At 38.1% G+C, this 72089-nt stretch overlaps 3 protein-coding genes and 1 long non-coding RNA gene across 7 annotated transcripts in view; 2 read left to right on the top strand and 2 right to left on the bottom strand.

The window, feature by feature from the left end:
• Positions 1-21394, bottom strand: part of LOC143304471 (uncharacterized) — a 25773-nt gene extending 4379 nt beyond the window's left edge. The window contains exons 1-7 of one of the 2 annotated variants that reach the window (XM_076626963.1): positions 20162-21394; positions 12735-12873; positions 12461-12514; positions 12316-12361; positions 12152-12240; positions 11825-11914; positions 1-11723 (exon numbers count right to left, since the gene is read on the bottom strand). The exon at positions 1-11723 is cut by the window's left edge and continues 4379 nt beyond it. In XM_076626963.1, the coding sequence (XP_076483078.1) occupies positions 11874-11914; positions 12152-12240; positions 12316-12361; positions 12461-12514; positions 12735-12873; positions 20162-20197 (405 nt within the window). In that variant the 5' untranslated portion in view covers positions 20198-21394 and the 3' untranslated portion in view covers positions 1-11723; positions 11825-11873. Of the gene's footprint in view, positions 11724-11824; positions 12047-12151; positions 12241-12315; positions 12362-12460; positions 12515-12734; positions 12874-20161 lie in introns of both variants that reach the window. The other variant, XR_013061133.1, reaches the window with a different exon arrangement.
• LOC143304470 (uncharacterized) lies at positions 12725-17784 on the top strand. 3 transcript variants are annotated; one of them, XM_076626961.1, is made up of 2 exons: positions 12725-12843; positions 14330-17784. In XM_076626961.1, the coding sequence occupies exons 1-2, from the start codon at positions 12821-12823 to the stop codon at positions 16251-16253; spliced, it is 1947 nt and encodes a 648-aa protein (XP_076483076.1). In that variant the 5' UTR covers positions 12725-12820; the 3' UTR covers positions 16254-17784. The 3 variants fall into 3 exon arrangements, 2 of the variants coding, with proteins under 2 accessions (XP_076483076.1, XP_076483075.1); XR_013061132.1 differs by lacking the exon at positions 14330-17784 and adding an exon at positions 13711-13947 and having other exon boundaries at positions 12825-12843; XM_076626960.1 differs by lacking the exon at positions 12725-12843 and adding an exon at positions 13719-13835.
• A 5635-nt stretch (positions 21395-27029) lies between the features above and the next one.
• On the top strand, positions 27030-27922 carry LOC143304472 (uncharacterized). The gene is made up of 3 exons (XR_013061134.1): positions 27030-27362; positions 27484-27653; positions 27784-27922. It is a non-coding gene; the product is annotated as an uncharacterized LOC143304472 (long non-coding RNA).
• Positions 27923-52638: 24716 nt separating this feature from the next.
• Positions 52639-55281, bottom strand: LOC143304469 (uncharacterized). Its single transcript, XM_076626959.1, has 2 exons — positions 55165-55281; positions 52639-54665 (listed from the first exon to the last, which is right to left on the bottom strand). The coding sequence occupies exons 1-2, from the start codon at positions 55248-55250 to the stop codon at positions 52742-52744; spliced, it is 2010 nt and encodes a 669-aa protein (XP_076483074.1). The 5' UTR covers positions 55251-55281; the 3' UTR covers positions 52639-52741.
• Positions 55282-72089: the final 16808 nt, after the last annotated feature.

The raw sequence follows: 72089 nt of genomic DNA, 5'->3' as shown, positions 1-72089 counted from the left end.
CATTTCAACTTATTTCCCTTCAGATTACATACAAACTCAAACTATAAAAAAAAAAATTTTTTCAGTAAAATTTAAACTTAAGATTTGATCGATTTAAACAAACAAATTAATACGTAACATTTAGAGTAGTAAATTTTTGGTGGCAGCGGTGGGATCCGCTTCACGGAGGATTAAAGTTGGTTTAAACGATTTGACACGCTCCATAGTAGATTAAAGTTGTCACACTTGTTAATAAAATATATATTTAAAAAACAATGGCGACTGTAGTGGAATCGTTTGACGAAGAAATGGTTTTGACATTGTCGGAAAAGCTTAAAGCATGGGATGCGAACTTTCGCGATATGAGTGCAAAACTCGCCGAATTACAAAGCGGATTATTCGAACTTAAAACGAAACAGGAACCTCAAACACCCAAATCGCCGCCGACAGCGCAACAGGAAACGATCCAGACAGGTGGACATACCCAGCCAATTAAGCTAAAAGACGCGATCGAATCGGTGCCAGTGTTTGACGGATATCGACCATCGGTATTCCATTTTTTAAGCCACCCATAACGAGAGACGGAGCGAACGCAATGCCGACTATAAGATCGAACGAACAGCCACTAAATACTGTGGGGGAGTCATCCCACAACCAAACAAGGCCACAGACAGAGAATCCAGAATCTCAAGACAAAAGGGAAAGAGCGAAGCACAAGCAACCGGCGAAGGAAAATCATCAAGAGTTGAATTCAGATTCGGAAGGCGACCTCTCCGAATTATTTCAGTAAAATTTAACGATTCTCCAACGACCCCAACTGCACGAATAGTTTCCCCAAATCTAAAAACCAAGACGAGTTTATTGTTAGACTCTGGATCGGAAATCAATATTATCAAGAAACCTGCTTTACCCGATTCAGCCATCATCGACGAGAAAGAATCAATTGAAGTGCGAGGAATTACGGCAACGAGCCTGGTCTCTCTAGGGCAGACGGTAATACAGGTCGCGGGCCATCCGGTTATTTTTCACGTAGTCGATGATTCATTACTAATCGATCAAGACGGAATCTTAGGATCCGAATTTTTTGCAGGTTGTAAAGCTCGTTTAGATTATGAAGAAAAACATATCAAATGGGGAAATATTTATATTCCCTTCGACACTAAGGAGAAAATAATTATATCGAAGCGAAGTTCAATAACGTGTTCAATTAATATCGCTAATCCAGAGATAAAAGAGGGATTTATTCCAAGAATCGAGCCGAGCAAGGGAATCTATTTCGGAAATGCAGTTGTGAGGAATCATAAAGGAAAAGGCTATATAAGAGTAATAAATACTACTTCAAGAGATTACGAATTTACAACACCGACGATGGTAATTAAGGAATTTGAAAATCCCTCCCCGCTTCCTAGGACAGCGTGTAATACAATTTTAAAATCGAAGGAAAGTAGATACGAAAAAATAAATGAGTTATTACGACTCGAACACTTGAACGAAGAAGAAAAGGAAAATGTAAAAAAATTGATTCGTAACAATCAAGATAGATTTCATATTCCAGGAGATACATTGGAGGCAACTGAAGTTCTGCAACATAGAATAATTACCACAGATAATATACCAATTAATACCAAACAGTATCGATATCCGCCAATACATCGAGAAGAGATAAATCGACAGATTCAAGAATTGCTAGATACGGACGTAGTGGAACCATCAATATCTCCATATAACTCCCCGTTATGGATTGTGCCCAAAAAACCCGATTCGCAAGGAAATAAACGCTGGAGATTAGTTATCGATTATAGAAAATTGAACGATAAAACGATTGGCGATGCCTTCCCATTACCCAACATCACAGAAATATTGGATCAATTAGGAAGTGCAAAATATTTTTCCACGTTTGACTTAGCATCAGGCTTTCACCAGATCCGTATGTCGCAAGAGGACGCCCACAAAACGGCATTTTCGACACCATACGGACATTTTCAATTCAAAAGAATGCCCTTTGGATTAAAAAATGCCCCAGCAACATTTCAACGTTTAATGAACTCGGTATTATCGGGTCTGCAAGGAATAGAACTATTCGTCTATCTGGATGACATAGTGATTTATTCCAGATCTCTCCAGGAACACGAAATTAAATTTAATAAATTAATGGAAAGACCGAGGACAGCCAAATTACGATTACAACCCGATAAGTGTGAATTTTTACGGCATGAGGTGAATTATTTGGGACATATAATTAGTGAGGATGGCGTGAAACCCGATCCAAAAAAGGTCGAAGCCGTATCAAAATTTCCACGACCAAAGAAGGCGAAAAATATCAAACAATTTCTGGGACTAGCAGGATATTACAGAAGATTTATACCCGATTTCTCCAAGGTCGCGAAACCATTGACACAACTATTAAAGAAAGATACTCCCTTCAAATGGACGGAAAATCAAGAAGATGCATTCAATAATTTAAAAACAGCGTTAATGACGAAACCCATTCTACAATATCCAGACTTTTCTAAACCTTTTAACCTTACCACAGACGCATCAGGATATGCAATAAGCGGTGTACTGAGTCAAGGGCCAATCGGAAAGGATTTGCCGATTGCGTATGCCTCAAGACTATTAAATTCCGCCGAACAAAACTACTCTACTGTCACGGTGGTCGTGAGAACGCAACGAAAGGATGGTTATGCCTCACATACCTTGGTCAGCAAAATGATGGCTAAGCAGTAATAGAAACCCTATGTGACCGGCATCCAGCGATAGCCCCTCCACAGGAGCCGGGTCCTTGATATAAAAAAGTACCTCTCGAGTCGTTGTAAGAACATTCTTTTCTGTGCTGTTTGACCATTCTGTATTGTTACTCTGTCAGTGTTCAATAAATTTTCTAATAACAATCAAAATTTAAGTACGAATTTCTCACCTTGCGTGCGGAACGTGAAATTACCCCGAATCGACGTGACAAAATTGGCGATCCTGCCAGGATCCACTCATCGCATCAAGAGGAAACTTCAACGGGAACTCTACGGATTCTACAGCGAAGGACCACGGTCACCTCCTTGATCAAAAGAAGGATCTGCAAAGAATCTCGGTAAGCTGGCTTTCGTACATTATCGAAACCGTAAGCCTGAAATACGTTCTGAAGATAGTGACTCTTCTTCCGCCGAAAGTGTCATATTTCTCAGCATGAACCCAACTGACAAGAGTACCGCTAAACAAAACGAACTAATCGCTACCCTGATTGAACAATTTGAAAGCCTAACTCACGAGTTTAGAAGCTTTAAAACGGCATCTAGCCGCGCCGCGATTAAACCAATAAACAACTACAACGAAGATCGAGGACTCGAGGCAGATAAGGCCATACGAACTGTCGAGACACTACGTGGTCAAGATGACGTAGGCGTTGAAGATTTCATCTTATCGGTCCGCAAAGCAAGAGCTAGGTGCAAGGCAAGTGACAGAGAGCTATTATTAGATCTCATACTGATCGAAAAGATTACCGACAACGCGAAACGAAACATACGATATCTAAAAATCAACTCGTTCGAAGACTTATATTCATGCTTAAGACAACACGTATTAACACCAACAACTATTAGCAACTGTAGGGACAAATTAAAGAATTTAAAACAAGGGGCAACAGAAAGTGTACAATCTTTTAACTCCAGATTCCGACAACAGCTAAACGAATTAAATTATGCAGTCCAAAACGAAAACCGCACACCAACAGAACGACGCGTAGCTATAGATATTGAAGAACGCGAAGCACTTAAAACATATTTGCTCAACTTACGATACGAGATAGGACAGATGGTGGTATCTAGCGATCCAAAGAACCTGAACCTTGCCCAACAACTAGCAGCTGATAGAGAACAATGGTTACGAGAAGCAAATCGTGTTGCCAACCGCCCAAAGAATCAATCTCACAACATTACATTAGTATCCAAGCGAACTACTACCGATTCACAGCCACAAACTTCTGCTCAGCTACCTAGCGGACCATTAGACGACCGCATGAAACCGAAGTGTCCAAAGTGTTTACGAATTGGACACACAGCCGAAAAATGCTACTCTCGAAATTTTCCATTCGCCAGCCAAGGAAAGATTCCACCTCGAGTAAACCAAACAACGGAGAACCCAGAGGAAGCTTACCTCGAGTTAACTGCACCACCACCGGAAGTTCACTATCAATCGTACTGCAACGAAGAGACGGAGGAAGAGCCAGATTCCTCATCGATACCGGAGCAGGAATCAACCTTATAAAAGAAAAAGCCTCACTAAACGTCCAAACTTCTAACCCAAAAACCTTCCTAATGGGAAGTGACAAACATACCACTAACAAAATTTGCAATTTAACCATGCTCAAGAAAAATCATCAATTCTACGTAGTCCCTAACAACTTTCCCCTAATCGAAGATGGAATAATCGGATTCCCATTCCTTACAAAGTATCAATACAGCGTCACTAACAATAAACTAACCTTAGACGAAATTATATTACCATTCCAGGAAACCGATAGCAAGATAAGACCAGGCGAAACTCTAATCTCAGCCCAATACATCGAAGGAAAGCCCACAACAGTATGTTTCATCAACACTGGTAAGCAAATCTGTCACATTACAAACGAAATAGAGAAACCCGATAAACTAAGCCAAATTAATAAATTCGCACAAATAATACGTACCAAACATATTGATCCAGAACTTCGAGAACCCCTTGAGAAAATCCTCATCAATTACTTAGACGTTTTTAATATGGAAACAGACTCATTACCATGTACCAACTTGACAGAACATACAATCACACTCAAGACAGACAAACCTATAAACATCAAATCTTATAGACCGCCCGAATGTCATAAAAAGGAAATCGAGACTCAAATCAACGACATGTTAAACAAACAAATCATAGAACCATCGGACAGTCCATATAACGCACCAATTTGGGTACTTCCAAAAAAATTAGATGCATCAGGCAAACAAAAATGGAGAATCGTTATAGATTTTAGAAAATTAAACGAGCAAACAGACCAAGACGCGTATCCTTTACCAAATTCGGACGAAATACTCGAGCACTTAGGCAAAGCTAAATTTTTCTCGGCCCTAGACCTCTCGTCAGGATTTCACCAGATACCTATGGAGCAAAATTCCAAAAAATATACTGCATTCTCAACCCCACAAGGTCACTTCCACTATAATCGCATGCCCTTCGGCCTTAAAAACGCACCGGCGACGTTTCAACGTATGATGGATACCGCGCTACGGGGGTTAATAGGAAATAACTGTTTCGTATACCTGGATGACATTATAATATTCGGGAGCACCATCCAAGAACATAACCGAAATCTAGCCATTATACTAGACAGACTACAAAATTTAGGATTAAAAATACAACCGGACAAATGCGAATTTTTGAAACCGGAATTAGAATACTTAGGACACGTAGTAACAAAGGAAGGAGTAAAACCTAATCCCAAAAAGATTCAAGCCGTGAAAGACTTTAAAACACCAAAGACCGCGACCCACATAAAGTCATTCTTAGGACTCGTTGGATACTATAGAAAATTTATACGTAATTTTTCTAAAATCGCAAAACCATTGACAGATCTCACAAAAAAGGACACTCCATTCTACTGGACCGATAGACAACAACTTGCATTTGACACACTAAAACAAAAACTCTGCGAAGCCCCTGTACTACAATATCCAGACTTTGACAAAACATTCACATTAACAACAAACGCAAGTAACGAAGGGTTAGGAGCAATACTCTCCCAAGACGGACATCCATGCTGTTATATATCCCGAACTTTGAACCCTCCTGAAAAGAATTATTCCACAACCGAGAAAGAGTTATTAGCAATAGTATGGTCAATCAAAAGACTAAGACAATACCTACTTGGTAGAAAATTTAAAATTCAAAGCGATCATCAAGCCTTGAAATGGTTAAAGAATGTTAAAGACCCCTCATCGAGACTCATGCGATGGCGTTTGAGACTCGAGGAGTACGATTATGAAATCGAATACAAAAAAGGAAAAGAAAATACAGCTGCAGATGCTCTATCCCGATTGTATCCTATCACTAATGAAGAAATCCAACCCAATGTAGAAAACCCGGACTATTATGACGAGTATATAGACTGGAAAATCAATATCACCCCAGCTCCGATAACCCAAAAACCTAACAGACCACACTTTAAACAAATTACAAAGACCGAACTGGGAGACTTTAACGAACAGCATTGGTTGCGTCAATTAACCAAACACTTTATTAAACACCGAACCGGACGCTTACAAATAGGAATAAACGACAATAGCTTCAGCACGTTAGAAAAGGTAAATATTCAACTCATGCTAAGGTTTCTAACAACTAGATTCCCTCAAATTAAATTAATATTTGGACAAGATCCGCCAGTAGACTACGATAACGAACAAAAACAAACGATACTACGCGAAAATCATAACGAATTAGTAGGACACTTAGGTATACACCGCACCGTGAAACGAATACAAGAGCACCATCACTGGACAAACCTAGAACAAGACGTTACAGAATTCATACAAAACTGCGAAACCTGCCAACGAGAAAAGCTAAATCGTATCAGGGCCAAGGAACAACCTATGATAACTGACACACCGCTTAATCCTAATGACAAAATCCCAATGGACATATTCGGACCTCTCACCAAAACCAAACGGGGCAATCAGTTTATCCTGTCTATCCAAGATCAATTAACCAAATATCTCATCCTCATACCCTTAAAAGACCAAACAGCCAACTCAATCATTAACGAACTTTTGGATCACTATGTGTGCATATTTTCCGCACCAAAAAGTATTCTGACGGACATGGGACGAAATTTCGTATGTAAATTGATGGACACATTTGAAAGGGCTTTCAAAATCCGACACATAAAAACCACTTCTTTCCATCCACAATCTAACGGATCCCTTGAACGAACGCATGCCGTAGTAAAGGACCTTATTCGAACTTGTACGACCGACCGACAGAACGACAGGGATGAAAACTTAAAATTAATATGCATGGGATATAATACTTCAGTACACGAGACGACCGGACATACCCCATTCGAACTAACATTTGGACGACAAGCTAACATGCCATCCTCAATATCAACCACTCCTAGCCTAACCAGAGAACAATTGTTTAACCTCTGGAAAAATCGACACAACGCCTATATAGCTAAAGCAAGACGAGTTACCGAATCTAACAAAAAGCGATACCAGAGGGATCAAATGCGAAAAATTATTAAAACACAGACGATATTCCGAGTAAAAGATAAAGTATGGGTACATAACGATCACAAAACTAACAAGCTAGACCACGAATGGCTAGGACCTGCAGAAATCCTCTCATCCAATCCACCCACCTATCTTATCGAATATTCCAACGGTCACACGCAAAGAATCCACGGTAACAGGCTAAAACCCTACCTTTCAGGAAGAAGACCATAATATGGATCATCATAACACTCGAGTACATTAGAAGCGATCTAGAAGTAAAACCATTGAATTACGCCAACATATTCCTGGAACACATTGACAATTGCTATCTGTACAACGAACAAATAGATATCACCCTTATAGTAGGCCTTAACGATCCAATTGACCAAGTTAATAGATTACAACGCGTAATAGATTTAATAGACCGTCAATGTAAACCACCTTGCGCTTACATACCAGAAATAAGCAGCCTAAAATTTAAGTACAGAAATCTTCAAAACCTGACTCGGCAACTCAAATTATTATTGCGTTATAAAAGCAAACGCGGATTGCTCAATGTCATAGGCTCAGTATCCAAAACTTTATTCGGAACTCTCGACGAAAACGATTTAGAACTCATTAACAAGAACATCGATACATTATTTGATTCCAACAATAAAATAAAAACAATTCTTAGTAACCAAACCGCACTCATCAAACGCGTGCTAGACAATACCAAAACAAATCAACTTGAAAACTTAGCCAACGATATACACAAGATTGAAAACCACAATGAAAAAAACGAAATATTAGTCTCCCTATTAATTCAAACCGAATCTACCATATCAGAACTCCATATAAACATCGACGAAATTTTTAACACTGTTATGTTAGGGAAACAAGGAATCATAAACCCACAAGTTATAGAACCTGAACAATTCTTAAAAACACTTGACCAAATAACGAGACAAAACTTTATGACTAACCATATCGAACCTTCAGTTCAAAACTTTCAACTAATTCTAGATCTAAGCAAACTAAAGGTATGGATAAGAGATAACAAACTTATATATACAATAACTGTGCCGCTTTTGGAAAACAATGAATGGAAAATAACTAAAATTTACCCGATACCTTCCAAACAAAACTCTGTATTCATTGCGCCTGTAATAGAAACTGATTTGATACTAACCGACTCAGAACAATACACCTTTGTCGATAGTCACTACTTAAACAAATATTGTAAACGAACGGCAATCATCCACATTTGTAAAAGAACTCAACCGAGTCACAATAGAATCAATTCACCTGAATGCAGATCAGAATTAATTACTAATCGACAGACGGTCAAAACTTGCCCGACTGCTGTCTTCAAGCTGGAAGAATTGACGTTCGTACCTTTGCAGACGGAAAACCATTATATTATTATTCCTGCGAAAAATGTACAAATCGACGTGTTATGTAAGACACATAAAATCCTAGAAATTAGACAACCAAGCTTAATTAGCAGTAAAACCGGGTGCATAATCACATACGATCATAATATTATGAAAATAAGAGGATCACATAAAAATATCTCTTACGAAACCAAATTTAAGAATAGCATATACAGCTTCGAAGAAACAGATGTTCCAATATTAGAGAAAATATTAGAAACAGCTCCAAAAGTAACTCACAATTTTAACCAATATAAAGCCAACCTCGACACATTACAAACACAAATCAGTAGCCTGCAATTTGAGCGACGCATAAATTCATTGAAGGAATATGGCATATTCACACTACAAATATTAGGAATCATAGCCCTAGGACTAGGAACAATATATGTAATGTACAAATGTAAACTTTTCGAATGTCTACGCCGATCATTTCCTAAAAATGTACGTATAAAAATACTCTGCCCTACCGCTCGCGTAAGCAGGATCGATCAAACATCAACAGTACCAAGGACGGTCACCTTCCAAAATATCACCGAAGACGAAGATGAGGGGATCATTCAACTTGGAAGCCCCACCAGAGCCTTTAGCGGAACAAAGCGAAGCTAAGGAGGGGGGAATGTCACGGTGGTCGTGAGAACGCAACGAAAGGATGGTTATGCCTCACATACCTTGGTCAGCAAAATGATGGCTAAGCAGTAATAGAAACCCTATGTGACCGGCATCCAACGATAGCCCCTCCACAGGAGCCGGGTCCTTGATATATAAAAGTACCTCTCGAGTCGTTGTAAGAACATTCTTTTCTGTGCTGTTTGACCATTCTGTATTGTTACTCTGTCAGTGTTCAATAAATTTTCTAATAACAATCAAAATTTAAGTACGAATTTCTCACCTTGCGTGCGGAACGTGAAATTACCCCGAATCGACGTGACACTACCATAGAAAAGGAGTGTCTGGCAATTGTTTCCAGCGCAATGCACTTCCGACCGTATCTTTACGGAAGAAAGTTTACTATCGTAACCGATCATAAACCTTTAGTGTGGATGCATTCTATCAAAGATCCTACTTCTAGAATTTGGAAATGGAAATTAAAATTATCGGACTTTGAATTTGATATTGTATACAAAGAAGGCAGAGCGAACGCAAACGCAGACGCATTATCTAGGAACCCTCCAGAAGTTTGTTTACCAATCAGAAAGAGAGAGGAAGTCTCACCGATTCGCTATCCTGTCCCAAAAAGATTCGAAATAGACACGTCAACGGAAGACTCTCCCGTATTCGAAGCCAAACCACGCGTCTTGCCTCAACCCAGTGATTCCAAAAACCAAGGAAAGGGTTTTACCCGAAAACATTTTACAATAGAAGAAACCTCCATAAAATATTTAGACCAAGCACTAACAGAAATCAATGTAAGTACAGACAGAGAAATAACCAATCGAGAAAGGAAGACACGGACACGACAAGCGAAAAAGAAACCTCCACTGTAGTTCCAGAACTAATTCAACAACAAGAAAAGGACACGAGACCTACGATAATTGCGGAACTAAAAATTTCGGAAACCCGAGACTCAATTGCAAGAGTAAGTGACCATAAAGTAGTATTTATAGATATACACGGCAAACCGATAGATAAAGGAGCCTTAGAAATGAAGGAAACGGGAAAATTGCCTCGTTATGAAGATTTAATGTTAGAAAAAGCAAGATTGAATTACGATTCCGGAAAATACATTGTATCCCTACCGATAAAGGAAAATAGAAATATTCCAATAACACCAGACAATTTATTAAACTCGCTAAGATCTCTATTAGACGTAGTAAATGAAAAACAGTTAACTTCGTTTAGCATTAGCAAAGGAAACTTGGAGGAAATACCCTGGCGATATACAATCAGAAAATTAAAGGAAATATTTATGGAAAAAACCTTATCCATCACCATTTGCAGTGGAGAAGTAATTACTCCACCTGTGGAAGCGCGGAACAACATAATACGAGAAAAACATGAATCAAGCGTAGCAGGACACAAAGGAATTACCAAAACTTATCAAAGAATACGACAACACTACTATTGGGAAAATATGAAAAAGGAAATTCAAGATTACGTAAGAACATGTAAGGAATGTCAATTAAAGAAACTCACAAGAATAAAAGCAAAACAACCAATGGTACTTACAGACACACCAGGTAAAGCATTCGATAAAATTAGTATGAATATTGTAGGACCATTACCAAAAAAAGGGAAATGAATATATATTAACCATCCAAGATTTATTAACAAAATACTCAATTGGGATTCCACTAGGAGGAATCTCTTCAGCCGAGATAGCGGACGCTTTTGTAAAGCGATTTATTTGTCGTTTCGGATCACCGAGAGCTATTCTCACTGATCAAGGAACGAACTTTACATCCTCACAAATGAAGAAAGTAGCAAAGAGATTCCGCATCAAACAATACACCACGACGGCATATCATCCACAAAGTAACGGTTCAATCGAAAGATCTCACCACGTACTGATTGAATATCTCAAATTATACATTGAAAATTCCAGAAATTGGGACGAATGGGTAGAATTAGCTATGTTTTCTTATAATACCTCTGTACACGAAGGAACGAAATTCTCCCCGCACGAATTAGTTTTTGGACATTTAGCCAGAGAACCTACTGGTGAAGTAATAATCGAAGAGAACATGGAACCAACATACGCAGAATATCTCGAAGACCTGTTCGATAAAATTAACACCGTACAACGAATGGCAAGAGAAAATTTAATAAAATCCAAACTAAGATCAAAAGAATATTACGACCGACGAATCAACCCGCAGGATTTTAAAGTAGGAGATTCGATATATTTACTAAAAGAACCCAGTAAAGGAAAATTCTCCGATCAATATACTGGACCATATAAAGTGCTAGAAATCCTGCAGAACCAAAACGTCAAGATTGAAGTAAAAGGGATTCCGCGAACAGTGCACTTAAACAAGCTAAAACTAGCGCATAATCGAAATAAACAATGAATAAAGTGATTTCAGTGGGCAACGTAGTGCAGTAGTGTATGTTGTAGTGCTGTTTGTCGAATAATACAGATATCGAACACCTAAAAGGAAAAAGGGAAAATTATTATATGTGTTTCAATTATTGCTTAAATATAAAACGTGTTAACTCAATGAACAATTAACTAGTGAAAGTGAAAGTTACCTTGTGAACAAGTGATCAACATACAAGAAAGTGTACGTGCAAGTATAGGTTATGGATCGTTGTTCGTGGAACATAATGTATGACAGCTACCTAAAATAAATGAATAAATTAGTCTCAATTGTCTCAGTGCAAAATACGAGGTTACTAAGTGTTATAACTATATTGTGGATAAATCAAAAGGAAGTGTGACACTGTTTGTCGAATAATACAGATAGCGAAAACCTAAAAAAGAAAAAAAAAAGGAAAATTATCATGTGTACTCCAATTATTGTTTGAATATACAACGTGTTGATTCAATAAAATTAAAAGAGTGAAAGTGAAAGTTACCTTGTGAACAAGTAATCATCATACGAGAAGGTTCACGTGCAAAATAGGTTATGGATCTCTGTTTGCGAAACACCATGTACAACAGCCAGCTGAAAAATAAATGAACCAATTAACTTCAATTGCCTTAATGCAAAATACAACAGTACTAAATGTTATAACAATACTGTGGAAGCATTGCACTGTTCATCGAACAACACAGATGGCGGAAATCTGAAAAGAAAAGAAGTTTATTACAAGTGCTCCAATTACTGTTTGAATGTGAAACGAGCTAGTTCAACGAATAACTAAAACGGTGAAAGTGCAACTTACCTCGTGAACAATTAATCACCATACAAGGAAGCGTACATGCATGAATTTCGCAGACTAACAAGAAGAAATAAAATAGTTGATAAAGTATAGAAAGCGGTTAGAAAATAATCAAGATAGATTAATTGAGAGTTAGTAATAAATGTAACCGGAGTAAGGGGATATTTGGTTATGTATTAATCTACGTAGTATTGTGATGTTAATTTGTAATGCACAATAGTGGTCGCACATACAATGCATTATATGTATATATTAAATTAAATAAATTAAACACCACCTTTATGACCACAGATATAAGACGATTGAAGGCAGCCGTAGTAGAAGGCAGCCGTAGTAAGTATCCAAGGCATATCAAAGAATCGGATGATGTTGCGGGAACGATCCAGGTAAGTGATGCAGCAACGAAAGAGTAGAATCTGAAGAATTACAGACAGTGTTAATCTAACAAGTAGATTTTAATCACTAATAAAGAAACCAATTCATATCATACACAAAATAATAGCAAATAGCAAGTACATGCAATAATAAATTAATAGGGAAAATAAGAAAGGTTAATAAACACAGGAATAGGTTAGAAATTAATCAAGATAGACTAACTAAATATTAACAACATGACTGAACTCGGTGCAAAAGAATAAAGTTACGCTACACAAAATATCTGGTAACACAATACACAAAAAACATTAACTAAATTAAACAAGACTTATATAAATGCAAGTCACGTATAATCAAAACAATGACTATCGAAATTCGATAACAATACAATCCATGCTATCACATTAAGGTAGCACACGGTATTGACACACACAATATCATGAAACACAAAACAATATTACAAAAACATTACTAAGTAAAATTATAGTGATTAACAATTAATTAACTATTTCAACGACACGCTACTGTTGACATTAAACCAACGCCATACCAAAGATACACGCGAGCGGCCATGTTGAAAAATTCGTCGCGCTCACATCCAAATAATAGCCAATAGAATGTAATACAGCATCATAATAGTAATGTTAGGTACTAATAAAAAAAAAAAACAACAACAAAAAAAAAGGGGAGAGAGTTAAGGAAAATACATATAATAAATAACAACTAACATAATCATAACATATTATATATATTATATTATATACAGAGATACAGTATTCATACAAGGAACAGGTCCGAATGAAACATATATATATATAAAAAAAAAAGAAAAAAAAATATATAATATATATATTAACTATTTTTGTATGTGTGTATAGAACTGATGGCGAATTCATCAACCATTCTCTGAACGACGGATGGAAGAACATGTAGATGTTGTCCAGACGTTTCACGAGGAATCCAGAGAGCATTTTGAATCTCTGCAGAAAATCCTTCCATGCATGTTCGTTTACAAAAATCTGACAGACATCGAAAGAATTTTTTTTTTTAGTCCAAGGAATAGCAATCCGTACCGTAGAACTGTAAAGCACCTGTACGCCACTCACGAAACCAAATACTTTTGCTATCCACCTGTAAACAAATGACATTTATAACTATGCATATAACTTTCACCTAATGTTTAACAATATATACATACACGCATGTTGTAAAGTAGGCGATATCTATTGATAATCTAAGTGACTCGTAAAATAAGTCGTCATATTTACCATTGCACGCACATATATATATATATATATATATATATATATATATATATATATATATTCAAAGACAAGCTATAATTGTAATAAAAAAAAATAATAATAATAATAAAAAAAAAAACAACACAAAAAAAACATATAAACTTTTTTTTTATATATTAATAATAATAATAAAAAGTTATTCTTATTTCTAATAAACCCGAGAGTAAGAAACGATTTAATAAATTGTTGATAGGAAGATGAACTGCCTAGTCATCGTACTCACCCTCATCAAAATAACACACGGCCTGGTAGGATATGACTGCAATGGCAACCACCTCAATGTTACCACTATCTCTCTAAACTCCATCGGGGACTGCAGCATACAGCCTACATTGACTGAAACCCAAGATATTTATATACAATTACTTCAACTCTCAGAATTTGAATTTACCAACGTAAGGCAATGCAAGGTGCAAATAACTCGAATTGTATATTACTGTGGCATGCACTCTCACACGTCGGCAGTGCATAACGGATTCGCCGAATACCTCCATGAAACAACCGCCCAACAATGCGCAAGGATGCACCAAGACGGCACGTTTTCACTCGGACCACAAAACCTTATAGTTGGCCTAAAGGATAATGCAACAGAAACAAGGTCGCTTGTCCTAGCCGGCAAGCTAACAGACGACAGCAGCTGCCAGGGAACACAGTATGTAGACCCATACGGGAGCTGGGAAAAGGTCGTCGTACAAGCAACAATGAGGATAAGTTTAAAATCAGCAGTCGTGCCAGTACGGATCGAGGCGAACAAAATTCTACTGAAATCAGGAACGGTATGTACCTTTAGCGAAGGAAACTGTCTAGACGCTGAAGACGGATACACTTATTGGCAACCACAACCACCCTCACCATGCAAATTTGATCAGTACGATGTGCTATATGAAGGAATTGCTACAAAGATCCAAGAAATAAAAACCAACAGAGAATCAGCACAACCAGTTTACGCACTAACAACGCAGGAAGTAACATTTGCACTGACTAAAACCGGAGAACAGCCACTGTGTGGATATACCCTACTATCCACCGAACATCCCAAATTGTTCCTGTTAGAAACAACAAGAGGAAATACGTTCATCTCCAAAAGAAAAACAGCAGTCGAAAACTTGGACATATTCGCATACGTCAACTCAAAATTCATTTACGTAGAGAAACATATTAAACGACAAATGACAACATTGTACCATGATATATTGACACAAAGATGTACCACGCAGAAGAAACTAATAGAGAATGCTTTAAGCTTAGCAATCTTACTGCCCGATGAATTTGCATATACCATAACCAAAACCCCAGGACACATGGCCCTGATCGCAGGAGAAGCAGTCCACATAGTCAAATGCATTCCGGTACAAGTAAAGGTACGACATACAACAGAATGTTACTCGGAGCTACCCGTTTGGCAAGGGAATCGCACCGCATTTTTAACGCCAAAAACACACATTCTAACGCAACACGGAAACCACAGAGAATGTAGCGCGGTATTACCTACACTATACAATATCGACGGACTCTGGCACAAATTCGTACCAAAACCCATGGAAACAATTGCACCACAGGAACTCCGCCCGGATGTACGTCAAACGTGGCAATATTCAGCACCATCGTCGTTGGCCACGAGCGGAATATACACCCAAAAGGACCTTGATGCACTTCGGGACCACGTCATGTTCCCGGCAGAAAAATCTGCAGTTTTGAACACATTGGCCAGAGGAGCAACAGGAAAAACAATCGTCCCTGGAACAGTAAACATTCTGGGAATGATGGTCGAAAACACATTAACGACAATAGCAAAAAATACCATATCAAGCTTATGGATTGGTTTTATGGAATTTGGAACCGTCAGTGCAGCAATATTTGGAATACTTGTAATATTTAAACTAATCAAGACGATAATAGATATAGCCATACATGGATACCAGTTACGTGAAACTTACGGATGTGGAATCGCCCTATTAGGAGCAATATGCGGCTCAGTTACCCACCTGCTACTATACCTCAAAAGAAAACGAAATATCGATGATCAAACAGCACAACCTCAAGGGAGGCCGGCATTCGTGCGATTGCCTTGGAGAGTGACACCTCGAGCATTTTCGTCAATCGTATTTTGCGCCTAAGATTATTTTTACGCTTAGTAAAGAGTTATCTCGTTGGCCGTGGATTCGTTTGAACCCAACAAACACATTGTTAATAGTGTACATTAAATTCATTATTCGTAAATCATATTATTCATTAATCTTACTATTCGTTAAGCTTATTATTCATTAGACTTATTATCTGTTAAACTTAATTATTCGTATAATTTATTATTTATTAACTTCATTGTTCATCAAATTTATTATTCATTAGACTTAATTATTTGTTAAGCTTTGTGATAGTCTTGTATATACGCGTACATATTGTCACGTCCCGCGCTCCGCACGCGCCGTAACGAGAACAAGAAAACTATCCCATGCAAAACGCGCGAATAAAGATTTGAATGCACAAACGAACACACGGCGCTACGAAACTAAAGGAAGGATTAACAAGGCGAGGGCAACTAATAAATCCAATCAGTATAAAAAGAAATAATAAATGAAACCAGCCAACGGATTGAACGAGTTACGAACCAAACAAATAAACCGGGAAATAAGAATAACTACAAAAGGGGAAATAATTGAAACACCAGATATACATGTATATATAAATATATTTTAATCAATCAACTTGGAGAGTTACATATAAATATAAACATATATGCTAGACATGTAATGAACTAGTAAATACTAGAGTTAATGCTTATAATACTATGCAACAAATACAATATTATCGATTTGTTACGACCGTTCGCGGAGAGACGCGGTCGCGAGGAAAACGCGTCAGCGAGAGGCGTAAATTCTCGCTACGATTCGGTGAATCGACGCCGCGAAGTAGTCGTTCCCCTGTTTCGATTAAGATAACAGAGGTGGTTAAATGAATATGACACAGTAGTAAGTTATATTTCACCGTTTATTCCAACAACTTATAACGAAGACAGTTACGCTGATGCGTATGTACGAGATGAGCGAGTGACTGATCTGCGGGTGTGTATACCCGGTGGAAGGATGTTGACCGTTCGAAGGATGTAAAATCAGTACTGTACTGGGAGACGATGATGTGTCGGAGGAAAGCTAAGGATGGGTGTGTCTAGCGCACGGGACCATCGGATTTGTTTGTGCCGATGTTATTTAGGAGAGTGAGGGAATAGGCTTCGTTTCTAATTGGTTAAACGAAGGGTCTTAACCGCCCTCGAGAGAAAGTGGTTAGTGGGAGGACAGTTGCAGCGTACGTGCGAAAAACCAACTTTCCTTAGTTAAGCCGTGGTAGACAATAGTCTTTGGAAATTCTTCCGAACCAGATGTTTGTTTTGTTTGAAGGACCTTTCCTAGGAAATCTATGAGATTTATGGAAGGTCCTTGAAACTATGGAGGATACGCTGCGAGTATCCGAAGACATCTGGTTGCCACATTGCCCGCGGTGTGTGGCCTCGGCTAGGTAGAGTGTTACGCGACGTAACACAATTTATGAAATATAAGTATATACGAAGTTAAGACTTAATAATCAAACGAATACATAAAACATACAATATTGTATTATTAAAGAAATAAAAGTTACATTGTCAGAAACATATATATATGTGTGCGCATTCTATTAAACAGATACATACTTGAAACTAGCCTACATTCCGGTAAAGAATTATAAAATAAGAACTACATTACGAAACATGCATGTCTGTATATATACATATATAAATTATATTAATGTATGCTCTTTCTACATTATTGATTCAAATCAACAATCTAAGATACATACTTAAAACTAGCCTACGTTCCGGTAAAGAGTTATAAAATAAGAACTACGCTACGAAACATGCATGTCTCTATACAAACATATAAAAATCTATATTCTAAACTACTACTAATCTATGTGCATTGTACAATCTAAGATACATATTTAAAACTAGCCTACATGCCGGTAAAACATTATAAAATAAGAATTTGATTATGAAACATGCATGTCTCTATATAAACATATAAATAATCTATTTTTCTAAACTACTACTAATCTATGTGCATTCTACAATCTAAGATACATACTTAAAACTAGCCTATATACCGGTAAAACATTATAAAATAAGAATTTGATTATGAAACATGCATGTCTCTATATAAACATATAAATAATCTATTTTTCTAAACTAAAACTACTATTAATAATCTACAAAAGAAATAGAACACACAACGCAACACTTGGGACTAAGCGACAACCTGTCGATAGCTCAAACGCTCAAAATAATTAACACCGCAACGATTCGAGGAATTGCATACAGAAATTCTATCATCAAACACAATTATGTAAACACACATTAAACGCACAATAATCTAGAAACAAAACCTTCAATACTATGTTGTCACAATACAAGATATATATGTATATATGAAATCAAATGATTGACACATAACCTCAAATACACAACACTATATCACTAAAGAATCTGAATGAAAATCACTTTGCCAGAAATATATACATATATACGTGTGCGTGTGCGTGTTCTATCTTATTAAAAGAAATTAATATAAAACAAATAATTAACATTTCATTTCGTATGAACACTATACGGGCAAGAGAAATAGGCATATAAATATGTATATACATATATATATATATGTACGTGTGAGTGCATATGTTTTGTATTATCGAATGCTCTATAAAATAAACTACTCGAAACAATAAATAACGCGATCAAAGAATTACAAAACATTAGCTATACTGAAGTAACACACAACATAAACATATATATATACGTATATTCACACGAGATATACTACTGTCACTTTAAAATAATGTTAATAAATAAATGTTCTGATTGCGGTAGAATAAGGAAAAACGAGCGACAGACGAAAATTTACTTCGATATCAAACAAAACTAAAGACCCGCCACTAAAACTTTACTGATGACATTTATGAGCAGCCATGTTGGATTTATACGCGTCATGGCGACAGGAATATTAGGGATTAATGGAAGTCAGGCGCGAGAAACAAATCATGAAAACACATTGTTAACACTTTTCTTTAATAAATTTTGTGCGCAACTACAAATGTATAAAAAATATATATATATATGTCGGAGATGAAAGGAAAGCCGAAGCCTTTCCTTGGAAATTTTGGGAACATCCTCTAGTACCTTAGCCAAGATTTTATTATAGTTGTAATTGCTTAAGATTTGTAATAAGCGAGATTGGGTTCGAGGTGACAATCGGTCGCTGAACGTAGCCACGGTCACGGGATGGATGTTTTATCTAACGGAGGTCTGGAGTGGTTGTATGTGTTTTCCGAGAAATGTGGTTGTGGCGGCATGCGGCCTCGAGAGCGGGCCTAGCCACGTGTGATGTTGCCTCGGCAATGGGACATACATTGTATTAGTAATCAAAACTCCAGGCAGAAACTGCCTAGCAACGGCGTTTGGAACCTTCTCGATGCTTCCAAACGGGTATAGAAAACAAAATGCAATCGTACAGGGAGAAAAATCTCCACGAGGCTGGCATTCTTGCGATTGCCTTGGAGAGTGATACATCGAGCATTTTCGACGATCGCATTTGCGTCTAAGTTAGTTTCGCTTAGTAAGGAGTTATCCCGGTGACCGTGGATTCGTTTGAACTCAAACATTGCTAATAGTATTATTTAATTTAATTATTCGTAGATCGTATTATTCATTAGGCTTAGTGTTTGTTAGACTTATTACTAGTTGTACCTATTATTTGTTAAGCTTAGTGATAGACCTGTATATACGTGTAAATAAAATCTCGGCTTTGTGAAACGATGGCTAGTCCACATGAAGAGTCGTCGCGCGCCCAAAATTCGAATCGTGATCCGACATCAGAAGTGGGATTAGAACCGTTTAAAGTGCTACAAGAGCAAATGGTCCTTATGCGCGAGTTAATTCAGACGCTAGCGCACAAACCGGGGGAGCAAAGACCGAGTACGGAATCTAAGGATGCAACGTTACCACGTTTTGACCCCGAAGGCGCGGGCGCCGATCCATCCGCGTGGTGCTCTCATGCTGATCTGATTTTGAAAGACCACCCGATGCAAGATAGTGCGTTACTTTCCGCTCTAAATCGCGCCCTAAGGGGTTCTGCTGCGCATTGGCTTTCACAAATGGTGCGCGGTGGAAAGCTTACCTGGCCAACGTTTAAGGAACAATTTCTTTCGCGTTTTGGTGGCAGAGAGACAGCCGCTTCGGCGTTAATAAGGATATCCAGAGAACGACCGTCGGAGACTGAATGCCCGGGAGCGTACGGTAGTCCCCTCCGCTCCATGCTGCAGATGAAGTTGCAAGATCTAACGATGCCCGAAGTGATCAATGCCCTCGCCCTTTATATACTGAGTTCACAAGATCGACGCTTTCGGCGACTAACGCTCGCGAATAATATCAGGACTGAGGATGAATTTCATGATGAAATGAGGATTCTCCCTTACAACGATCAGCCGACATTTTCGCCAAGAAATTCACTAACGGAACCTGAAGCTAAACGAAGCAGGCTATCAGTTCCTCGGATTAAGTGCTACCGCTGTGGTGCTCACGGACATAGGAGAACGGAGTGTCGCCTGCAAACACAAACGGGGAAGGAGCAGGATATACGAAACCCGAAGGAAAAACGACCAGCCGCATCGTCGAAGGTGACCTGCTTCAAATGCCACGAGGAGGGACATATCGCGCCTAATTGCCCATCATCGCGGAAAAGAAACTACGATTCCATTGACGAACGCCGGATCGACTCCTGTGTAGTGGAAGCTCCGGCTGGTAGATTAAGCCATCTGGGTGAGTCGTATCCATTTTACTTTGATTCTGGGGCCGAGTGTTCGTTAATCAAAGAGTCCCTAGCCTCGAAATTTTCGGGTAAAAGAATAACCGATGTGGTAGTGATGCGGGGGATCGGGAATACTTGTATTAAGAGTACACTTCAGATTTTGTCCACTGTTTGTATTAACGGTCTTACATTGGAGATAGTTTTTCATGTCCTTGCTGACGATTACCTAAAATACGACGTCATGATTGGTCGCGAGATTTTGAGCCAGGGATTCGACGTAAATATCACGCAAAATAGCCTCGTTATTTGTAAAACAAAGGTCGTTAACGCTTGTGGTAAAGTCGCGGAAGATGCGGTCAACATTAACGAGGTTGACACTGATGCGATCGGTAACTATAAAGATCGATTAATCTCTGTTCTCGAAAAATTTAAAGAATCATTCATTACGGGTTTCCCGCGTACTCGCGTCAGTACGGGCCAGTTGGAAATACGGCTAATTGATCCCAACGTCACCGTGCAGAGAAGCCCTTACAGGCTTAGCGAGGAAGAGCGAAGAATAGTACGCGAGAGAATAGACGAATTAATTAAAGCACAAATTGTAAAACCTAGTAATTCGCCGTTCGCGAGCCCTATGATACTCGTGAAGAACGGCTCAGACAGATTGTGTGTAGACTTTCGAGCGCTGAATAAAAATACGGTCGCGGATCGGTATCCCTTACCCCTTATTGCTGACCAAATCGCGAGATTGCAGAGTGCGAGATACTTCATTAGCCTGGACATGGCTAGCGGATTTCACCAGATTCTCATTCATCCTAACTCGACGGAATATACTGCGTTCGTTACCCCCGACGGTCAATACGAATACGTGACGATGCCGTTTGGGTTGAAAAATGCACCAGCCGTTTTCCAGAGAGCCATTTTCAAGGCCTTAGGCGACCTCGCTTATTCGTATGTCGTTGTTTATTTGGACGACGTTCTAATAATCGCCGACTCAATAGATCAAGCTCTAGAAAGGTTGCACACTGTACTAAACACTCTCGTAAACGCCGGATTTTCTTTCAATTTCGCTAAATGTTCTTTTCTGAAGACGTCGGTACTTTATTTGGGATATGTAATTCGTAACGGAGAAGTTCGTCCAAACCCGGGAAAAATACAAGCTTTGAATTCTTTACCTGCACCGTCGACCGTCACACAGCTTAGGCAGTTTATAGGTTTGGCCTCTTACTTCCGAAAATTTATTCCTAAATTTTCACAAGTGATGAAACCCTTGTACGCACTCACTTCTAGTAACAAGCACATAACTTGGACGGACAGGCACGAAAAGATAAGACAACAGATAATTTCCGTTCTGACCGACGCGCCGGTGTTAATGATATTTGATCCCAATCGTCCCATAGAGCTACATACCGACGCTAGTTCGGAGGGGTATGGAGCTATTTTAATGCATAGAGTCGAAAAGGAAAACAGAGTCATCGAATATTATAGTAAAAGGACCAGTCCCGCGGAATCTAGGTATCATTCGTACGAACTGGAGACACTAGCAGTAGTAAGCGCCGTCAAGCATTTCCGACACTACTTACATGGACGGAAATTCTTAGTAGTTACCGACTGTAATTCTTTGAAAGCCTCCAGCAACAAAGTAAACTTAAACGACCGGGTTTATAGGTGGTGGGCTTATTTGCAAACATTAGATTTTGACATCATGTATCGAGAGGGTAAACGAATGGCCCACGTGGATTTCTTTTCGCGAAACTCCGTAGACTTGAATCGCCGTATGATAGACAAGGTCGCAGAGAAAGAGATTAATCTGGCCGAGATCTCCGAAGATTGGCTATTAGCGGAACAACGTCGCGATCCGCAAATCTCCGAAATCGTTAATAAATTACAGAACGAAGAGCTCGCGGAAGATATCGCGAATACCTACGAACTGCGATCCGGTACACTTTACCGTAAAATACAACGAAAGGGCAGAACCCTTTGCTTACCCATTGTTCCGAGAGGTTTTAGATGGTCCGTCATCAACCATGTGCATCAGTCAATTATGCACTTAGGATGGGATAAAACGCTCGAGAAGATCTATGAGTATTATTGGTTCGAGGGAATGGCGAAGTATGTTCGCAAATTTGTCGAGAACTGCCATGCTTGTAGAGTTTCGAAGGCTAGTTCAGGTAAAATACAGGCTGAACTGCATCCTATACCTAAGACCGGCATACCGTGGCATACGGTGCACATGGACATAACGGGCAAGCTGAGTGGCAAGAATGACTCGAAAGAGTATGTAGTCGTCTTGATCGATGCCTTTACGAAATTCGTGCACTTACATCACACACGCAAATTGGATTCGCTTAGCGTTATCAAGGCACTTAAGTCCGCCGTGTTTTTGTTCGGTAGTCCCTGTCGAATAATAGCAGATCAGGGTAGATGTTTCACGGGCCGGGAATTTCAAGAATTCTGTGCAAGCAAACAAATCAAAGTTCATTTGATCGCGACCGGTGCAAGTAGGGCCAATGGGCAAGTAGAACGTGTTATGAGCACGTTAAAAAATATGTTCACAACGGTGGAAACGACCGGGCGCTCATGGCAAGACGCGATCGGGGAGATGCAATTGGCTTTGAATTGCACCATCAACCGCGTAACCAAATCGAGTCCTTTAGAGTTATTGATTGGTAGAGCAGCAAGACCGTATGACTTATTACTACCTGATAACATCGAGGAAAAAGAAATAGATATCTCCAGTGTAAGACAACAGGCAATAAAAGAGATGGAAACTAGTGCTAGGTATGACAAAGAGAGATTCGATAAAACCAAAGCTAAAGTAGTTAGGTTTAATCCCGGTGATTTGGTACTACGCCAAAATGAAGAAAGGAACCAGACAAAATTGGATCCAAAATTCAGGGGCCCGTTTGTGATATCGGAGGTCCTGGAAGGAGACCGATATACCTTGAAAACACTGGATGGGAAAAGGTCATACAAGTACAGTCATGACAGGTTAAGGAAAATGCCGGATAGTTGCATTCCTGCGGAGTTGGATGTCTGTTGTGATGACGAGAACAGTGACCATGGCGATGTGAGTACCCCGATCCCAGAGGATCGTAGAATTATATGAGCCCAGGTGCGGCTATGGGATGGAGTTTAGTGCGGTCAGGCACTGGAAGTGACGATGTCACGAAGCTGGGAGCAATTAATTCATTAATAAACCATCTAAAGAAATTTCTCTAATCGAAATAGTCCTTAGACTATTTCTGGTGGCAGCAACTACCGTGTAAATCGAATGTTTCGATAAAAAAGAATTTTTTAAACTTTAGAAATAGAACTTAACCGGAAATCTTAAATCAATATCTTAAATACAATCATATCATTTAAATTTTCCCTTCCTATTAAATTCAAATTAAATTAAATCAAATTAAATTAAATCACTATAAACATCTAAAAAAAATGTTCCCACAAATAAATCAAATCTTCAGACCAAAAGGACAAAACCCCATCCCACCTCTCAAATTGCCCCCAGAAAAAGCCTCCCTCATCCAAGAAGCAGGTATAGCGATACACAACGCCATCAAAGACACCGAGGGTAACTCCATCATAACTAAAACAACAGAAAAGCTAGACATTATCGGCACCCACTTTTCCAAAATATACACACAAAATGAACCTATGGGCCGAGAACAACTAAACAGAATTATCATCGCCGAAACAAACAAACTCAAAAATGAAATGGAACAAGTCAAAACGCTAAACAAAACAGTCCGCACATTCTCAAACGAAAACACCGCAGACAACCCCAAACAACCAGATCCAGAAATAAACTACTTCACAAATTACATTCAATTAAACACAATCTTCTCCAAACTAAACAACAAAAAATCCTCCGGCTTCGACGGCATCCCAAACATTTTACTCAAGCGCCTGCCGAACAAAATAAGATGGTACTACACAGTATTCTTCAACAATGCACTAAACAACACATATTTCCCCAGAAAATGGAAAAAAGCCAAATTGATAGCTATTACAAAAAAAGATAAAGATGGCTCATCGCCCGCAAACCTACGACCCATAAGTCTCCTCCCCAACATAAGCAAAGTATTTAAAATAATCATAAACAACACCCTAACCTCCTTCTGCACAAAAAATGACATAATCCCAGAAAATCAATTTGGCTTCCGGCACAAACACTCCACAATTCACGCAATAAACAAACTTACGTCGGACATCTGCTGGGCTCTAAACGCAAAGCAACGAGTAGCCGCCTGCTTAATAGACCTCGAAGAAGCTTTCGACACAGTCTGGATCCCAGGTCTCATATACAAATTGATCAAGAAAAACTTTCCTAAATACCTAATTAAAATAGTCTGGAACATGATTACAAGCAGAACATTCGTAATGACCGAAGGTTCACACACATCAAGCAAAGAATTCTCCATAAAAAACGGTCTACAACAAGGTACAGTAAATTCCCCGTTACTTTTCAGTATTTACAACAGTGACTTACTAAATCTCTTACTACCACGCATGGAAACTAAAAATCAATACAAGCAAATGCGAAACCATACTGTTTAGACCCATGTCAAGTGAAATCGGCCCAATTGAAAGAGAATACTGCAAAAAATTCCAACTAGGAGAAAAAGCAAACAAAGGGGCACTCATACCATATCAGAACTCAATTCTGCCCCCGTATAACACAGGTGCAAACATTGTAAATATTGTAAATTTTGTAAATAAACCTATTTAACATCCCCCTCCCCCTCCCTCTCCCTCTTCTCATCCCGCCCCTCCCCAAAGTTACACAGCACCCAAAAAGTAGACTACCGAAGCGTGCTGTTTTGCGACCAAGTTTTCAGGACAGAAAAAAACAACCAACAACAAAATCACATAAAAGCTCCACTCCCCAACGGCTTAAATCCAACGAATAGATTAAAACACAAAAAATGTAAAACGGCGACACATAACATAGTATGGCTATGTCGTATCGTCGCGTATCGGTACTTCTGTCTAACACATCTTATCAAAATTCATGGTTTATTGTGAATACCCAAATGTATTAAAATGTATCTTGGTTTAAATAAACGTTATTAAAAAAAATATATAATAAATTTTACCACTATATCTAAAGTTCAATTCTTCAACTTATTTGTGAAATGTTCGAACTGCGACGCGAGGAGATTACCGGTAATATGTCAATTTCGTGATTTGTTGTGTCTCGTGTGTGGCAACAGCAACGACGGCGACGTCTATCGAGAGTAAAAGTAATATCGAAGTATACCTTACCATGACATTTTAAAATGTGTAATCTTTGATAAATGTATATTAATAAAATTTCATATGAAGAAAGTTTTTGGGAATCCGTATTATATCCATCGAGCAGAAAACGAAGACTTGACGGAAGTCGACGACAATGGAGATAAAAGTCTCTATCGTAATATTACTTTTATTGATTTTAACGTCAGATGGAACGGGTTTCGGCAGAAAACGATCCTCCAAATGTCAGAGGTAACGAGCAGGCTTCAAGTAAAAACGAGCAGAAGTCAACACCCGATTATTATTATTACTGTGACTCAACAGAGTTTGGAGTAGTACAAAGGATTCCGTATTTGCGTTCTTGTTCACCGTGCGACATGATAGAAATTGATTTCTCTTCCGCTTGTATCAGATACGGGATGTGCCTTGCCATTGCTAAAAAAGTTGATTCTTTTTCTCCGGTCTCGGTTATTCTATTTCTCTTTATTTGCATATTTTTTAAACACAAATATAGATGTTTTACGATTATTTATATTGTTGATGACATTATTTGACGAATTCTTCGAGAACTTCGCAAGGAAATCCAGACATAAATGATATTTAAAATGTTTATAGCAGTTCTGAAGTAAAGAAAAGCGATATGAATTTGAAATGATGGATCATTTCAATGACTTTATTATTTCCATTTTAGACATAACACAGGGAAACTTTATAATTTTTAAATCTCTTTGATTTAAAAATTGATTGATGGTTCGTTTACATTTAAGAGCACCTATGTGACTAAAGTCACCTAGTTCTTACATAGGCATGAGAAAAACAATAGACAACGTTAGATCAGAAGGACGGTTTCGTGTTTCAAGGGGCTAGACCGAGAGGTCAGAGTATGCGAGTCGAAAAGTGAGTGTGTTGCGAGAGTCAGAGTTGATCGAGACATCGAGGAGTAGAGTTGAGAGAATTGATCGAATTGTCAGTGTTGTAGAGTTGTTAGAGTTGCTAGTGAGAGAGAGAAAGAGAGAGTGTGTTAGATTCGTTGTGACGAGAGTTACCAAATAACTGTAAAGTTGTTTGAGATAGATACGAGTATCGCATTTAATTTCAGTTAAACAAACATCGTTTTCTGTCCAATTAACGCCTGTATATTCAATTCAATATTAATAAATTGTAAGTAATCGGGGAAAAATTTATATCTTTAATTTCTACGATACTACAGTATCTTTCTACATTTATTTTTCATTTTGCGTATCTGTATGTTGCCTTAATTGCTGTCTACATATTATTTTAGTTGCATTTTTCTTTTGGATCGGAAATGACTAACCTGTGTTTCATCAATAATTTATCTTCCTTCTCTTGGTGCATTTCTAAATGAATTTTTTACTCCAAGAGTCAACATCACTTTTTTTCAACCTCTTTTTTAGTTGACAAGAGTACAAAGCTATATATAGGCCAAAACATGTATGTATTTTTCGATAAAAGATAAATCTTTATTCAAAATCTACGAGACTGCACGCAGATATTTCAAATTACAGCGAATATTATCACGAATACTTCGCGTTAAACATCTTACATCTTTTAACATTTTCAGAGACGCGTAAACATCCGCAAGCTATTTATCACTTTATCCATTGCATATTGTAGCGGCACATGAGTCATAGGACGATGCGAATCGAGAGTAACTCATGTTGTTGATTTGCCTCGGGGCATTGATACCGTCTCGATGTACGAAACTTGATAATAAACAAACTCCGGACAAAACAATATCGCCGCTATGCGCAACCGTCAACCGAAGTCGAATTTAAACTCGTTAGAAGGAGATCGTTAAAAGAGTACTGCCGATAGTTTTAAATACATTTGACTACACCAAATATTAACTTGTCTCATCACTATATACACCAACACGTTTAATCAACCTCCACATAACCGAGAAGTGATTTCAAATTTGACCCACGTTTCCATCTACTTCGCTTTCTTCTTTATTTTTGAAGAAATGCACTTTCACTATTTATCAGCTAAGCGAACTCGAAACAAATGAAAATTCCCAACCACCACGTAGATCAAAGCCTATCAGTCTTTTTCGAACCTGTAGGTTACAACGAGATTCTCATCTCGACCCGAAGCTCATAGTTAGAGTTCGAACTGGGCTATAAAGTAGCACGACCACAAGCAGCACGAACAGTCCGTAAAAATAGAGAACAGGATCAAGCGGTGCATCGGTATCGCTTATACGTACAATATTTCGTAGCACGTACGTCACGAGCGCGAGCTCGAACTCGCGGACCCGTTCGTTACGTAACAGCTGCAGTCTGATAATAAATGTAAAATACAGGCGGGCTGAGTTACGAGGCGTTGTGCAGGGCCCGCAAAACGCCAGCCGAACTTTGAGCTTGTTCAACGAAGCGCTTCACGCGAGAAACATCGAGACGACTGGAAATAACGTATAGGCGAACCACAGCATGTAACCGTAACATGATCGATATAGTATATCGATGTCGATAAGGGAAACACGGCTTAGTTACTTATTTAAACGCCAATTTCCAAGCGCGCAAAGATCACATTTCAGAATGGCAGAATTTGAAGACCACGAGAAGAACGTAATTTGATCTTCACCTAACCAAACGTACGACACGGGACATTCCAACTTACGCGTCAAGTAACGTTCAAAATGCGACAAAATGAACTTGTTATGTTCCCTTGTGATCTTCGAATTCTATTCTCCTTGAGTGGATATTAAGAAACAATCGATGCTCGAGGAACTAACGAGCCGCGTTCGTTTCGTCGAATTTATTAAATTACCAATTACGACAAGTTGAAATTATTGTTTAACGCATTTATACAACGTCAAAGATAAATTGTGCAAAATACAAAACGTGTGAGCCGAAGAGGAAACCTGGAACTGTCGGTGCAGGCGATGACCATAAAATAGGTGTCGAGACGGTGCAGAGATAATCGGCTGGAAAGCCAACCAGCTGGGACCGAGCTATATGCTGGCAGCTCCGCCTCCTCGTGGCCGCCGCTGGTAACGACGCGACGCGATGCATGCATCGTGTGGCGTCGGCTAAGCGAGCTGCCGCCCGAAAGGGTAGGTTCAACTTGTCCAATGAGCCACAAGGTGAGAGCAGGGTTTTTTCAAGTCGTGTAGCGCCCATGTATGCGCGTCGTTCTCCGGGCGGGGGGCGCTAGAGGGTAGACGAGAATGAAAACGAACACCTAGATGCGAAGCCAGTATGAATTTTTACTCGAGGTATGGCGCGGTCGATCAAAAGGTCGGGCTCTGAAACGCACACATTACTTGTAAGTCCAAGTGAGTTAATTGTGAAGAAATTTTTTGTGAAGAAATTTTTTGTGAAGAAATTGATTTAAAGAAACAAAGCATTACGATAATTGCAGTAACCCCTAATAAATAATCCCTGATTCTCTCGTTTCCGTATGAGCGAGTTAGAAAAGGCGATTTATGAGGAAAACGCTGACCATGCTTTTGTTACTCCTGCATTGTTCCTGCTGACCGTTAAGGCAGGCAGTCAGATTCGTAATAAGACTAAAACGTATCTGCGATCCTTTTAATTAACGACACCGCCTTCTTCTTCTCTCGCGCGATTCCCTTAACCTCTTAACCTATGATTTACGTTCGAGAATTTTGGGCCGAAAACGTAGACATGCTATTATATATTATATTTGGCTCGATCATCGTATTACGGGCTATGCTTGTAACATTTACGTTTGGTCCGATTATATACTACGGGCTATGCCCGCAATATTTACGTTTGTCCCGATCCCGTTGTAGGTTAAGGGATTAATTAACTCACGTGCCCACTTTTCGAGAGGCCGAGTTAATTGCACGCAATAAAACTCGAAAATATGCGAACTAGCGAATTTATTTACGTCGCGTGTCGTTGTCACGATCATCAGCCTTTTAGGAAACAAACCTCTGACAGAGTTATTACGCTGTTTCACAGCTCTTACAATATGAGAAATTAATTAATAATAATAATTAATTAATTAATTAATTAATTAATTAATTAACCTCCCTATTCTTCATTACCTTTTTCATGTTTACGTGTTTAAAATTTCTACATCATCGTAAGAAATATTTCGAATATTCGGGGCTCAAATGAAATTTCCACGGATTATCCCGCGAAGATATGTATGTCGGGTTTACATTGGAATTAGGGTTAGGGGCGTGAAACGAATCTTCGTTTGGATTACACGTGTCGTTATGCAATAGAGAAGACATCGACTAGTGCAAATACGATTATCATAGAACTGGAAAAGTCTTTTTTTTTTTTGTTATTTAAAATTTCACATTCACAATTTGTCCAGTAGGACATTTGGTAAAATATTATAGCGGCGTGCTAATATAACATGTGGGTGGCTACCCCCAGCGGGGTACCATCTTCGTGTTTGTTAAGATATATCCTTTGTGAGATCTGCTGGGTGTTTCCTTTTTAGTCTTCTTTCTATGGTTGTGTTGAACGTTTCCGCTGCCAGCCGATTCAGGTGCGTTGCTATTCTTTCTCTGTACCTTCTTGCGAATCTGCTAATTTCTTCCTTGACCGTTGGTATTCCAAGGTCTTTCCGTATGTCCTCGTTTCTAACGTACCATGGGGCGTTTACAATTGATCTAAGAATTTTAGCTTGGATTGTCTCTATTTTGCTTATATGGCTCATTGCTGCTGTTCCCCAAAGTGGTAGTCCAAATTGGTTTAATGATCGTTTTGTATATTTTTAGTTTGTTTTCTATGCTTAGTTTGGATTTTCAACTTGTTAACCAATACATTTGTCTCCTTGGTAATTGTATTTTGTCTATTATAGATTTAATATGCTGTTTCCATGTGAATCGTGTATCTAAGTGGAGTCCTAGGTATTTGACTTGCCTTGTTTGTATTATGTGCGTGCCGTTCAGTGTAATGTTTGGTGGTATCTGTTTTCGCAGTATGAATGTAATGTGGTTGCATTTATCGGGGTTTGCTTTAATTTGTTTAACTTGAAGCCACTTTTCTATGTTTGTAATATGTTCTTGTAGTAATGTGACTGCTGTTGCAGGGTTAATGTGCCTGACTAGTACAGCTGTGTCGTCCGTAAATGTCAGTATTTTGCTATTAGTAGTTGTTGGCATGTTGGCCGTGTATAGTGTGTATAGAATTGGTCCTAAGACGCTTCTTTGCGGAACCCCTGCCATGATGTCTTTAACTTCAGAGTATGTGTCTTTAATTTTAACTAGGAAGGTTCTGCTGCGTAAGTAAGATTTAATTAATGGTATATCTGCTCCGGGAATTGTTTTCTGATTGATTGAAGTAGACTTTCGTGGTTTATTTTGTCAAATGCTTTCTCGATGTCCATAAAGAAGGTTGTGCAGTATTGTTTGTTTTCTACTGCTAGAATTATTTCATTTGCAAGTCTGTGCATTTGCTCTATCGTAGAGTGTTTGTTTCTGAATCCAAATTGGTGATCTGGTATTAATAAGCGTGTCTATTATCTGGGCCTCGACAAATATTGGTGGTGGTTTTGTAGTGTTCGTTGATTTAGTTGTGTTTTTGGTTGCTGGGTCGTCGTCTATTTCTTCCGTAAGTGAACTGAAGGAGTTTCTTAGTGGTAATTCTTGCAGCCATCGCTGCTTTTCCGTATCTAGATTACCTGTTATTTTTCTTTTTTTGTTATAGCTGGCCACCTTCCATCTTTCGTCCTGTTGAGTTGTTTCTTTGTTGGTTTCCATGTCAACTTCAATTGTGGCTGAGCAGTCATGTCCTTGATTTGTTTGTTGACTTGTTTTTGATGTGTCTGTTGTTTTGTATATGTAGTACTGATTTTCTTTGTTTATAATTTTTATTGGTGTAATTTTTTTCATGGTAGGTTTGCTAGTCTTCTTAATAGAAGACACGGGTTTCCACCATTTGGCTATAGGCGTAGCCGTTCTTAACTTTCTCTTCCCCACTTGCCGCACTTTTCTGAAGCACTACTTTGCACGTCCAGTTAGCTCGGCTACTCGGGCAGTATTGTAATTACCATTAGGTGTTTAATGTTTTCCAGCCCAACTTATGATTCAAATGCAGTACAAGATATTTAACCGAAGTCGTTTGTTGGATTTTCTGATTTAACAATTTAACCTTAGAAGATTATTTCTTCTTAAAAATGAAGGCAATGTGCAAACAGTTGTTTGAGTTTAATTGGATTTTGTTATCTCTCTGTTAAGGAAATTCGAGGATTTGGGAATACAAATTATTGACTATATTTCCCATACAACAGTTATACACCTATATTCCTCTCTAAGAACGTCTTGCACGCACGCTGGTTGCCAACCGACTAGCCTGGATTCTTCTAACATCTGGCAACAGTCTTTTGTCTCCACTGAGTCCTTGACGCCCTCTAACCCTTACACACACACTCTCATGTACAGTGTAAATGTATCACTTCCCTAACACGCCTCCTTACATTTATACTGTACACTTAATTTTATTTACATACTTGTCGAATTAACAAAATATTTGACATTTATCGCTTTCTTTACATTTCTCTTATTTTACATTCATCCATGACCTAAACCTTTCAAATTTCTCTCTACACAGTGCCTTCGTAAAAATATCCGCAGTGTTTTCTTCTGTACTTACTTTTATTATGTTTATCTTATTTTCCTTTATGTACCCGTGAACGTAGTGGTAATGAACTTCGATGTGTTTAGAATTTTTTGTAAAAGTTCCGTATTTTGCTATACTCATTACTCCAGAGTTATCCTCATAGATTTTTACAGGGTTATCGTCTACATTTACATCGAAGATTTTCATTAGTTCTCTGATAGTCATTACTTCGCTCACCGCTTCCGATAGAGCTACATACTCTGCATACGTCGAGGCTTTTGTCACACACCTTTGTTTTTTAGACTTCCATCCAATTACATTTCCATACAATCTAATTACATACCCAGAAGTCGATTTCCTATCTATATGATCTCCTGCCCAATCAGCGTCCACATAACAATCTATCGTTTCGCATTTTTCATTTCTTTTATAATGTAGCCCTAAATCTCTAGTCCGGTACAAATATTTCAATATTCGCAAGGCATATTTAAAATGTGTCTCGTTACAACAATCTTGAAATCTACTCAGATAATTCACACTATAACTTATATCGGGTCTGGTATTTACACTAATATACAGCAATGCGCCAATTAAATTCTTGTATCCAATGTCCTCTCTATTTATCTCAGCTTTTTCAATTTTTAAGTTGGTCTCCATAGGTGTACAGTACAATTTGCTGTTATGTAATTTATATTTGTTTGCTAATGATTCTATGTATTTCTTTTGGCTTAATCTCATTTCATTTTTTAAATAATCATACTCTATATTTATTCCAAGATATTCTTTTACTTCACCTAAATCTTTCATTTCAAATTTATCAGTTAATAATTTTTTTTTACACTTTGTATCTTCCCTTTGTTTTTACTACAAATCAACAAATCGTCTACGTATATTAACAAATAAACAACATTTTCTCCCTCTCCATAAGTATATAGGCACAGCTCTATATTGTTCTTTTTAAAACCTAATCTCGTCACATACTTATCAAAACACTCATACCAGTCCCTCGGACTTTCCTTTAACCCATAAAGCGCTTTCGATAATTTACAAACTCTATTCGTTCCGTCCGCATATCCCTTTGGTTGATTTACATATACCTCCGAGGTTACTTCACCATTTAAAAAGGCAGTTTCTACATCCATTTGCTCAATTATTAATCCATTTTGACAACAATATGATAGCAATATCTTAAAGGTCTGATTACTCGCCACTGGAGAATATATGTCATCGGCTACGTTTCTTTGTTGAAATCCCCTTACCACTAATCTAGCCTTATACCTGTCCTCTGATTTTTTCGTGTAAACCCATTTTACATCTAATACTTCTTTGCCTTTTACCCTTTCTACCAATTTCCAAGTTTTATTCTTATAGAGACATTCTATTTCCTTATCCATAGCCTGTTTCCAAACTTCATTATTTTCGCAACAAATCGCCTCCTCAAATGTACGAGGGATATCTACTTTACAATAATTTGCATGAATCTCGCAAATATTTTCCTTTTCTGGATACCTTACTGGAGTTTTCTTAATACGTGTAGATCTCCTAGGAGTGTTTGAGCTTTCAATACTACTATTATTTTCATCTTTCCTACCTTCTAACTCTTCCTTATCCATACCAACCAATGAATAGTTATCTTCGCTATCATTTCTATCTGCCTCTGATGAATTTTCCTCAAAACCGATACATTTAGTGTCTGTCTCTATGACCTCTACATGTCTAGCTATTGTTATTTTCCCACCTAATAAGACTCTGTATCCTACTTCACTATATCCTAATAGAATTCCCATATCTGCCTTCTTGTCCCATTTGGAAACTCTTTTTCGTTCTGGCCTTCTTACAAAAACTTTACTTCCATATAGATGTAGATTTTTAACACTTGGTTTTCTTCCGAAGAATATTTCAAAAGGTGTCTTTCTTTCTATAGTATTCGCTAATATTCGATTTTTCAAGTATGCCGCTGTACAAACTATTTCCGGCCAGTACCTTTTATGTACTTTCGCTTCCGCTAACAAGCAACGCGCCATGTCCATCACTGTTCTATTATACCTTTCCGCTGTCCCGTTTAATTCATGTACGTATGTTGGGCAATTATTTATTCTTATACCTTTATCCCTAGCAAATTTATAAATTCGATTATTTAAATATTCTTTACCATTATCGCATCTTAATATTTTTAACCTCTTGCCCGTTAAATTTTCGGCTTCATTTACGAACTGTACGAAAGAATCAAAGACCTCATCTTTTGATTTTATACAATAGATCCTAGCTATTTTACTATAATCATCGATAAATGAAATGAAATATTTTTCTCCATTGAATCCGGTGGTCTTAAAGGGACCACATACGTCCGTATGAATAATTTCCATTATTTCCCTAGCCTTAGTTCGATTATTTTTGAAAGGTAAGTTATGCATTTTGCTTTCTATACACACCCTACATTTCAAAAATTCCTTTTCAAATTCATTCGGTATGCCAGTCACTAGCTGCTCTTTACCCAAAATCTCTAAATATTTAAAATTTACGTGTCCTAGCATCCTATGCCATCTTTCCTTTTTACTCATACCACTACGTTCGGCGCTGTTTACTAAGTGCTTCTTCCCTTTCAATATACTTTTTATTCTATATGTCCCATTTTCTTTGAACGCTACAGCTGTAAGTTTATTATCCTCATCTATTATTTTCGCAATATTTCCTTTGGAAATAACCGTATTCTTATTGTCTGTTAGTTTACCTAAACTAATCAAATTTGCGGACATTTCTTTCGCGTAAAATACTTTCCTCATATTTATTTCATTTTGTTTTCCGAATGCTTCAAAATAACTTATAACATTCCCAACTTTTGTCGCTTTTATCGGTCTATTATCGCCTAAATATATATTTACCGGTTCTTTTAGGTCGATAGATTTATCGAAATAATTTATATTATTAATTATGTGATCGGTACAACCGCTATCTAATAGCCACAATATTTCGTTCTTCCTTATTTCATTCGTCTCACTGCTGTTTGCTGCGTGCGCCGTTGCTATCCATATGCCTGCTCTTGAGTTTCCATGCTCGCCCGTGCCGGTTGTTGATTGACGATGAAAGTTTCCACGTCCTCTGCTCGTATTGCCTTTGTTCCCTCTTCCTCTGTTTCGACCACGTGTTGGCCCATGCCAATAGCCGTTACTGCTTCCCGCTTGGACGCCATTTTGACACTCTCTCGCAAAGTGTCCTAATCTACCACATCTGAAGCATCCTTCCTTTTTTGCAGAAAAGGCGTTGGTTTGCCTTTCTCCTCGATTGGATTTATTTTTCTTCTCTGCTATCTCTATTTTATTTTTCACATACGCTACCGTTTGATTCTCTTCTTTCAATGCGTCTATTATGTCCGCTATGTAGCTGTATTCTTCGGGTAACGTATTCAGCATGTAATTCAGCATTTCCCTCTCACTTACTTGTGCGCCCGCACTTTTTAATTCATTGATTAATTTTTCGAAATCGTTAAAGAATGATGCTGAATCACTGTAGTTCTCCAGTCTTATGTTTTCCAATCTCCTTCTGCATACGATCTGCAGTGCCGTCGACTCTTTCAAGTACATTTCATCGAACCTTTTTATTATATCATACGCCGTTTTTCCTTCCCTAACATACTCCAATTGTCTGTTCGATATTGCACTATAAATTATATTAATCGCCTTCAAATCCTTTTTGTCCCAGTCTTCATCGTCTCTTTCGTTCTTCATTCTAGTTGTAACAACCTCGCATTCCTTATATTTGAGAAACATCGTGATTCTTTGCTTCCACATTCCATAATCCTCACCATCGAATATAGGTATCATGATTTCCGATCTCTCCATTTTAATTGATTCTTCTTTTTTTTCTTTTCTTACTCAAGCGTTCCTACGTGCTCGAAATATTTTTTTTTTTTTCTGAAAGCTTTTTTTTCTTTACTGAAAACTCACTCGCAAGATCGTAACCACGCACTAAATATCTTGCAAAACTAGTAACCACGCTCTGCTACCATGTTAAGGAAATTCGAGGATTTGGGAATACAAATTATTGGCTATATTTCCATACAACAGTTATACATCTATATTCCTCTCTAAGAACGTCTTGCACGCACGCTGGTTGCCAACCGACTCTACACTTCGGTGTCTCGATTAACTCTGACTCTCGCAACACACACACTTTTCGACTCGCACACTCTGACCTTTCGGTCGTCCCACCTTGAAACCGTCCTTCTGATCTAACGTTGTCTATTGTTTTTCTTCTAACATCTGACAACAGTCTTTTGTCTCCACTGAGTCCTTGACGCCCTCTAACCCTTACACACACACTCTCATGTACAGTGTAAATGTATCACTTCCCTAACAAAAATGAAATGTAACAATGTATTAAATCTAGTCGGAAAATAAATGGCAGAGTCAGAAATATCGGCAAGTCGAATGACGAATTACTTCGTTTGCTGTTATGAGTGGATAGGAGGCTACTTAGGGCGAATACTGGCATTGTCGTGTTGTCGTCCCTTGATACGGCCATCATGCTTTCCTCGGAATTTGTTGCGCCATGCTGATCCCATTTTTTCCTAATCATTAGTCGGTTGAAAGAATATTCTTTATCCCATCTACTCCACCAATACTTTTTATACGGACAAAACTCGCCTCAATTGCTATCAGTTTAGTGGATAATTCTTCGTATGCGAGTGACGTGTTCCCTACCATCAAAATCCCGAACAACGCTTATTTAAGTACTTACGAGATAAGTTAGTGGGAAAGTTATTTGGAAGGATATTTCACAGGATATAATTTTTGAGATATGTGTAATTTTGTGTGTTACACACAAATTAGCCGCGTAATAGTGACACATATATGTGAGTATGAGTGTGTGTGGGAGAATGTGCGTGCGCAGCGTCTCGTAGAACAAAAGAACGGAGAAAATGATGGTGAGACAAAAAGAGTACTGAGACACGTTCAGTGTGTATCTACGAATATCTTGTAAATCACATATTAAATAAATATGAAACTATTTTAATATCATTTCTACGTGTAATGCGAGTGTTGCTATACGTTTATTTCGGCGACTAAGATCCACAATTCTCAACAATAATAAGACTATTAAACTGTTATAAAAGTAATATAGAAACATGGTTTATTTAAAAATTATTTTCAATGTAATGTTTTGTCCATGATGAAGTATTTACTTCTAGAAAAAATCTATATCTTTTTCTTTTGTATACTCGTGACCTGGACACCGCTGTTACGGTGAAAATAGAACTTAGTGAAGCAAAAAAGTTAACGAAAAGGAGAGGTCCATATTATTGTGTCCTTGAATATAAATGTTGTTTTTGGGTCACAAGGTCTAGAAACAAAAGAGCTATAAGTAGACCTTTATTGCTGTTTCTTGTAACTTTCAGCTAGAGTTACACACCAAGGTTAATTTTTTGGTAATGTCCTTTGCTGTCAATGTATCAACCTGCTCCCTATTATATTTTATTATACTGTATCACTGCTAGAGTGAGGATCTGGATCAGCATATACTATACCTCTACTTCAGCTTACTTCAATATATATTTCTATTATAAATTTATCCATGCGTTCCTCTATCAGATAACTTCAACAGTCCAGAAGCACTTTTTCGGATGACAATATTATGATATCTACGTTAAATAGAAGATTTCATTACATAAGCAGTCAGCCTTAATAATTTCATAACTAATAATTCTCTAAATTTTTTGATGTTTGTATTCTTCTTTGTCGTAGTCTTATAAACTGTTAAAGCGTTTTTCTGTAATTCCCAAAAGAAGCTGAATGCCAAGTTTCCGTTTGAGTGCTTTTCTGATTGTAGTGGCATAAGAAACCACTTAATTCGAATAATCTATACTACACTTTATTGTATGCAAGAACAGCTAGTGGTTTCAATTTTCCAGATGATTATTGGCTCGTAAAAGCAGCACGAATGTTACAAAAGCAGCATAATGTAAATTAATATATACATTAAATTCTAAAAAAAAGCAATAATTTGTTTGGATAATACCTCTCCTGTTTTTTAAATAAATAAGTGCATAGTGTACCTCACAGATTCATAGAAGAAATAAAAAATAAGGGAACATCCACTAAATATTAAATAAAAGGATAACAAAATTAACATTGAATGTTTATATTGTTTCACAGCCAAAAACACAATTTTAAGAGAAAATTTAATTTTTTCCAGAAAGAAGACAATTTTTGTTTGTTCTATCTTCAGATTTGTTTTATATTATAATATAAAATTATACAAACGATCCTTTCAACTTTTGTTTTAGTATCATAAAAAATTTGAATATAGGGTTGAGTTTATAATTATTCGCAGCAGTATATATGGTAACTAATAGAAGTGTAAAAAGGTATATAAAAGTGAGAAAAATATAACTAGCAGAAGAGTTTGAAAACGTGTCAACAAGTATCTATGTATCAGAGTTATTTTGTTATGAAAGATATGGGCACACGATAACTCACTTATTATTAGCTTTACTTATGTTTTGAAATATTAATTTATACTTAAATAAAAAAAATATGCAAAAATATGCAGAAATATGCAGAAATATGCGAAACTTGATCTACATTATGTACGCTTTGAATATATTTTATATATGTTTTATATCCTTAAATACATAAAAAATTTACCAAATTAATTTTTATGTACATTTTGTGATAGACAAAAATTATACTATCACTACTGCACTAAAATAATATGTCGGAGGTGAAAGGAAAACTGGAGCCTTCCTTTTGCAATTTTGAGGAAGCCTTCTAATGCTTTAGCCTAGATTTTATCATAACTGTAATTAAGCAATTGTCATTTGTAATTGTTTGATATTTGTGAAAGCGAAAGTGGGTTCGAGGTGACAACTGGTCGCCGAACGTAGCCACGGTCACGGGATAAACGTTTTACCTGACGAAGGTGTGGATCGGTTGTATTGTTCTCCCTAGAAATCACATAGAATTGTACCTTAGAGATGTCGATATAATGGGACACACGTTGTATTAGGAATCAATCTCCAGACAAAAACTGCCTAGTAACGGCGTTTGGATCTTTCTCGATGTTTCCAAAGAGTATACAACAAACTTTTGACAGAAACTGCCTAGCAACGACGATTGGAACCTTCTCGATGCCTCCAGCGAGCATATAACAAACAAATGCAGTCGTATAGCGAAAAAGATTTTCATCAGATATTCATTCGTGTGATCGCCTTGGAAAGTGATACATCGAGCAATTTACCGAGTGTCTCAGCAATCGTATTTTTGTGTTTAAAATTATTCTACGCATAGTAAAGAGTTATCCCATTGACCGTGGATTCGTTTGAACCCCGGAACATTGTTAATAGCGTTAATTAAATTCATTATTCGTAAAACCTATCAATCGTTAATCTCATTATTCGTTAAATTTATTATTCGTAAGACATATTATTCGTTCCTCTTATTGTTCGTTAAACTTATTATTCTTTAATCTAATTATTAGTTAAACTTATCGTTTGTTAATCTTATCATTTATTAAACTCATTATTCATAATATTTTGTAAAATCTTGTTTATTCGCGTAAATATATTCTCTGTTTCGTAAAACAATGGCTAATTCAAACGAAGAATCGTTACGCGCCTTAAATCCTAATGATAACCCGATATCAGAAGTGGGATCAAGCCCATGTGTCACCTTGGAACAACTCATGAAAATCATGGACCGGATAACTCAGCCGAGGGAGCAAAGACCGAGTACGGAACCTAAGGATGTAACGTTACCACGTTTTGACCCTGAAGGCACGGGCGCTGATCCATCCGCGTGGTGCTCATATACAGATGTGATTTTGAAAGACTACCCGATACAAGATAGTGCGTTACTTTCCGCTCTAAATCGCGCCCTAAAGGGGTCTGCTGCGCATTGGCTTTCACAAATAGTGCGCGGTGGAAAGCTTTCCTGGCCAACGTTTAAGGAACAATTCCTTTCGCGTTTTGGTGGCAGAGAGACAGCCGCCTCGGCGTTAATAAGGATATCCAGAGAACGACCGTCGGAGACCGAAACCCCAGGAGCGTATGGTAGTCGCCTCCGTTACATATTGCAGATGAAGTTGCAAGATCTAACGATGCCCGAAGTAATCAATGCCTTTGCCCTTTATATGCTAAGCTCACAAGATCAACGCTTTCGACGACTAACGCTCGCAAATAATATCAAGACGGAGGACCAATTTTATGATGAAATGAGAGTTCTTCCTTACAACGATCAGCCGACATCTTCGTTAGGAAATTCATCGGGGGAACCTGAAGCCAAATTACGCGCCTTAAATCCTAATGATAACCCGACAAATATATAAATATTCAATTTTACTCATTTTACTGTACATAAAAAATTGTAAGCTGTAAAAGTCGTTTCATTTACGTTTCGTCCAAAAGAATAAATACGCGAGGATTTTCATAGGCAATTTTATGACATATACTTCCGAACATAAGAGACTGTTTTAGAATCAGGACATTAGTATTTCTGACGGCATCTTTCCAATAATTGTAATAATGCATTTCATTTTCTATGTCCATCGTGTGCTCAATAGTCGAGCGTGTTATAAACGCGAGCATTTCCGGAAGATCATTTGGACGGCCTCTTCGGCGCGGCAATCCCACTGAACGTGCCGCCGTGCCAAAATAGTGCACGGTGTCCGAGAAAGGTCGTCAGTGTCACGGTGACCGTGGGAATGCAGCGAAAGGATAATTATATCTCATATACCTTAGACATCAAAACAGGAAAACCATTATATTATTATTCCTGCGAAAAATGTACAAATCGACGTGTTATGTAAGACACATAAAATCCTAGAAATTGGACAACCAAGCTTAATTAGCAGTAAAACCGGGTGCATAATCACATACGATCATAATATCATGAAAATAGGAGGATCGCGTAAAAATATCTCTTACGAAACCAAATTTAAGAATAGTATATACAGCTTCGAAGAAACAGATGTTCCAATATTAGAGAAAATATTAGAAACAGCTCCAAAGGTAACTCACGATTTTAATCGATATAAAGCCAACCTCGATGCATTACAAACACAAATCAGTACCCTTCAATTTGAGCGACGCATAAATTCACTGAAGGAATATGGCATATCCACACTACAAATATTAGGAATCGTAGTCCTAGGATTAGGAACAATATATGTGTCGGAGATGAAAGAACACCGGAGCCTTTGAAATTTTTGATATTCCCGCAATATTGTAACCTAGAGTCTACTATAGCTGTAATTGAACAATTGTAGTTATTCAATCCGATTGTAATTGTTCGAGGGTTGTGATAATGAGCTTGGGCTCGAGGCGACAGTCAGTCGCCGAACGTAGCCGCGATCACGGGATAAACGCTTTGTCTAACAAAGGCATGGAATAATTCTATAGCTCTCCTTAAAAAGGAAATAGTTGTAACACTCGACAGTAAGCATTCCAACGGTCTCTGTCCCGTAGCTCGCCACACGCAGACCCTATTCTTCGAGTAAGATGATTGCCAGATGTCGATGCGTCTCCGCAGTAATGTTCAGCTAGCTCGAGGGCCCGTTATAAATCTTAAGATTTAGCTAACTAAAGTCCTTCAAACAGACAAACAGTCTTTGTCCCAACTACGGGAAAATAGGGGAGACCTATTTTTCAACGAGCGGCGTCTCCCACTAGCAACTTTCCCTCAAGGGCGGCTAGCATCTTTTTCTAACCACCGATATGGAGATTGACCAATTAGCAACAACGCCAATTTCCCTTACTTTCTGAACGAAGGCTTTTCTCGACGAATCCGATGATCTCGTGTCCTTAGACACACCCCATTATAGTTTTCCTCTGTGGCATCATCGGGACGGGAAAGGCATTCTCGCTCGCGATCTCATTGATGAAAGGAGTAACCCTTTACGACCAGTGAATATTACGCGTCCGACTTAGATTTTGTGAGTACGTTCATCTATCATCCCGTCGACCGCGGATTCGTTATTGAACCTAGAATCATTGTCATTAGTTTCTCGATTACCTACTCTACCACGGTTACTTGTCCGGTTCTATAATAATCGTATTTGCACTAGTCAATGTCTTCTCTATTGCATAACGACAACGTGTAACCCAAACGAAGATTCGTTTCACGCCCCTAACCCTAATTCTAATGTAAACCCGACATATGTAATGTACAAATGTAATATTCGAATATCTACGCCGATCACTTCCTAAAAATGTACGTATCAAAATACTCTGCCCTACCGCTCGTGTAAACGGGATCGATCAAACATCAACAGTACCAAGGACGGTCACCTTCCGAAATATCACCGAAGACGAAGATGAGGGTATCATTCAACTTAGAAGCCCCATCAGAGCCTTACGCTTTAGCGGAGCAAAGCGAAGCTAAGGAGGGGGGAATGTCACGGTGACCGTGGGAATGCAGCGAAAGGATAATTATATCTCACATACCTTAGCCATCAAAGCAGTAACTAAGCAGTAACGGAATCTCTATGTGTCCGGCATCCAGCGATAACCCCTCCACAGGAACCAAACCCTTGATATAAAAATACCTCCCAAGTCAGTACTCGACATTCTATTCTGTTCTGTTAAAACATTCTGTATCGTTACTCTGTCAGTTTCTAATAAAATTTGTAATAACGATCATAATTGAAGTGCGAATCTCTCACCTTACGTGCGGAACGTGAAATTACCCCGAATCGACGTGACATCAGCAACCGCGTTTACGCCTCACTGCAAACCAAGCTGCTCTGACGGTGTTTTTCGAAGAAAAAAGCTTTCATCAAAACAGGGTATTTATAACTTCTTAACATACTCACTTTTAATTACAATTTGAGAACAAATAACATTATAGAATATAATAATATAATATAATATAATATAATTGTATGGATACGAATAGCTTTTAATAATGGAATTGCGTGTGGTATTTTTCGAAACATGGTGTTACACACAGGACAACATCACAAATCTGGCACTGGTATCGCGATTCGCTCCACATCAATCGATTATAATTGATAACACACTTCAGTTTTTTAATCATTTTTTGCGTGCGATAAAGACGTTTCGTATCAACAAATTTTTCATTGCGGAAAGAGGACAACATATACAATGCCCTCTTGTCTCACCATTTTATTGCTAATGAAGGCTTGTACAATACTCGTTGTATGTAAAATACGAGATGTCTTACGCAGGGCGACTATAGTCGCCCGTAATAGCGAAAGAGCTAGTCCGATCGGTCGAGAACCATCCGTGAGAACTACTGCGATCCATAATCCGAATATACTCCTTTTCATTTTGAGATATTCATCGAAATTTTCATCCGCGTTTCATCGAAAGTGATCATCCAAACAGAAGAGTGCACAAAGTAGAAACAAATTCTATTTTTGGTGAGTTGACTGGTAATGAAACGATACTGACTGATATAAACATTATATTTTATAACGTGTGTGTATGTTATATGCGTATTCAGACGAACAGTTTACATTTCTGTGTCACATGCCACGCAAGATGAATATCGATCAATCACAGTTCTGAATTTTTGCAAATTAGTGGATATAAGTGTTATTAATATTTGTTTATACAAAGCACTTTCTACGAATAAAGGAAATAAGCGAAATAAATCAAATTTGAGATGTTATCCTGAATAAGAAACATGTAACAAGCATATATATTACTTTATCATGCTAAAAATTACTTCTAGTGTAATAATAATTGTCAGACCGTTTTGGAGACCAGTGGTTCATTCGGTGCAATCATCCAGTAAACTGGTCCTGAGTGATATTTGCCATGGCCGAACTTCAGGAACAAACTTGCAAAGTTTGTGCAATATGTAAGTTGTATACAAATTCAAAATTTCAGTGGCAAAATGCCAGCTTTTTAGAGATTAATGAAGGTGCACTAGAAAAATTAAGTGAAGGAGCAGAAGATTCTCAAATCAACAGTGAATCGCGTGCTTTGCTTGTGTATGAAATTAATTTTGAATTTATTTCGTCCACAATTATTTGGCATGAATTGTTGTTTGCTATCTTTAGTGCTAGCAAAAGTTTACAGAACATCGAAAATTTAATTTCACCTGCGATCTCAGTTTAGCCATACATCTCCTAAAAGGATTAAAAGATTTTTTTACAAATTTTCAAAATAATAGCTATTTTAGAACAAGGGTAGTGGAAATACATAAACATTTTGTTAATAGCGACGTGTATGTACTGATAGGAACTAATATCTGAAGAATATCTGAATGTCTTGAAAAGCTTTTTAGAGTAGAAAATAAAGTACACTTTAGAAGTTTTGAATTGTGGAGTGAAATAGGTTTATATTTTTATTTATTCGGAAGTTTGTTTGTATTATTTATTGTATTCATTTTAATATATAAAACAAAATAACGAATGAAAAATGATAGAAAATAATGAAAAGAAATATTCAGAAAAATGTAATACTTTTCTGATCTTACAAACACAAACTTTAATATTCTACTTTTAGTTTCTAATCTAAAAAATTCTCTGCCGTAATTAATTTTTAAGGCGCTGAATACTCATATCGCTATCGTTTGTCATCGAAACATCTATGTATTTTTGTTTAGTCTTATTCTAAAGTAGCCGTTATCTCAAAAGGAGGGCAAAACTGTAAATCATAAAGTCATATCGTCACATCTTAATTAAAAATAAAGCGACATATGCGTCAGTTGCTACCGGATCGATGCCCTAACGTGAACCTAACTCTTATATTTTATTCATAATATATGTAGGTGTGATAGAGCGAATGGGTATTACGGGAGATTGAAATATTATTTAACTGCTAGGTAAAAAGAGACGTTCGCTTAAACTCGCTGACTAAGCTCCCTTGTCTTCTATTGAAAACTATTGACATCGCCGATAGCTCTGTGCCCTTAACCTTTGAGCTCGAGAGGAGACTCTCAGTTGTTACGGCGTTCCATGCTACAACTCCAGTGGAGAGTGAGAGGCGACTATCTCTGTTTATCCTACTTTATCTGTTACGACCGTTCGCGGAGAGACGCGGCCGCTAGGAGAACGCGTCAGCGAGAGGCGTAAATTCTTGCTACGATGATGTTAATCGACGCCGCGAAATAGTCGTTCCCCTATTTCGTTTAGGATAACAGAGGTGGTTTAATGAATGTAACACTGTATTAACAGGTTAACATAGAACAATATATTTTACAATAATATGATGAAGATGTTACAGAAATTTGACTCGACTTTGCGATATCTCTAGATAAATTCGTTTGCTCGTCAGATTTGTCGAAGTGTCACGTTTGACTCGTCAGAAGGAACTGAACTCCCTTCGATTATTTTCGTTTTTTCTGGAAGGCGACCCCCACTACGTTCGGATCACGCCACATTCTTTTACGCGAGGTAAAATAACGGCCACGAGTCGATGTTTCTGGAGGTCGCCCTGCTTAATGAACCATGCGCTTGCCACTACAATGTTTGTTTGCCGGGCAGCCGCGACGATCCGTCTGCGACGTTGTAGGACCGCGAGCGACGGTTAGAAAATACAGCCTGTGGTAAGCCTCGTGGCGTAACATTATCCGTATTTTATCTCTACACCCAATTGTATGTAATTGTACGCAAATATAAGAGCACAAAGCCTTTCGTTCAGTCGTTATCTCACCTCACTTGTATTTCGAAACAAACTGTAGAACAGACGGACAAACGAACGAGCGAATCTCAAATAGACGATTCTGAGAGTGTTGTGTGATAACAAGCTTTCAAGCTGCACTCAAATTTTTTTTTTTTTTTTTAATATTCAATTTGTACTTTAGAATTTGTTCAGCTGGACATTTGGTAAATTTTTCTAACTTAAACTCTCAAATGGATGCACAATTTCAGTGTACTTTCGAGAGCAAATGTCACAAGAAATTCTCAAACTGGCTTAACGATGCTCTAGAAAGAACCAGCCACGGAGCAGAGAAGACGATGAACCTTCTGGTAGAAGGATTATGATCCTCGGTACTTATCTCACAACTATCAGAAAACTACGACTGTCGTGACAAGTTATTATTTACAAGTATATGATTCACAAATTATTATTTGTGAAATGTCAAAGCGTCGGAGAGATTCGAATGCAGAGCTCGAGAAAGGGAATTTTTAAATGAATGAGAAAGAAGAGTTTGAAAATAAACTTCCAAAATTGACGGAATATTTTTCAGTAAATATTTTTCAATCGATGAAGCAGAAACATATATCGCAATTCGCAAAAAGGTAAATTTTAGAGAAGAGGCTTTTTAAAATTTTCGAAGAGAATTTCAACGAGTCATTTCAATAACATTATCAGACTGACTAAACACAAGATATACCATTATTCGCGAAAGCAGTATGACCTTCCACTTATAGTGTCGCAAACAACTGAAGATATGAAATTATTATCGTAAAACTAAGGTCAGGGTGATACCTAATAATTTTGTCCTGTAGCGCAAAACTGACGGAATTTTAAATTTACCGTTTTATATGATAGAAAGAAAAGCATAATGTAGATTTGCTATTCAATAAAAGCAAATTCGAAATTCTTTTTAGTTGTGCCACCATCAATACCAAGTAGCGATATAAGAAATCTAAAAATCTTGATAATGTTAATATTTTCGATGAAAGTAGAGCTATGTGCGTTTAGCGGTTCCGTTCTACCGAATGGCGAACAAGCCATCGTGAGTTGTGCTTTTATATCGCAAATGAAATACGGTAGATGATGCTTGCCTTAGCAGAAGTGTTTGTTGTATCGCGTATTGTAGTTACATTTTCTCCTAGACCTTTAGTTTTTTGAATAAACTGAGAAATGTAAGAACAAATGTTGCGTCTGAGATGCTTTTTCGCTCTAATAATTATTTAAACATGTTTAAATGTTCATAGTGCAATAACAATACATATCATTTTATTCGGGAGAGTCCACAGAATTTTTTTGTCTCAGCCGTAACTCAATAGCTGCTACTATAAGGAGATAAAATATTTCCAAAGTTGAAAATTTCCGATTTTCTTCAAAATTGACTTTTTCAAAAATTGTGAGTTATAGGAAAAAACGGTTTGCAAATTCGAGTGTAGCTCGCAAAAGTCTACAAGAATCGCCTATTGAAGGTTGCAAAATTAAATATGTGTCGAACAGTGTTATCAACCGAGCACGAAGAAATTCGATTTTCTTGAAAATGAAGCTTCATACGGAAAGATTTTATTCCACATTTTTCTCTTATTTTTGCAGGTAGAATAACTTCCGTCTACTTAGTCGGAGACTAACCAAATTTACATGTTTCAAACAGATTTCCAAGATCAATTTTCTCGAAAACAAAGTGTATTATTCTTTATGTCCTTCTTGTTTTTCTTCGTACAAAACTGTTTTTCGTTTGTTGATGTTATTTGGCCGGACCTTATATTTCACATATTCTAACATACTGTATTCATATAAAAATTCGCAGTATAATAATCGTTATTTTCGGTGTTAAAATCATTAATAAATATTCGTTTAATTAATCTTAAAATTGTGATACAATTACGAAAAACTAACAAAAGAATCATGTCTAGATTTTACAAGGATGTCACGAATTATATATGTCGGAGATGAAAGAACACCGGAGCCTTTGGAATTTTTGATAATCCCGCAATATTGTAACCTAGAGTCTACTATAGCTGTAATTAAACAATTGTAGTTATTCAATCCGATTGTAATTGTTCGAGAGTTGTGATAATGAACTTGGGCTCGAGGCGACAGCCAGTCGCCGAACGTAGCCGCGGTCACGGGATGAACGCTTTGTCTAACAAAGGTATGGAGTAATTCTATAGCTCTCCTTAAAAGAAATATTCCTGGCGACACGCGACAGTAAACATTCCAACGGTCTCTGTCCCGTAGCTCGCCACACGCAGACCCTATTCTTCGAGTAAGATGATTGCCAGATGTCGATGCGTCTCCGCAGTACATGTTCGGCTAGCTCGAGGGCCCGTTATAAATCTTAAGGTTTAGTTAACTAAAGTCCTTCAAACAGACAAACAGTCTTTGTCCCAACTACGGGAAGATAGGGGAGACATATTTTTCAACGAGCGGCGTCTCCCACTAGCAACTTTCCCTCGAGGGCGGCTAGCATCTTTTTCTAACCACCGATATGGAGATTGATCAATTAGCAGCAACGCCAATTTCCCTTACTTTCTGAACGAAGGCTTTTCTCGACGATTCCGATGATCTCGTGTCCTTAGACACACCCCATTATAGTTTTCCTCTGTGGCATGATCGGGACGGGAAAGACATTCTTTCTCGCGATCTCATTGATGAAAGGAGTAACTCTTTACGACCAGTGAATATTACGCGTCCGACTTAGATTTTGTGAGTACGTTCATCTATCATCCCGTCGACCGCGGATTCGTTATTGAACCTAGGATCATTGTCATTAGTTTCTCGAGCACCTAATTACCGCGGTTACTTGTCCGGTTCTATAATAATCGTATTTGCACTAGTCAATGTCTTCTCCATTGCATAACGACAACGTGTAACCCAAACGAAGATTCGTTTCACGCCCCTAACCCTAATTCTAATGTAAACCCGACATATATTTTGTATGGCGCGTGCTATCATTTTGTTATCTCAAATTTATCTTCTATTTATATTTCTTTACATAATTTTCACAATATATTTATGAATTAGATGTATTTTCATAACCTACTACTAGCGTTCTACTAGCGAGTTTTCACATGCTCAATGAGATATGTAGTATAGGAAGTGTATAAATATATATTTTTTATGTATCTTCAAACACGAGCTAGAATATCGAGCATGTTATCATTTTCCTGTGGATTGTAAAATGATCAACCGTGGTTGATAAATTAACAAATTGTAAAAATTTGTCGATCTGTACTACGAGTGCGGAGTGCGAGTAGTAACGATAGTGAACACACAATTGAATACCCAAACGACAAAACTCCTGAGCTTTATACTTATTTTTACGTGGGTCCAAACTTTATCGATACGATATAGGCTCCGACCGCTCTGGGTTATTTAAAATATATGTCGGGTTAAAATCGGAATTTTGGGCGCGTGACAACTCTTCGCGTGGACTAGCCATCGTTTCACAAAGCCGAGATTATATGTACGCGTATATACAAGACTATCACAAAGCTTAACAAATAATTAAGTCTAATGAATAATAAATTTGATGAACAATGAAGTTAATAAATAATAAATTATACGAATAATTAAGTTTAACAGATAATAAGTCTAATGAATAATAAGCTTAACGAATAGTAAGATTAATGAATAATATGATTTACGAATAATGAATTTAATGTACACTATTAACAATGTGTTTGTTGGGTTCAAACGAATCCACAGCCAACGAGATAACTCTTTACTAAGCGTAAAAATAATCTTAGGCGCAAAATACGATTGACGAAAATGCTCGAGGTGTCACTCTCCAAGGCAATCGCACGAATGCCGGCCTCGTCTGAAATTTGATACGCACTCGTTAGAAGCATCGAGAAAGTTCCGAACGCCGTTGCTAGGCAGTTTCTGCTTGGAGTTTGGTTATTGATACAATGTATGTCCCATTGTATCGGCACCTCCGAGGTAACCTCACACGTGGCTAGGCCCGCTCTCGAGGCCGCATGCCGCCACATTCACACTTCTCGGAAAACCCATACAACCACTCGTCAGACCTCCGTTAGGCAAAACGTTTATCTCGTGACCGTGGCTACGTTCGGCGACCAATTGTCACCTCGAAGCCAATCTCGCTTATTACAAATCTTAAGCAATTACAACTATAATAAAATCTAGGCTAAGGTACTAGAGGATGTTCCCAAAATTTCCAAGGATCCTTTCCCCAAGGACCCAAAATTTCCTTTTGATCGGTACCCTCTCGACGGGGGGAGTATGTTACGTCGCGTAACACTCTACCTTTTTTTTTTTTTTTTTTTTTTTTTTTTCGTGGAGGAAACCTTCATAGGCACCCGCGCCCCTCCGGGGAGAGGGCGCTGGGTAGTGCCGGATTCTTACCGGCTAAAACCTCCACGGTGGCCTGTCCTGACGCCTGAGTCGAGATGCACCCGGGATCTCTCCCGAATTACTCCGGTTGCCCCCGGGCGTCTATCTCTCCTTCTTTGTCGAAGGGAGGCGTCCTGCTCTTCTTGGACCGCTGGGGGGGAACCACGCCCCCCAGCGCCTCGCTCCTGCTGCGTCATCCTGGGACCCCGTCCCCTGACGCCTCTTCCTGGTTCGACGTGGTCCTGGCAGGCGTGGGGCCCACTAACTTCTCCGAAAATTCTCCGCACCGGATCGGCGCACTGGCAGGTGCCGCGGACACCGCCAGCTGCCATCCGTCTATGAGAGAATATCAGATCCGTCGGGATGCTCACAGGACTCCGTGGGGGCCACCAACTTCTCCGAAATTTCCGCACCGGATCGGTGAACTGGCTAGTGTCGCGGGCACCGGCCAGCCGCCACCCGACTATAAGAAATATCAGATCCATCGGTGTTTTCCCAGGGTAGTCCTGCGTCCCGGGGGCTTCTGCCTGCCTCGTGCTCCTTGGATGGTCCCAGAAAAATGGCTTCGGTGCGCCTCCTTCCTTCTTCGTCAACGCCTCACGGGCGTAACACTCTACCTAGCCGAGGCCACACACCGCGGGCAATGTGGCAACCAGATGTCTTCGGATACTCGCAGCGTATCCTCCATAGTTTCAAGGACCTTCCATAAATCTCATAGATTTCCTAGGAAAGGTCCTTCAAACAAAACAAACATCTGGTTCGGAAGAATTTCCAAAGACTATTGTCTACCACGGCTTAACTAAGGAAAGTTGGTTTTTCGCACGTACGCTGCAACTGTCCTCCCACTAACCACTTTCTCTCGAGGGCGGTTAAGATCCTTCGTTTAACCAATTAGAAACGAAGCCTATTCCCTCACTCTCCTAAATAACATCGGCACCAACAAATCCGATGGTCCCGTGCGCTAGACACACCCATCCTTAACTTTCCTCCGACACATCATCGTCTCCCAGTACAGTACTGATTTTACATCCTTCGAACGGTCAACATCCTTCCACCGGGTATACACACCCGCAGATCAGTCACTCGCTCATCTCGTACATACGCATCAGCGTAACTGTCTTCGTTATAAGTTGTTGGAATAAACGGTGAAATATAACTTACTACTGTGTCATATTCATTTAACCACCTCTGTTATCTTAATCGAAACAGGGAAACGACTACTTCGCGGCGTCGATTCACCGAATCGTAGCGAGAATTTACGCCTCTCGCTGACGCGTTTTCCTCGCGACCGCGTCTCTCCGCGAACGGTCGTAACAAATCGATAATATTGTATTTGTTGCATAGTATTATAAGCATTAACTCTAGTATTTACTAGTTCATTACATGTCTAGCATATATGTTTATATTTATATGTAACTCTCCAAGTTGATTGATTAAAATATATTTATATATACATGTATATCTGGTGTTTCAATTATTTCCCCTTTTGTAGTTATTCTTATTTCCCGGTTTATTTGTTTGGTTCGTAACTCGTTCAATCCGTTGGCTGGTTTCATTTATTATTTCTTTTTATACTGATTGGATTTATTAGTTGCCCTCGCCTTGTTAATCCTTCCTTTAGTTTCGTAGCGCCGTGTGTTCGTTTGTGCATTCAAATCTTTATTCGCGCGTTTTGCATGGGATAGTTTTCTTGTTCTCGTTACGGCGCGTGCGGAGCGCGGGACGTGACAATATGTACGCGTATATACAAGACTATCACAAAGCTTAATTAAAAAATTAATTAAGTCTAATGAATAATAAATTTGATGAACAATGAAGTTAATAAATAATAAATTATACGAATAATTAAGTTTAACAGATAATAAGTCTAATGAATAATAAGCTTAACGAATAGTAAGATTAATGAATAATATGATTTACGAATAATGTATTTAATGTACACTATTAACAATGTGTTTGTTGGGTTCAAACGAATCCACGGCCAACGAGATAACTCTTTACTAAGCGTAAAAATAATCTTAGGCGCAAAATACGATTGACGAAAATGCTCGAGGTGTCACTCTCCAAGGCAATCGCACGAATGCCGGCCTCCCTTGAGGTTGTGCTGTTTGATCATCGATATTTCGTTTTCTTTTGAGGTATAGTAGCAGGTGGGTAACTGAGCCGCATATTGCTCCTAATAGGGCGATTCCACATCCGTAAGTTTCACGTAACTGGTATCCATGTATGGCTATATCTATTATCGTCTTGATTAGTTTAAATATTACAAGTATTCCAAATATTGCTGCACTGACGGTTCCAAATTCCATAAAACCAATCCATAAGCTTGATATGGTATTTTTTGCTATTGTCGTTAATGTGTTTTCGACCATCATTCCCAGAATGTTTACTGTTCCAGGGACGATTGTTTTTCCTGTTGCTCCTCTGGCCAATGTGTTCAAAACTGCAGATTTTTCTGCCGGGAACATGACGTGGTCCCGAAGTGCATCAAGGTCCTTTTGGGTGTATATTCCGCTCGTGGCCAACGACGATGGTGCTGAATATTGCCACGTTTGACGTACATCCGGGCGGAGTTCCTGTGGTGCAATTGTTTCCATGGGTTTTGGTACGAATTTGTGCCAGAGTCCGTCGATATTGTATAGTGTAGGTAATACCGCGCTACATTCTCTGTGGTTTCCGTGTTGCGTTAGAATGTGTGTTTTTGGCGTTAAAAATGCGGTGCGATTCCCTTGCCAAACGGGTAGCTCCGAGTAACATTCTGTTGTATGTCGTACCTTTACTTGTACCGGAATGCATTTGACTATGTGGACTGCTTCTCCTGCGATCAGGGCCATGTGTCCTGGGGTTTTGGTTATGGTATATGCAAATTCATCGGGCAGTAAGATTGCTAAGCTTAAAGCATTCTCTATTAGTTTCTTCTGCGTGGTACATCTTTGTGTCAATATATCATGGTACAATGTTGTCATTTGTCGTTTAATATGTTTCTCTACGTAAATGAATTTTGAGTTGACGTATGCGAATATGTCCAAGTTTTCGACTGCTGTTTTTCTTTTGGAGATGAACGTATTTCCTCTTGTTGTTTCTAACAGGAACAATTTGGGATGTTCGGTGGATAGTAGGGTATATCCACACAGTGGCTGTTCTCCGGTTTTAGTCAGTGCAAATGTTACTTCCTGCGTTGTTAGTGCGTAAACTGGTTGTGCTGATTCTCTGTTGGTTTTTATTTCTTGGATCTTTGTAGCAATTCCTTCATATAGCACATCGTACTGATCAAATTTGCATGGTGAGGGTGGTTGTGGTTGCCAATAAGTGTATCCGTCTTCAGCGTCTAGACAGTTTCCTTCGCTAAAGGTACATACCGTTCCTGATTTCAGTAGAATTTTGTTCGCCTCGATCCGTACTGGCACGACTGCTGATTTTAAACTTATCCTCATTGTTGCTTGTACGACGACCTTTTCCCAGCTCCCGTATGGGTCTACATACTGTGTTCCCTGGCAGCTGCTGTCGTCTGTTAGCTTGCCGGCTAGGACAAGCGACCTTGTTTCTGTTGCATTATCCTTTAGGCCAACTATAAGGTTTTGTGGTCCGAGTGAAAACGTGCCGTCTTGGTGCATCCTTGCGCATTGTTGGGCGGTTGTTTCATGGAGGTATTCGGCGAATCCGTTATGCACTGCCGACGTGTGAGAGTGCATGCCACAGTAATATACAATTCGAGTTATTTGCACCTTGCATTGCCTTACGTTGGTAAATTCAAATTCTGAGAGTTGAAGTAATTGTATATAAATATCTTGGGTTTCAGTCAATGTAGGCTGTATGCTGCAGTCCCCGATGGAGTTTAGAGAGATAGTGGTAACATTGAGGTGGTTGCCATTGCAGTCATATCCTACCAGGCCGTGTGTTATTTTGATGAGGGTGAGTACGATGACTAGGCAGTTCATCTTCCTATCAACAATTTATTAAATCGTTTCTTACTCTCGGGTTTATTAGAAATAAGAATAACTTTTTATTATTATTATTAATATATAAAAAAAAAGTTTATATGTTTTTTTTGTGTTGTTTTTTTTTTATTATTATTATTATTTTTTTTTATTACAATTATAGCTTGTCTTTGAATATATATATATATATATATATATATATATATATATATATATATATATATATGTGCGTGCAATGGTAAATATGACGACTTATTTTACGAGTCACTTAGATTATCAATAGATATCGCCTACTTTACAACATGCGTGTATGTATATATTGTTAAACATTAGGTGAAAGTTATATGCATAGTTATAAATGTCATTTGTTTACAGGTGGATAGCAAAAGTATTTGGTTTCGTGAGTGGCGTACAGGTGCTTTACAGTTCTACGGTACGGATTGCTATTCCTTGGACTAAAAAAAAAAATTCTTTCGATGTCTGTCAGATTTTTGTAAACGAACATGCATGGAAGGATTTTCTGCAGAGATTCAAAATGCTCTCTGGATTCCTCGTGAAACGTCTGGACAACATCTACATGTTCTTCCATCCGTCGTTCAGAGAATGGTTGATGAATTCGCCATCAGTTCTATACACACATACAAAAATAGTTAATATATATATTATATATTTTTTTTTCTTTTTTTTTTTATATATATATATGTTTCATTCGGACCTGTTCCTTGTATGAATACTGTATCTCTGTATATAATATAATATATATAATATGTTATGATTATGTTAGTTGTTATTTATTATATGTATTTTCCTTAACTCTCTCCCCTTTTTTTTTGTTGTTGTTTTTTTTTTTTATTAGTACCTAACATTACTATTATGATGCTGTATTACATTCTATTGGCTATTATTTGGATGTGAGCGCGACGAATTTTTCAACATGGCCGCTCGCGTGTATCTTTGGTATGGCGTTGGTTTAATGTCAACAGTAGCGTGTCGTTGAAATAGTTAATTAATTGTTAATCACTATAATTTTACTTAGTAATGTTTTTGTAATATTGTTTTGTGTTTCATGATATTGTGTGTGTCAATACCGTGTGCTACCTTAATGTGATAGCATGGATTGTATTGTTATCGAATTTCGATAGTCATTGTTTTGATTATACGTGACTTGCATTTATATAAGTCTTGTTTAATTTAGTTAATGTTTTTTGTGTATTGTGTTACCAGATATTTTGTGTAGCGTAACTTTATTCTTTTGCACCGAGTTCAGTCATGTTGTTAATATTTAGTTAGTCTATCTTGATTAATTTCTAACCTACTTCTGTGTTTATTGACCTTTCTCATTCTTTTCTATTAATTTATTATTGCTTGTACTTGCTATTTGCTATTATTTTGTGTATGATATGAATTAGTTTCTTTATTAGTGATTAAAATCTATTTGTTAGATTAACATTGTCTGTAATTCTTCAGATTCTACTCTTTCGATGCTGCATCACTTACCTAGATCATTCCCACAACATCATCCGATTCTTCGATAAGCCTTGGATACTTACTACGGTTGTCTTCAATCGTCTTATATCTGTGGCTCTAAAGGTACTGTTTAATTCATTTAATTTAATATGTGTATAATGCATTGTGTGTGCGACCGCTATTGTGCATTACAAAATCCACTTCTACATGTTAGATATAATAATATAACAATGCTACGTAGATTAATACATAATAAAATATCCTTTTACTTTCAATTAATCTATCTTAATTATTTTCTAACCACTTTCTATATTTATCAGCTATTTTATTTCTTCTTGTTAATCTGCGAAATCCATGCATGTACACTTCCTTGTATGGTGATTGATTGTTCACGAGGTAAGTTGCACTTTCACTGTTTTCGTTATTCGTTGAACTAGCTCGTTTCCCATTCAAACAGTAATTGGAGCACTTGTAATAAGCTTCTTTTCTTTTGAGGTTTCCGCCATCTGTGTTGTTCGATGAACAGTGCAATGCTTCCACAGTATTGTTATAACATTTAGTACTGTTGTATTTTGCATTAAGGCAATTGAAGTTAATTAGTTCATTTATTTTTCAGCTGGCTGTTGTACATGGTGTTTCGCAAACAGAGATCCATAACCTATTTTGCACGTAAACCTTCTCGTATGATGATTACTTGTTCACAAGGTAACTTTCACTTTCACTCTTTTAATTTTATTGAATCAACACGTTGTATATTCAAACAATAATTGGAGTACACATGATAATTTTCCTTTTTTTTTCTTTTTTAGGTTTTCCCTATCTGTATTATTCCACGAACAGTGTCACACTTCCTTTTGATTTATCCACAATATAGTTATAACACTTAGTAACCTCGTATTTTGCACTGAGACAATTGAGACTAATTTATTCATTTATTTTAGGTAGCTGTCGTACATTATGTTCCACGAACAACGATCCATAACCTATACTTGCACGTACACTTTCTTGTATGTTGATCACTTGTTCACAAGGTAACTTTCACTTTCACTAGTTAATTGTTCATTGAGTTAACACGTTTTATATTTAAGCAATAATTGAAACACATATAATAATTTTCCCTTTTTCCTTTTAGGTGTTCGATATCTGTATTATTCGACAAACAGCACTACAACATACACTACTGCACTACGTTGCCCACTGAAATCACTTTATTCATTGTTTATTTCGATTATGCGCTAGTTTTAGCTTGTTTAAGTGCACTGTTCGCGGAATCCCTTTTACTTCAATCTTGACGTTTTGGTTCTGCAGGATTTCTAGCACTTTATATGGTCCAGTATATTGATCGGAGAATTTTCCTTTACTGGGTTCTTTTAGTAAATATATCGAATCTCCTACTTTAAAATCCTGCGGGTTGATTCGTCGGTCGTAATATTCTTTTGATCTTAGTTTGGATTTTATTAAATTTTCTCTTGCCATTCGTTGTACGGTGTTAATTTTATCGAACAGGTCTTCGAGATATTCTGCGTATGTTGGTTCCATGTTCTCTTCGATTATTACTTCACCAGTAGGTTCTCTGGCTAAATGTCCAAAAACTAATTCGTGCGGGGAGAATTTCGTTCCTTCGTGTACAGAGGTATTATAAGAAAACATAGCTAATTCTACCCATTCGTCCCAATTTCTGGAATTTTCAATGTATAATTTGAGATATTCAATCAGTACGTGGTGAGATCTTTCGATTGAACCGTTACTTTGTGGATGATATGCCGTCGTGGTGTATTGTTTGATGCGGAATCTCTTTGCTACTTTCTTTATTAGTGAGGATGTAAAGTTCGTTCCTTGATCAGTGAGAATAGCTCTCGGTGATCCGAAACGACAAATAAATCGCTTTACAAAAGCGTCCGCTATCTCGGCTGAACAGATTCCTCCTAGTGGAATCCCAATTGAGTATTTTGTTAATAAATCTTGGATGGTTAATATATATTCATTTCCCTTTTGAGTTTTTGGTAATGGTCCTACAATATCCATACTAATTTTATCGAATGCTTTACCCGGTGTGTCTGTAAGTACCATTGGTTGTTTTGCTTTTATTCTTGTGAGTTTCTTTAATTGACATTCCTTACATGTTCTTACGTAATCTTGAATTTCCTTTTTCATATTTTCCCAATAGTAGTGTTGTCGTATTCTTTGATAAGTTTTGGTAATTCCTTTGTGTCCTGCTACGCTTGATTCATGTTTTTCTCGTATTATGTTGTTCCGCGCTTCCACAGGTGGAGTAATTACTTCTCCAGTGCAAATGGTGATGGATAAGGTTTTTTCCATAAATATTCCCTTTAATTTTCTGATTGTATATCGCCAGGGTATTTCCTCCAAGTTTCCTTTGCTAATGCTAAACGAAGTTAACTGTTTTTCATTTACTACGTCTAATAGAGATCTTAGCGAGTTTAATAAATTGTCTGGTGTTATTGGAATATTTCTATTTTCCTTTATCGGTAGGGATACAATGTATTTTCCGGAATCGTAATTCAATCTTGCTTTTTCTAACATTAAATCTTCATAACGAGGCAATTTTCCCGTTTCCTTCATTTCTAAGGCTCCTTTATCTATCGGTTTGCCGTGTATATCTATAAATACTACTTTATGGTCACTTACTCTTGCAATTGAGTCTCGGGTTTCCGAAATTTTTAGTTCCGCAATTATCGTAGGTCTCGTGTCCTTTTCTTGTTGTTGAATTAGTTCTGGAACTACAGTGGAGGTTTCTTTTTCGCTTGTCGTGTCCGTGTCTTCCTTTTCTCGATTGGTTATTTCTCTGTCTGTACTTACATTGATTTCTGTTAGTGCTTGGTCTAAATATTTTATGGGGGTTTCTTCTATTGTAAAATGTTTTCGGGTAAAACCCTTTCCTTGGTTTTTGGAATCACTGGGTTGAGGCAAGACGCGTGGTTTGGCTTCGAATACGGGAGAGTCTTCCGTTGACGTGTCTATTTCGAATCTTTTTGGGACAGGATAGCGAATCGGTGAGACTTCCTCTCTCTTTCTGATTGGTAAACATACTTCTGGAAGGTTCCTGCGTCTGCGTTTACGTTCGCTCTGCCTTCTTTGTATACAATATCAAATTCAAAGTCCGATAATTTTAATTTCCATTTCCAAATTCTGGAAGTAGGATCTTTGATAGAATGCATCCACACTAAAGGTTTATGATCGGTTACGATAGTAAACTTTCTTCCGTAAAGATACGGTCGGAAGTGCATTGCGCTGTAAACAATTGCCAGCCACTCCTTTTCTATGGTAGTGTCACGTCGATTCGGGGTAATTTCACGTTCCGCACGCAAGGTGAGAAATTCGTACTTAAATTTTGATTGTTATTAGAAAATTTATTGAACACTGACACAGTAACAATACAGAATGGTCAAACAGCACAGAAAAGAATGTTCTTACAACGACTCGAGAGGTACTTTTTTATATCAAGGACCCGGCTCCTGTGGAGGGGCTATCGCTGGATGCCGGTCACATAGGGTTTCTATTACTGCTTAGCCATCATTTTGCTGACCAAGGTATGTGAGGCATAACCATCCTTTCGTTGCGTTCTCACGACCACCGTGACATTCCCCCCTCCTTAGCTTCGCTTTGCTCCGCTAAAGCGTAAGGCTCTGGTGGGGCTTCTAAGTTGAATGATCCCCTCATCTTCGTCTTCGGTGATATTTTGGAAGGTGACCGTCCTTGGTACTGTTGATGTTTGATCGATCCTGTTTACGCGAGCGGTAGGGCAGAGTATTTTGATACGTACATTTTTAGGAAATGATCGGCGTAGACATTCGAAAAGTTTACATTTGTACATTACATATATTGTTCCTAGTCCTAGGGCTATGATTCCTAATATTTGTAGTGTGGATATGCCATATTTCTTCAATGAATTTATGCGTCGCTCAAATTGCAGGGTACTGATTTGTGTTTGTAATGTGTCGAGGTTGGCTTTATATTGGTTAAAATTGTGAGTTACTTTTGGAGCTGTTTCTAATATTTTCTCTAATATTGGAACATCTGTTTCTTCGAAGCTGTATATGCTATTCTTAAATTTGGTTTCGTAAGAGATATTTTTATGTGATCCTCCTATTTTCATAATATTATGATCGTATGTGATTATGCACCCGGTTTTACTGCTAATTAAGCTTGGTTGTCTAATTTCTAGGATTTTATGTGTCTTACATAACACGTCGATTTGTACATTTTTCGCAGGAATAATAATATAATGGTTTTCCGTCTGTAAAGGTACGAACGTCAATTCTTCCAGCTTGAAGACAGCAGTCGGGCAAGTTTTGACCGTCTGTCGATTAGTAATTAATTCTGATCTGCATTCAGGTGAATTGATTCTGTTGTGACTCGGTTGAGTTCTTTTACAAATGTGGATGATTGCCGTTCGTTTACAATATTTGTTTAAGTAGTGACTATCGACAAAGGTGTATTGTTCTGAGTCGGTTAGTATCAAATCAGTTTCTATTACAGGCGCAATGAATACAGAGTTTTGTTTGGAAGGTATCGGGTAAATTTTAGTTATTTTCCATTCATTGTTTTCCAAAAGCGGCACAGTTATTGTATATATAAGTTTGTTATCTCTTATCCATACCTTTAGTTTGTTTAGATCTAGAATTAGTTGAAAGTTTTGAACTGAAGGTTCGATATGGTTAGTCATAAAGTTTTGTCTCGTTATTTGGTCAAGTGTTTTTAAGAATTGTTCGGGTTCTATAACTTGTGGGTTTATGATTCCTTGTTTCCCTAACACAACAGTGTTAAAAATTTCGTCGATGTTTATATGGAGTTCTGATATGGTAGATTCGGTTTGAATTAATAGGGAGACTAATATTTCGTTTTTTTCATTGTGGTTTTCAATCTTGTGTATATCGTTGGCTAAGTTTTCAAGTTGATTTGTTTTGGTATTGTCTAGCACGCGTTTGATGAGTGCGGTTTGGTTACTAAGAATTGTTTTTATTTTATTGTTGGAATCAAATAATGTATCGATGTTCTTGTTAATGAGTTCTAAATCGTTTTCGTCGAGAGTTCCGAATAAAGTTTTGGATACTGAGCCTATGACATTGAGCAATCCGCGTTTGCTTTTATAACGCAATAATAATTTGAGTTGCCGAGTCAGGTTTTGAAGATTTCTGTACTTAAATTTTAGGCTGCTTATTTCTGGTATGTAAGCGCAAGGTGGTTTACATTGACGGTCTATTAAATCTATTACGCGTTGTAATCTATTAACTTGGTCAATTGGATCGTTAAGGCCTACTATAAGGGTGATATCTATTTGTTCGTTGTACAGATAGCAATTGTCAATGTGTTCCAGGAATATGTTGGCGTAATTCAATGGTTTTACTTCTAGATCGCTTCTAATGTACTCGAGTGTTATGATGATCCATATTATGGTCTTCTTCCTGAAAGGTAGGGTTTTAGCCTGTTACCGTGGATTCTTTGCGTGTGACCGTTGGAATATTCGATAAGATAGGTGGGTGGATTGGATGAGAGGATTTCTGCAGGTCCTAGCCATTCGTGGTCTAGCTTGTTAGTTTTGTGATCGTTATGTACCCATACTTTATCTTTTACTCGGAATATCGTCTGTGTTTTAATAATTTTTCGCATTTGATCCCTCTGGTATCGCTTTTTGTTAGATTCGGTAACTCGTCTTGCTTTAGCTATATAGGCGTTGTGTCGATTTTTCCAGAGGTTAAACAATTGTTCTCTGGTTAGGCTAGGAGTGGTTGATATTGAGGATGGCATGTTAGCTTGTCGTCCAAATGTTAGTTCGAATGGGGTATGTCCGGTCGTCTCGTGTACTGAAGTATTATATCCCATGCATATTAATTTTAAGTTTTCATCCCAGTCGTTCTGTCGGTCGGTCGTACAAGTTCGAATAAGGTCCTTTACTACGGCATGCGTTCGTTCAAGGGATCCGTTAGATTGTGGATGGAAAGAAGTGGTTTTTATGTGTCGGATTTTGAAAGCCCTTTCAAATGTGTCCATCAATTTACATACGAAATTTCGTCCCATGTCCGTCAGAATACTTTTTGGTGCGGAAAATATGTACACATAGTGATCCAAAAGTTCGTTAATGATTGAGTTGGCTGTTTGGTCTTTTAAGGGTATGAGGATGAGATATTTGGTTAATTGATCTTGGATAGACAGGATAAACTGATTGCCCCGTTTGGTTTTGGTGAGAGGTCCGAATATGTCCATTGCGATTTTGTCATTAGGATTAAGGGGTGTGTCAGTTATCATAGGTTGTTCCTTGGCCCTGATACGATTTAGCTTTTCTCGTTGGCAGGTTTCGCAGTTTTGTATGAATTCTGTAACGTCTTGTTCTAGGTTTGTCCAGTGATGGTGCTCTTGTATTCGTTTCACGGTGCGGTGTATACCTAAGTGTCCTACTAATTCGTTATGATTTTCGCGTAGTATCGTTTGTTTTTGTTCGTTATCGTAGTCTACTGGCGGATCTTGTCCAAATATTAATTTAATTTGAGGGAATCTAGTTGTTAGAAACGTTAGCATGAGTTGAATATTTACCTTTTCTAACGTGCTGAAGCTATTGTCGTTTATTCCTATTTGTAAGCGTCCGGTTCGGTGTTTAATAAAGTGTTTGGTTAATTGACGCAACCAATGCTGTTCGTTAAAGTCTCCCAGTTCGGTCTTTGTAATTTGTTTAAAGTGTGGTCTGTTAGGTTTTTGGGTTATCGGAGCTGGGGTGATATTGATTTTCCAGTCTATATACTCGTCATAATAGTCCGGGTTTTCTACATTGGGTTGGATTTCTTCATTAGTGATAGGATACAATCGGGATAGAGCATCTGCAGCTGTATTTTCTTTTCCATTTTTGTATTCGATTTCATAATCGTACTCCTCGAGTCTCAAACGCCATCGCATGAGTCTCGATGAGGGGTCTTTAACATTCTTTAACCATTTCAAGGCTTGATGATCGCTTTGAATTTTAAATTTTCTACCAAGTAGGTATTGTCTTAGTCTTTTGATTGACCATACTATTGCTAATAACTCTTTCTCGGTTGTGGAATAATTCTTTTCAGGAGGGTTCAAAGTTCGGGATATATAACAGCATGGATGTCCGTCTTGGGAGAGTATTGCTCCTAACCCTTCGTTACTTGCGTCTGTTGTTAATGTGAATGTTTTGTCAAAGTCTGGATATTGTAGTACAGGGGCTTTGCAGAGTTTTTGTTTTAGTGTGTCAAATGCAAGTTGTTGTCTATCGGTCCAGTAGAATGGAGTGTCCTTTTTTGTGAGATCTGTCAATGGTTTTGCGATTTTAGAAAAATTACGTATAAATTTTCTATAGTATCCAACGAGTCCTAAGAATGACTTTATGTGGGTCGCGGTCTTTGGTGTTTTAAAGTCTTTCACGGCTTGAATCTTTTTGGGATTAGGTTTTACTCCTTCCTTTGTTACTACGTGTCCTAAGTATTCTAATTCCGGTTTCAAAAATTCGCATTTGTCCGGTTGTATTTTTAATCCTAAATTTTGTAGTCTGTCTAGTATAATGGCTAGATTTCGGTTATGTTCTTGGGTGGTGCTCCCGAATATTATAATGTCATCCAGGTATACGAAACAGTTATTTCCTATTAACCCCCGTAGCGCGGTATCCATCATACGTTGAAACGTCGCCGGTGCGTTTTTAAGGCCGAAGGGCATGCGATTATAGTGGAAGTGACCTTGTGGGGTTGAGAATGCAGTATATTTTTTGGAATTTTGCTCCATAGGTATCTGGTGAAATCCTGACGAGAGGTCTAGGGCCGAGAAAAATTTAGCTTTGCCTAAGTGCTCGAGTATTTCGTCCGAATTTGGTAAAGGATACGCGTCTTGGTCTGTTTACTCGTTTAATTTTCTAAAATCTATAACGATTCTCCATTTTTGTTTGCCTGATGCATCTAATTTTTTTGGAACTACCCAAATTGGTGCGTTATATGGACTGTCCGATGGTTCTATGATTTGTTTGTCTAACATGTCGTTGATTTGAGTCTCGATTTCCTTTTTATGACATTCGGGCGGTCTATAAGATTTGATGTTTATAGGTTTGTCTGTCTTGAGTGTGATTGTATGTTCTGTCAAGTTGGTACATGGTAATGAGTCTGTTTCCATATTAAAAACGTCTAAGTAATTGATGAGGATTTTCTCAAGGGGTTCTCGAAGTTCTGGATCAATATGTTTGGTACGTATTATTTGTGCGAATTTATTAATTTGGCTTAGTTTATCGGGTTTCTCTATTTCGTTTGTAATGTGACAGATTTGCTTACCAGTGTCGATGAAACATACTGTTGTGGGCTTTCCTTCGATGTATTGGGCTGAGATTAGAGTTTCGCCTGGTCTTATCTTGCTATCGGTTTCCTGGAATGGTAATATAATTTCGTCTAAGGTTAGTTTATTGTTAGTGACGCTGTATTGATACTTTGTAAGGAATGGGAGTCCGATTATTCCATCTTCGATTAGGGGAAAGTAGTTAGGGACTACGTAGAATTGATGATTTTTCTTGAGCATGGTTAAATGCAAATTTTGTTAGTGGTATGTTTGTCACTTCCCATTAGGAAGGTTTTTGGGTTAGAAGTTTGGACGTTTAGTGAGGCTTTTTCTTTTATAAGGTTGATTCCTGCTCCGGTATCGATGAGGAATCTGGCTCTTCCTCCGTCTCTTCGTTGCAGTACGATTGATAGTAATCTTCCGGTGGTGGTGCAGTTAACTCGAGGTAAGCTTCCTCTGGGTTCTCCGTTGTTTGGTTTACTCGAGGTGGAATCTTTCCTTGGCTGGCGAATGGAAAATTTCGAGAGTAGCATTTTTCGGCTGTGTGTCCAATTCGTAAACACTTTGGACACTTCGGTTTCATGCGGTTGTCTAATGGTCGGCTAGGTAGCTGAGCAAAAGTTTGTGGCTGTGAATCGGTAGTAGTTCGCTTGGATACTAATGTAATGTTGTGAGATTGATTCTTTGGGCGGTTGGCAACACGATTTGCATCTCGTAACCATTGTTCTCTATCAGCTGCTAGTTGTTGGGCAAGGTTCAGGTTCTTTGGATCGCTAGATACCACCATCTGTCCTATCTCGTATCGTAAGTTGAGCAAATATGTTTTAAGTGCTTCGCGTTCTTCAATATCTATAGCTACGCGTCGTTCTGTTGGTGTGCGGTTTTCGTTTTGGACTGCATAATTTAATTCGTTTAGCTGTTGTCGGAATCTGGAGTTAAAAGATTGTACACTTTCTGTTGCCCCTTGTTTTAAATTGTTTAATTTGTCCCTACAGTTGCTAATAGTTGTTGGTGTTAATACGTGTTGTCTTAAGCATGAATATAAGTCTTCGAACGAGTTGATTTTTAGATATCGTATGTTTCGTTTCGCGTTGTCGGTAATCTTTTCGATCAGTATGAGATCTAATAATAGCTCTCTGTCACTTGCCTTGCACCTAGCTCTTGCTTTGCGGACCGATAAGATGAAATCTTCAACGCCTACGTCATCTTGACCACGTAGTGTCTCGACAGTTCGTATGGCCTTATCTGCCTCGAGCCCTCGATCTTCGTTGTAGTTGTTTATTGGTTTAATCGCGGCGCGGCTAGATGCGGCTCGTGGTCTTTGTGACGTGTTCGGTCCGTCAGTTTCGTCATCCGTTACGTTATCAGCAGCGGTTTCTAAATGGGCGTTTATTTGCGACTGGTCAGTCTCGGTGTCGTATTTTATTTCCATGGTTTTTGCAAGATCGCGTATTTCTTTAGAGCGATTTCTATCGCTAGTTTCCGCAAATTCTTTTATGTTTTTAATGTTTTGATCGGTGCTGTTTCTAAAGCTTCTAAACTCGTGAGTTAGGCTTTCAAATTGTTCAATCAGGGTAGCGATTAGTTCGTTTTGTTTAGCGGTACTCTTGTCAGTTTCTATTACTGCTTAGCCATCATTTTGCTGACCAAGGTATGTGAGGCATAACCATCCTTTCGTTGCGTTCTCACGACCACCGTGACAGTAGAGTAGTTTTGTTCGGCGGAATTTAATAGTCTTGAGGCATACGCAATCGGCAAATCCTTTCCGATTGGCCCTTGACTCAGTACACCGCTTATTGCATATCCTGATGCGTCTGTGGTAAGGTTAAAAGGTTTAGAAAAGTCTGGATATTGTAGAATGGGTTTCGTCATTAACGCTGTTTTTAAATTATTGAATGCATCTTCTTGATTTTCCGTCCATTTGAAGGGAGTATCTTTCTTTAATAGTTGTGTCAATGGTTTCGCGACCTTGGAGAAATCGGGTATAAATCTTCTGTAATATCCTGCTAGTCCCAGAAATTGTTTGATATTTTTCGCCTTCTTTGGTCGTGGAAATTTTGATACGGCTTCGACCTTTTTTGGATCGGGTTTCACGCCATCCTCACTAATTATATGTCCCAAATAATTCACCTCATGCCGTAAAAATTCACACTTATCGGGTTGTAATCGTAATTTGGCTGTCCTCGGTCTTTCCATTAATTTATTAAATTTAATTTCGTGTTCCTGGAGAGATCTGGAATAAATCACTATGTCATCCAGATAGACGAATAGTTCTATTCCTTGCAGACCCGATAATACCGAGTTCATTAAACGTTGAAATGTTGCTGGGGCATTTTTTAATCCAAAGGGCATTCTTTTGAATTGAAAATGTCCGTATGGTGTCGAAAATGCCGTTTTGTGGGCGTCCTCTTGCGACATACGGATCTGGTGAAAGCCTGATGCTAAGTCAAACGTGGAAAAATATTTTGCACTTCCTAATTGATCCAATATTTCTGTGATGTTGGGTAATGGGAAGGCATCGCCAATCGTTTTATCGTTCAATTTTCTATAATCGATAACTAATCTCCAGCGTTTATTTCCTTGCGAATCGGGTTTTTTGGGCACAATCCATAACGGGGAGTTATATGGAGATATTGATGGTTCCACTACGTCCGTATCTAGCAATTCTTGAATCTGTCGATTTATCTCTTCTCGATGTATTGGCGGATATCGATACTGTTTGGTATTAATTGGTATATTATCTGTGGTAATTATTCTATGTTCCAGAACTTCAGTTGCCTCCAATGTATCTCCTGGAATATGAAATCTATCTTGATTGTTACGAATCAATTTTTTTACATTTTCCTTTTCTTCTTCATTCAAGTGTTCGAGTCGTAGTAACTCATTTATTTTTTCGTATCTACTTTCCTTCGATTTTAAAACTGTATTACACGCTGTCCTAGGAAGCGGGGAGGGATTTTCAAATTCCTTAATTACCATCGTCGGTGTTGTAAATTCGTAATCTCTTGAAGTAGTATTTATTACTCTTATATAGCCTTTTCCTTTATGATTCCTCACAACTGCATTTCCGAAATAGATTCCCTTGCTCGGCTCGATTCTTGGAATAAATCCCTCTTTTATCTCTGGATTAGCGATATTAATTGAACACGTTATTGAACTTCGCTTCGGTATAATTATTTTCTCCTTAGTGTCGAAGGGAATATAAATATTTCCCCATTTGATATGTTTTTCTTCATAATCTAAACGAGCTTTACAACCTGCAAAAAATTCGGATCCTAAGATTCCGTCTTGATCGATTAGTAATGAATCATCGACTACGTGAAAAATAACCGGATGGCCCGCGACCTGTATTACCGTCTGCCCTAGGGAGACCAGGCTCGTTGCCGTAATTCCTTGCACTTCAATTGATTCTTTCTCGTCGATGATGGCTGAATCGGGTAAAGCAGGTTTCTTGATAATATTGATTTCCGATCCAGAGTCTAACAATAAACTCGTCTTGGTTTTTAGATTTGGGGAAACTATTCGTGCAGTTGGGGTCGTTGGAGAATCGTTAAATTTTACTGAAATAATTCGGAGAGGTCGCCTTCCGAATCTGAATTCAACTCTTGATGATTTTCCTTCGCCGGTTGCTTGTGCTTCGCTCTTTCCCTTTTGTCTTGAGATTCTGGATTCTCTGTCTGTGGCCTTGTTTGGTTGTGGGATGACTCCCCCACAGTATTTAGTGGCTGTTCGTTCGATCTTATAGTCGGCATTGCGTTCGCTCCGTCTCTCGTTATGGGTGGTGGAGTTGATCTCGCGTGGGTGGCTGCCCTCGTCCTGTTTGTTGCCGTCGGCGCCGGTCGCCTGATTGCCGCTTGTACTCTCGGGCGATTCGGCGTATCGTTCCCTCGTGGCTCGCCCCATTCTCCCGAAGGACGTGTTTGGTTTCCCGACGGTCTCGAAGCGTAGGGTACGATTAATCCGGCGTCTACTCGGGCTTTAAATTTGTAACAGTCCTTCACTAAATGTCCGGGTTTTTTTACAATAGTTACACATGATATTTTGTCTATTAGTATTCGGAAAATTCTGCGATGGAGGTACTGATCTTCGATCTTGGCGGTTGTTTCTGATATTGTTATTAGTGTTCGAGGGACGTGCGTTATCGCGTCTGTAATAGTTCGAGGGTGTCGGTCGATGGGGTCGCGTTCTGTCGGTTATTTGTCTCAATTCGTGTGTTGCTTTAACGGCTTGACGATACGCATCTTCTAAAGTATGGTACCCTGCTATTTTTACTTGTACATATACCTCGTTCGGAAGTCCTTTAACGAAAGCTTCTCTCGTTTCCCAATCTATAGTATCTTGTACGTCGGGGGATATGATGCCGTAGTCGCCTCTTTCTCCGTCCATTATTGCTAATCTAAGATTTCTAACGCGATCCATATAATCTAATATATCTTCCCCGGGTCGTTGAAATATCGTTCCTAATTCTCCCTTATATTCATTAAGAGATTTCTTTGGGCCGAATAGATCCTTTAATTTGTTTCCGAAATCATTTAAACTCATTAATTCCGTGTCTTCGATGGCGAGGAACGCGTGTCCACGAAGCTTATTTACTAACAATTTTACCAATTGAGGTTCTTGATATCTGGGAATCATATTTCGCGCGCGCTCACAAGCTCTTAAAAAATGGAATACCGATGGTCGATATCCGTCAAACACTGGCACCGATTCGATCGCGTCTTTTAGCTTAATTGCCTGGGTATGTCCACCTGTCTGGACCGTTTCCTGTTGCGCTGTCGGCGGCGATTTGGGTGTTTGAGGTTCCTGTTTCGTTTTAAGTTCGAATAATCCGCTTTGTAATTCGGCGAGTTTTGCACTCATATCGCGAAAGTTCGCATCCCATGCTTTAAGCTTTTCCGACAATGTCAAAACCATTTCTTCGTCAAACGATTCCACTACAGTCGCCATTGTTTTTTAAATATATATTTTATTAACAAGTGTGACAACTTTAATCTACTATGGAGCGTGTCAAATCGTTTAAACCAACTTTAATCCTCCGTGAAGCGGATCCCACCGCTGCCACCAAAAATTTACTACTCCAAATGTTACGTATTAATTTGTTTGTTTAAATCGATCAAATCTTAAGTTTAAATTTTACTGAAAAATTTTTTTTTTTATAGTTTGAGTTTGTATGTAATCTGAAGGGAAATAAGTTGAAATGATATTATTGTGTATTTAATTCCGATTTAGGTAATTAATTAATACGGTAGTTGCTGCCACCAGAAATAGTCTAAAGACTATTTCAAAATATTTTATTTTTATTATTTTCTTTTGCGTTTAAAGGATAGCGTTAACTGACGCTTAATGCAACTGGTAAACGAATTTCACTTTTCGGCTAACTTGCTATGCGCAGGGATACTAGCGCGGGAGAGGATTAAAGCTGGGTACAATGAATATTTTTCCTCGTTGAACGGATTTTTATTTTGACGTAGAATTGCTTAGGTTATTATATATATATATTTTATTAGCTGGATATTTATATTTTAGCGTTGCTGGATTAGATAGGAATATGAGATTGTTCGTTGTTTTATATAAATTTATTTTTACGTTCGACTTCTTCTTCTCTTTTAATTCCGCCGTAGTAGTTTGTCGTTAGGACCGAAACTCAATTCATTTACCACGATGAAGTCTGTCGCCACGATCTTCTTGCCTTTTGAGTTTAATTAACGAGGATGATTCTAACGATCCTCTCTGCGTGGAACTCGTGTGATTTCGCAAGCCTTGCCCAAAGACGGGTAATATTTTACCAACAATGGGAGGAGGAATGCGAAGATCAGAGGATGTTTCAGTAGCTGAAAACACCGTTCAAAAAAAAAAGCTGAAAAAAGCCGACACAACGGACAACACCTTTGTTTAAAATTTAAGCAATGTTTCTATCTTTAAAACCGTTCGCGAAAATGAATGAAATCGATGATAGGAGGTTTTTAATTCAATTCTCGAGGACAACGAGATTACCAGAGAAGAAGAAAGTTTTTAAAATTAATTCTCTTACCTTGAGGAAAAGGTGCTATCGGGTGCCATTACTCCAGGTGTTTCGGTGATCGACGAGGTTTGTTGGGTTTATTATTTAATCTCGAATATAGGGTTTTTACCAGCCTTTACTTTATTAAGCTATTTCGATACAAATTGAGTAACTCGCTAACTGAATTAATACCGTAATGAGGACTTAAAATTTTCTTTTATTTAATCGCGACTCCTTTTTCTTTACCGAAAAACTAAAGACCCCGAAACGCAAAAATACTTATACAAATTCTAAACGCAGTAATGGGCGCAAAGAATGATGAGCCGTAATAACAAACGATCGCAAGATTTATGAACAAACTAATGAACGCTGCGCTATGTTGCTATGCTTATTTATAATGTCATCCCCCACGGGGTGGTGGTCCGCTGGGGGTACGCTTCCGTGGGAATCGGGATGTTGCAGTTTTGGGCTTCTCGGAATCGTACGTGACAAAATGTAAGTTCCATATTTCAACTTAGTTTTCTATCAGTCCTGTGAGGGGAACCCCCTCTGGTTGAAATCGTTGATACTGATCGTTGCGTGAAAGTTCGTTTTGCGAATGAAATTCCCGAAGAGGTTTTGGAGGCGCATCTTCGTCACCATGCTTCTGGGAGAAAGGGAATTTCCCCTGTTGTGCGCTATTGGTGTATGCGTGAGTTCAGCGAACTTTATCCCGGAGCTCCTTGTTTCGATTTTGATTTAGTGTAGCTGCTTCAATTTCGTTGGTTCGCTGTTTGATGTTCCTTATTGTTATTAATTTTTGATATATTTTGTTTTGTGTTCAATATATATATATATATATATATATATATATATATATATTAAAATATATATATATATATTAAAATATATATATATATATATATATATATATTAAAATATATTTTAAATCTGATAGTGTTAGGTTATTTACGTTTGTTATTATTTATTATATATATTATTTTTTTATTTTTATATTGCCCCCCTTTTATATATATGTCGGAGATGAAATGAAAACCGGAGCCTTCCCTATGCAATTTTGAGGAGGCCTTTAAATGCTTTAGCCCAGATCTTATCATAACTGTAATTAAGTAATTGTCATCTGTAATTGTTTGACATTTGTGAAAAGCGAAAGTGGGTTCGAGGTGACAACTGGTCGCTGAACGTAGCCACGGTCACGGGATAAACGTTTTGCCTGACGAAGGTGTGGATCGGTTGTATTGTTCTCCCTAGAAATCACATAGAATTGTACTTTAGAGATGTCGATATAATGGGACACACGTTGTATGAGGAATCAATCTCCAGACAGAAACTGCCTAGCAACGGCGTTTGGATCTTTCTCGATGTTTCCAAGGAGTATATAACAAACTTCTGACAGATATTGCCTAGCAACAACGATTGGAACCTTCTCGATGTTTCCAGCGAGAATATAACAAACAAAATGCAGTCGGATTACGAAAAAGATTTTATGCAGAGAGGCCTTCGTGTGATCGCCTTGGAAAGTGATACATCGAGTAATTTTTTCCGAGTGACTCAGCAAACGTATTTTTTTTTGTGTTATAAAATTGTTTAAAGTTTTCCCGTTGACCGTGGATTCGTTTGAACCCCGGATCATTGTTTATAGCGTAAAATTAAATTCAATATTTGTAAATT

The sequence above is a fragment of the Bombus vancouverensis genome, unplaced genomic scaffold (assembly GCF_051014615.1).
Source record: "Bombus vancouverensis nearcticus unplaced genomic scaffold, iyBomVanc1_principal scaffold0036, whole genome shotgun sequence".
NCBI classification, from domain to species: domain Eukaryota; kingdom Metazoa; phylum Arthropoda; class Insecta; order Hymenoptera; family Apidae; genus Bombus; species Bombus vancouverensis.
Note: the sequence above shows the minus strand (reverse complement) of the source record. Positions and strands in the feature narration are given on the sequence as shown.

Excerpts from the sequence above, each read along its gene's own strand:
- LOC143304470 (XM_076626960.1), top strand. The coding sequence starts at position 13,750 with ATGGAAGAACATGTAGATGTTGTCCAGACGTTTCACGAGGAATCCAGA. Across the intron at positions 13,836-14,329 it reads CAGAAAATCCTTCCATGCAT|GAAGATGAACTGCCTAGTCA; the intron begins GTTCGTTTACAA and ends AATTGTTGATAG.
- LOC143304469 (XM_076626959.1), bottom strand. The coding sequence starts at position 55,250 with ATGGAAGAACATGTAGATGTTGTCCAGACGTTTCACGAGGAATCCAGA. Across the intron at positions 54,666-55,164 it reads CAGAAAATCCTTCCATGCAT|GAAGATGAACTGCCTAGTCA; the intron begins GTTCGTTTACAA and ends AATTGTTGATAG.